General features: G+C 40.2%; 1 protein-coding gene and 1 pseudogene across 1 annotated transcript; one reads left to right on the top strand and one right to left on the bottom strand.

Annotated features, from left to right (window-relative positions):
• The first annotated feature begins 35,592 nt into the window (after positions 1 to 35,592).
• LOC147622093 (uncharacterized) lies at positions 35,593 to 36,751 on the top strand. Its single transcript, XM_086823540.1, has 2 exons — positions 35,593 to 36,190; positions 36,279 to 36,751. The coding sequence occupies exons 1-2, from the start codon at positions 35,593 to 35,595 to the stop codon at positions 36,749 to 36,751; spliced, it is 1,071 nt and encodes a 356-aa protein (XP_086679666.1).
• A 1,127-nt stretch (positions 36,752 to 37,878) lies between these two features.
• On the bottom strand, positions 37,879 to 39,720 carry LOC147622092 (phospholipase A1-II 1 pseudogene; annotated as a pseudogene).
• Positions 39,721 to 72,089: the final 32,369 nt, after the last annotated feature.

Here is a 72,089-nt window from a genome sequence, read left to right as displayed (position 1 = left end):
CATGATAGCTTGTAGCAAAGAGATTTGGGAAATCTTTGAACATTTCGAGGAACTCATCTTTTTCCTCAGAACTTAGGTCATTAGAAAGCATAGATTGGAGTTGTTGGGAAGTAGCAGTTACCATTTCTTCAGGGGGTTGGTAGCGTCCAAAACATATACCTCCTCATCAGTGAAGTCCTCCCCCCTATCTGTCTCTAGTTGATTTAGATGAGGGTGAGGGTGAAATAGAGGACATAGAAGAGGAACTTTCTTCTTCCACAGAAGGATCATCTCTTGGTTGTACTGGGATCTTCTCTTTAGACAACCCGAAGGACATGTGTCCCATCTTCCAATAGCTAAGAGCATCACTTCGCCACAACCATGGACTCCCAAGTATCGCTGGATTGTTCTTCCCAGTATCCTCAATGTCGACCACATAGAAGTTCATCGTGGTAGTAACACCATTAACTATGATGGGTAGGTCCTCAAAAACACCATGTGTGTGCAACCTTCATCCATCTGCTACTTTGATTCGGGTCGATGACTTCCTAGTGCACTTGAGGTTGAGTGCATTCATAATCCTAGGTACCATTACATTGCACATGCAGCACCACCATCCACACATACATTCTTTACCCCATCAATTATCTACTATAATCATATCAACCGTATGAGGGTAGCGGTCGATATCTTCGGAGATGGCAAAAATATCACGTACCTCTCCACTTCTCTCAGACTTCCATGTGGATATGCTTTATTGTAATTCTCTTCCGACTCATGGACTAAGTGCGACAAGTTGGGGTAAAGTGATATTCATGGTGCGATGTGCAAGATCATCTACTATCGATTAGTCTTCTTATCCTTCTCCAAGAGGGAAGTGAGAAGGTTTCCACTTACTTCTTTACGTCTTCAGCACCTTAGGGCTGGAAGAACTTTTGGCCATCTCCACTTCTTTGTCTATGGGCATATCAAAAATCGTCACCCTTTTCTTTGGACGACTAGGTTTAGGACTTGGAGCTTCCTCATCACGTGCCCTTTTACCAAGGTCCAACACCTCTATATCTGAATCTTCAGAGTCTGATTCGCCAAGTAGATTCAATCGTGGACCGTTTGGGCATTCATTTTTATAATGCCTTTTCTGATTACATCCATGGCAAACCACATTGGCACGATCTCGAGGAGGTCGATTGTTTGGCACAATTCTTCATGTTTACCATATCTAATTATCGATCATTGAGAGCTTTAACAATCCCATTAATAGCTGGGTCCTCGGATGCATAATGGGGCGGGATGGAAAGTCTTGGAGCTTTGGGACGAGGTTGGGGAAAAGGAGCTTGGGGAAAACAGGATTGGAGTTGGGTTGCATTGCAGGTGGAGGAAAACCTTGATGGGGCAGTTGGGAATACGGAGGGGATGGATGGTGAGGAGGTCTAGTTGATGAAGAAGGATAAGGATGAGAGGATGGATGAGGGAAGGGTGGCATGAAGCTCTTCTTGGAAGCAGGGTTAGAAAGCACCTTATCAACCTTTTGAGCAATATCTTGTGCTTGTGCCATAGTAGTAGGCTCCTCATACTTGAGCTTCAATCGAAACTCATCCGACACTCCATTTGTCAAGCAACTCAGCAAATAAGTGGCCATTCTTGCTTGGAACACTTTGTTATCCGGTTGCATGGCACTTAGACGATTAAGTAGCTCAGTCGCACGGTCCACATACTATCACGCTGACTCTCCCTCCAACTGTCCTAGGTTTTCCATCAACTGATGAACATTCTCGCATTCCACCTCTGTCCAGAAATGCTCCACCATTACTACAAATAGCCTTGGCCAACTTTGTCGTGTAGCCTCCGATTGCTTCTCATACCAAACTTGGGCGAAGCCTAGATCACAAACCAACGATCTTCAATCAAGAAATTCAAAGAGACACATTTGCATTTAAATGCCACCAAGTACTCTTTCAGGTTCTCATCCATCCTCCCACAAAATACAAGGATGTCTGCCCATCAAAAAGGAAGGAGAAAAAAAGGAGAGAAAAGAGAGGTGAAGTTCTACCGGCAAATAATAGAAAGAGGTAGCTTCAACTGAAAGTTAGGTGAAGATACATCCACAAAACACACATAGGTAGGGTACGGTGTAAGTGGCCTATTGTGATATACTATACGAGAAGAGTTTTCAACAAAGAGTAACTCATAAACCACCTTGAAAGGACCAACCCTTATTGGTTGAGGCAATGTATTCATTCCAGACTAGTCTTCATATGCGAGGATTAGGGGCTCAGGGTTGCATAAGGTTGTTTATTGAAGCAAACAAGAATGCCATTACAAATGTCAACAACTCAAGAGCTTGCACATCACCTTCAGTCTAGCTCTTTGAGCCGCCAGGCTATTACTTCAAGGGGTGTGCAGTTTGGCATTTTTCTTTTGAGCAATGTTTCTGAGGACTTTCTTGATGATCGTCTGAAGTTGGTAGACTCACATCAGATATGCATAACACTTGGTTTTGTAATGGCCACAGCCTCCACACTCTTTATAGATGATTATCCTCATTTGTGGCTTGCGGCTTCGTTGCGGTAGTGCTACCACTCGTTTCATGCGCGATCAATGTACAGGCTTCACGTGCTAAGAAATCAGCAATTTTGAGACTGAGGGATGTGCTAAATCTTTACCTCGCAAATTGTTTGCAAAGTTCTAGAGCTTGTTGATGTCGTGGAACCAAGCCTTCACTTCGTACTTTCCACATTTCACTAACTTGTTCAAACACAAGTTGAGAGTCTCCTCGCACCTCGAGTTGTTGGATGCGATGTTCTTGAGCTTTCTGTAGCCCAAAGATTAGTGCTAAATACTTAGCTTGGTTGTAGGTGCTTGCAAGCGAAGATTTGCTATAACATTATACCTCTCCCCTCGGTGAAGTGATCTTTACACCCACACCAATGGCCTTTGCTAAGGGCTTGTAAGCTTCATCAAATTGCAATATCCAAGATGACATTACACCAAAACCAAAATGCAAACATCCCAGGTTTCACGATAGTCCAGGATAGGAAGAAGGAGAGGATGGGGGAATCTTAAAACCTCTGCGCAAGACATTCGGCCCCAAAGAGACTAACAATGCATTATTGATGATTAATCTTCAATCCAAAAAGAATTACAACATGAAGTTCAAAATGTGGTTGGAAAGGTTGGTTGGGTACAAAGGGATTCCTTGGATGGAACATCACCAACCATATGCGATTCCTAAGAATCGTTGAAGTGAAGTTGAAAAGAAATCATCCAACATAAGCTTGTCCACCACAGGAACTAACAAGCAAATACGCAAGATTTCACTTCAATCTTCAGGGTCATTCCAGCCTTGGCAGAAGGTTACCTATTTGATTACTTTGGAGGCTGCAAGAAGCTCGATGACGGTGCAATGTGTAGATGTGAAGTCAAAGTTCTCCCAATGTATTACGAGCTCACCACCATGAACCATCCAGGGCAAATAGCCCCATCCATCATCTCCACAGGAAAGGTGCTCGATTATAACTTGCTGGAGGTCGATGTGGAGATTCAGGAACAAATCGCGCCAATTGGTTCCATCGACATGCTAGGGCCGAAGTACCAAGTCTTCGAATTCGGTGGCAAGAAGTGACATGAAATTTCACCCTCCTCGTGTTGTGTGCGTTGAAGCAGTGATCTTATGAAGAAAGCACATAAAATGAAGCACTTTTGCTTTTTACATCAAGAGGAAATTCCTCATGGTGGTTAAAAAGTTATGGTTCCAAGGGCTTCATCATATAAGCAATATCCTCCCAATTAAATCACCAACCCCTAGCTAGCCTAGTGGTAATGTAGGCTTTTGACATTTGGGATGTCATGGGTTCAAATCCCACTCCACTTCAAATCCTTCTACTTTTATATATATATGTAGCTATATATATAAAAGAACAGGAGAGGCGAGGAGAAGAGAAGGAGTAGAAGATAGTAGGGTGAAAGGAGTGCAAAAATCGGTTGAAAATTTTTTCCTGCAGCAGCAGCAGATCTACGCGTGCCTTGCCACACAGTCACAGTCGCGCGGTGCAGAAACATTTTTGAATACGCAGGCGAGATTGTAGTCATGCAGTCATGGGAATGCAGTCATTGCCTTGTGCTTCAACTAGCCACACCATCACAAAGATAATCCCACACTTCATAGTCACAGGAGACATTTTTCTCTTTTCAGTGTTGCTAGCCATGGAGATTATGTATCCCAACAACCACACCAAAAAAGTGGATGCGCAACGTTATGGTGGCATTGTTGCAAACATACACATTCGGGATGCCATAATGCATCATGGTGTATGAGGTGCTATCAATTTCAAATTACAATAGATGAGGAAGAGATGGAAGGAAAATGATACAAATGTAAAAATAGGAAGTGACTCAAAGGATATTCATAGCGAAAGGGTAATGGTGTGAAACTATATTCATGGAGAAGGGTGGCTCAAGTACAATGGAAAGGAGTGGATGGAATACAAGTGAAGTAAACTGATGGAGCATTCTATGTGGACGTAGGAAAACTAAGTGAGAGAGAGAGAGCATCAAAGGAGATGGGTATGGACTAAGGGAGTGGAGAGGAGCATGGCTACAAGTGGAATGTTGGGTGTCAAAATGAGGAGTGTGCATGTCCAATACAAAGAAAAGAGCCTTCTTAAATAAGCAAGGTGAGGTTGTAACCCCCCAAATATAATAATGCTACTTTTCTAAGTTTGTCATCTTCCTAGCCCATAGTCGGCCGCACCATGAATTGTAAGCGACAATAGTTGGGCTTCTTTTTCCCTATGCTCCAAACCATATCTTAGATCCTTTGATTTGATCCTCATTATGGGTTGGCACAAAGATCCCTCTCTCCTAATATTTTATGTACCTTGGCCCATGGGTGACTCATGATTCTTGTCCTCCCAAATTATTTATATTATTAGATTATTGACTAGCTTCCCTCCTCGGGGGGTTCACCTTTAAAAAATGTTGCATATCACGTGCGTTCAAGAGGTAATAAAAAAACCCCTCTACTTACATGTCACAGGCTAATAAAATGACCCCTCTTTCTTAAGAAACTTACAACTTTTTTTCAAAATTGGATAAAAAAGCCCCTCCTGTATATGTAAACCTGTAACTTTTTGGAATTTAAATACCCCTCTTAGATGAACTGACGTGCTACACTTACATACTTTTAGGTGAACCCCCCGGGCTTCCCTCTCATTAAATGTGGGTGAGGTGGAGGCATGATCCATTCAAGATGCTCCTCCATCTCATCACATTTATGCACATTATAATGCACACACCTTAACCTATATGCATAATTGAAAAGATGCTTGCCTACATGGAGGGTGGCACATGTAGCTCCTTGCCACCTTAACCATGGGGCCATGGACATGTATTACTCTATAAATCTAATGCCACACATGCATTCACACCTTTACTTATTACATTTAAAAAGTTCATTTTTTTGGTTTTTGACAATACCTGACAACGATGCCGCCTTAACTGTATCTACCACCGCTTGCAAGTTTTGCCCTCTTTTTTGCTCTGCACTCCCTTTCTCATACGTTGTGCAAGTAAGTCGAACAATTCTCTTTCCTGTTCACCCTTCTCCTCTCTTTCTTCTTCGCTTTTAGCAAGTCTTGCCCATTCTCTGGCTGCTTGTCCAATCTCTCCTTATTCTTGCTCACAGGCTCCTGGATCAGTAACAAAGTCTTCAGCTTCTATAAGGTCCTCAACACATCAATTGCAGCTTTCCTAGGTTCAAGAGATTCAGCTATTCAAGCTCCATAATAGGTATGCCATCTCTCAATGTCTCTTTGTCTCGTTCTCCCTCAGATTTGCACCTCCTTGTCTCTCCCTCTTGCAATCTCACCTGTAACATATCTCTTTCTCTTCCCCTCCCTATCTATGTTTCTGTATCTCTTGCTCCCTGAAAATCCCTCTCCCTAAGGATTTTGCCACTTCTTCTATCACTTTCCCTGAAAATCCCTCTCCCTAAGGATTTTGCCTCTTCTTCTACAAGATGTTTCTTTCTACCCACTGTATCTCTCTCTCTCTCTCTCTCTCTCTCTCTCTCTCTCTCTCTCTCAAGCTCTTCTCCTTCTACACTAGATAGCGATGAGAATCTATGTCTTTACTATCAATATAACTTGTGAACCTCTTGTACGTACATCTAACTTACCATGCATGATGCTAAATCTTTGAAATTCAAATCTAGGAGGGAAAAGGGCTAAATAGACATGGATTGGGAGGGAACAATGTGGAGGAGTGGGCATTTTGAATTTGATTTTTTAAATAAATTATATTTATTTTATTCCATTATTTTTAAATAAATCATTTGTTTGTTATAGATTTTGAATATTTCCATTTCATTCAAAGAAAGGAGTCTATTCATTTTAGAGGGGAGAATGACATTAATGCCTAACTAAGTATGGCATCATTTTCTCAATTACAAGGGAATGGTAGTATTGCTATTCTCCTTTTAGTTCATGGATGTAAGAATGGCTCCAGAGACACTACCATTGAGGAGGAAAAGGTAGATTGTCTACTTATAAAGACATGACAATGGCACTGGTGCCATTCTCCCTATGAGGATAGGCAAAAATGCACAAAATCTATCCTCCACTGTCCCATGCTATCCTATTAGAGACTGTGTGGAATGGTAATGGTGCCATCATCCATTTTATTGATTGTGTATTATGATCTTCCATCTGTTTTGTTCCACTGGCCTGTGATTCAATTGTTCTAGCATCCATTGTCCCATGGCATCCTATGATAGACTTTGTACAATGGCATTGGGAGACAATGGCAATGGTGCCATGCCCCAGTCTATATATGACGAGGGGAGAGTGGCAATGGTGCCATGCCCCAATTGTTGTATGTAGAATGTCCCATAGCATTATTACACTCATTGTAGATGAAATCTTCAAAGGGATTGAGTCTCATGTTTTGTCTTTTGGAGAATAGAATTGGTGCCATTCTCCTTGAAATGAAAATGGTGACTTTCTCCCTTTCAATACATTATAATGGCATCGATGCTACATGGGGACAAGTACAATGCACAAGTTCCATCCTCCATTGTTCCATAGTATCCTATGATAGACTTTGTAAAATAGCATTGGTTTCATTCTCCATTTTAGAGTAGGGACAATGGCCCCACTACCATTGGTGCCATTCTCCTTTGTCCCAAGGCATCAAATGATCAAATGTAAATATTAAAGCTTTTGCTTCCATTTCATATATGAGGATATGGAAGAATGGCACTAGTGCCATTCTACTTATGGCATCAAGTTTCATCCTATGTTGTCCTATGGTATCCTATGATAAATTGTTTTTAATAGCCTCTTCCAACTGAGGTATTACTTCCATTCTATTTATGACAATAAGGAAGAATAATATTAGTGCCATTCTACATATGGAAACCTTTACGAAATGTAAGGGAATGGCACTATTGCCATTTTCCTTCCTATTAAATGGACAGAACCATTGCATCATAAAATGGTTCCATTCCCCATTTATTATATGAAGAATGGCACCAATTTCATTCTACCTTGTACCATGTCATCATTCCACTTGTTGTAGGTAAGGGTACTAGTTCTATTCTACATATGAGGATAAGGTAGAATAGCATCACTGCCATTCTACCTATGGCATCATTTATGAGTTTTAGGGAATTGCACTACTGCAATTCTCATTTTTAATATATGGGGACACCCTTTGTTTCATACAAATCAAAGAACTTGTGCCATTCTCCTTGGTAACAAAAGATGGATCCCTATGAAGACATTAGAATGGCACTGGTGCCATTCTACCTATGGGATGAGAGAATATTTACAATGTAAATGATGCCATTGTCCATTTTATTGTATAAAGAATGGCACTAGTTCCATTCTCCTTTGTCTCTAGGCATCATCTTAGGGATTGTAGAGGCTCCTTTTTAAGTCAAAAAATTACTTGATGCCATTCTTCCTACGAGGATAAGTAGAATGGCATCATTTATTGCCAAATGGTTTCCTACAAGAGACTCGAAATGGTGCTGTTCTTTATTTACTTGTATGGATGATGGCAATGCTGCCATTTTTCCTTGTCCCATGACATCATATCAGCAAGTATTCCTTTTGTGTGTGGGGATTGACATATTCTATCAGAATATGTACAATTGCAATGCTGCCACTCTTATGAAGAATGGCAATAGTGCCCTTCTCCCTTGTCCCATGGCATTATACGAGCATTTATTTCATTTTCTTATGAGGAGAATGGCACCACTGCCATTCTTGTTTTCCTACAAGGTCATAAGAATGTAACTTGTATCATTTTGTGATTTATATCTACTTACTTTGTTCATGTGTTTTGCAGATATGGCTAAGGGAAAAAGAAAGGAAGCCCATGTGTCATATGTGGATGGGGTTACATTTGGCAAAGGATGGTATTTGGATTTCTATGTTAATCAACTGAAGAGGCTTCATAAAGTACATTGCTTTCTCAATATTTCTGGCTCAAAATTTCAAGATGTTGGTGAAGTGTCAATTATTCAGGATGCAAGGCTTAAATACAATGATTCCCAACCTTGCCTCAATGTGCATGCCAAGGGTGGGGATGTGTATCAATTGGACGCTGCTTGCTATGAACATGTGAGGATGGTTTCCACCACTGGAGAGGACATAATGAGCCAAAAAATTGTAATAACATTGAAATTATGGATGCTTTTGAAATGGTAATAAAAAAGGTGAAGCAACATAAAACAAAGAGCACAAGAGCCTCAAAGACAATGAAGAAACAAAATGTTGAGACTACTAGCTCACAAGGATTAAAGGACACAAGAATGAGTGAGGATATGGAGGCAGGTGATCAAAGTGAGACAATGCATGATAGTAGTGACTTAAGAACAAACATTGAGGGAAAAACTAGTGGTGAAACAAACATTACTTTTGCTGCTGTGCAGAGCCTAGTGGCAAGAGTAGTGTGTTCAAAGAACCATCTCATGATGTAGACTTTAAGGCACATGAAAAAAAATTACAAAAGAAGGACACTAGCATGACTGGATTGATGGAGTATGCAAAGTACTTTCCTTTTGGAGTTCAATATGAGGTTTCTATTCCAGTCATGAATTGCTTTAAAGCACCAAGTCAATACGTGTATAGGACCTTAACTGTCAATTATGTAAATGAATTAGTGAAGAGCTTTGCCATGTTGTCAAAGCATCTAGCCACATGTCCATATCTTATGCCTTTTCATAAAGAGACAAATATTCCAATGCACAAGGAAGAGGTGCAAGTTGAGACGTTGTGGGAGTAAACATATTGGATCCTAGTAGGGCAACACTCAATATATGCAGCAAAACTCTTCATAAGAGATGGAAAGGGGGAAGCATTTGAACAAAGGAAATGTTTCTATACAAGGAGGAAGGCACGCATTGTGGTTAATGCTCCAGAAGATGCAAGCTGCAAAATATCTTCGATGGCTAATATGGAGGCTCAAAAAGTTTCGAAGAATCAACCTTATATCAACGAGTCTTGCAAAATCTTAGGGCACAATGGATTGCCTTTGGAAGACCAAAGAAGCCAATTCAAGGGCTTGTAAAAGGCCACAAAGATCGTCAAAACTAGGATGTGAGTAACAAATTCTACTTGTTTTTGTCTTATTGAAATTACACTTTTGTTTTATATGTCACTCTATGTAGAGAATGCTTCTTCACTTTGTGTGGAGAATGGCATTGCTGCCATTATCCTTCTCCCTATGAGTTCATGGATGATGCCACCGTTTCTATTATGTGACACATTATTGATACATAAAGCTAGAACCATTATCTATACACTCTAAATGAGAATGCTTCTTCATTTTTTGTGGAAAATGGCACTATTGCCATTCTCCTTCTCCTTATGAGTTTATGGATAATGCAACCATTGGATTTTGTGACACATGGAAGGAGAATAGCACTAGTGCCATTCTCGATTTTATTCATACATAGAACTAGTAGCACTATCTTTACTCTCTCTGAAGGATAATGCTCTTCACTTTGTGTGGAGAATGGCACTACTACCATTATCCTCACTATGAGTTTATAATAATGTCACCATTTCCATTATGTGACACATGGAAGGGATAATGGCACTAGCACCATTCTCCATTTAATTGATACATAAAAGTGGTTGGTGTCATTGTTTATTTGATAATGGTGACATTATTCATGATTTAGTAGAGATAAGAAGAATGGCATTGGTTCCATTCCCCACTTTCTATGTAGAATGAAACTATTCCAATTCTCATTTCCGTATGAGGTTATGAAGGATAATTATGCAATGCCCCCAAGGGATAATGGCATGATTGCCATTCTACCTTCAATTTTTGTAAATTTTCCTTCATGACATTCTTTGTTTAATTTCTGGAGAATGGCACTAATGCCATTGCTCAGAATTGCATGTGTTGAATTTCAATATTTGTTGTCTATGTAGGATTGATTTGGCATTATTTATTGCATGTTTCTAATATGGTTCTCTTAATTTGTTCCAAAATTTTATATCAATTGCCAATGTTTCCATGGGATCAAACTTTGCTACCAAGGATACCCACATGGTGACATATGATGATGACATTTATGAAAGGCGGATATCAATTTTGAGATCTGTAAGCAAAGGAGATTTGGAAGATCGTCAACCCACAATTACATACTTAAGATGCTTATTTGGGTTAGATGATGAAAGCGTACGAAAGATCCAAGAAGAGATAGAGACAGGTGAGATTGTATTGTTTAAGTCTAGGCAAGACAAGGGTATCATTGACATGTCTTAGCGAGCGATGGGTATAAAGCAGGAAAGAGTGATTAAAGATGAGCTTATTAAAGTGTTCAACATGCAAAACCAATCAAAAAAGTTCCAAACATGGGATGATATTGCAAGTTATTATAATATTGGTCTAGAAGTATATCAATGCTTGCATGGATGTTGTGAGACACGGCTTAGAGAAAAACTACAGATTGGCAAAACAACACCAAAGTTTCCACAAGCTACAATAAGGTATGTTGAATGGATAATAAGTGGAAAGAAAGGTACATCTAGTTCAAAGTCTTGCTTTCCTTGGAGAGTCACATTGGTTGACATGGAGATGGAAGGTGATGTATTCTTGGCCCTCATATCAAGGATACACTTCCAATTGGTTTATGTGTGCTTGACACCACAAAGTTCTTGCAAAGATGTACAATGGAATAAACTTTCATTTTCCAATTTGATTAAAGGAGTCTTGAAGGCCACAATATCTCCACCACAGTTTGTGTTGTTGTCCTTCTTGAATATATGGGAAATGACAAGTCTTAAGGATGCTTTGGTGGAGGGGTCCATATGGCATATGGTTTAGTGGAGGTGCACAAATTAGCAGATTCACATCACCAAAAAGTCTTCAACAAGAGATTTTTGAAACCATTTCATACTCATCTCTGACCCAGTCATGGAAATGCTATGCATTCCACGAGCGACTGGGGGGTAATCTGTTAGCCAAAAAAATGAACTCTTGTAAATGTAATAAGTAAAGGTGTGAATGCATGTGTGACATTAGTTTCATAGAATAATACATGTCCATGGCCAATGGTTGAGGTGGCAAGGAGCTCCATGTGCCACCCTCCATGTAGGCAAGCATCTTTTCAATTATGCATATAGGTTACGGTGTGTGCATTATAATATGCATAAATGTGATGAGATGGAGGACCATCTTGAATGGGTCATGCCTCCACCTCACCCACATTGAATGAGAGGGAAGCTAGTGAATGGTCCAAAAATATAAATAATTTCGGAGGACAAGATTCATGAGTCACCCATGGGCCAAGGTACATAAAATATTAGGAGAGAGGGATCTTTGTGCCAACCCATCCAAAATATAAAATAATGAGGGTCAAATCAAAGGATCTAAGATATGGTTTGGAGCATAGGGAAAAAGAAGCCCAACTATTGTCGCTTACAATTCATGGTGCGGCCAACGATGGGGCAAGGAAGAGGACAAGCTTGGAAAAGTAGCATTATTATATTTGGGGGGTTACAACCTCACCTTGCCTATTTAAGAAGGCTCTTTTCTTTGTATTGGACACACACACTCCTCATTTGACACCCAACATTCCACTTGTAGCCATGCTCCTCTCCACTCCATTAGTCCATACCCATCTCCTTTGATGCTCTCTCTCTCACTTAGTTTTTCTATGTCCACATAGAATGCTCCATCACTTCACTTCACTTGTATTCCATCCACTTCTTTCCATTGTACATGAGCCGTACATGAGCCACCCTTCTCCATGAATATAGTTTCACGCCATTACCCTTTCGCTATGAATATCCTTTGAGTCACTTCCTATTTTTACATTTGTATCATGTTCCTTCCCTCTCTTCCTCATCTATTGTAATTCGAAATTTATGGCACCTCATACGCCATGATGCATTACAGAATCCCGAATGTGCATGTTTGAAACAACACCACCATAACATTGTGCATCCATAGTACGTCATGGCTTGGATTTTTGTTCAGCCCAAATTGTAAGTTTGAAGTAAGGATATGCGTTTTTTTAGGTCAAAAATCATGCAAGCCAGTAGTTTTTGCTTTTGTTGTATGTGTGGGTTTGCATGCAATTGATTTGTTAAAAAAACAATTGTTTTTGTGAAAAAACATGCAAACAATGGAAAAAATACACGTGACTACTCTTGCAATTGAAGAAGAGGGCATACCATATGGAGCCGGGGTCTACCGATGGCGGTAGCGCCCGGACCCCATCGCTGGGGGCATTGCCCCCACAGTTCCCATGGGGGGCATTGCCCCCAGGCCCCCATCGAGGGGTCCTGCCCCCCAAACCCGTGCTGGATTTAGGTTTTAGGGTTTAGGGTAAGCCCCCATCAAGTACCGCTTCCCCCCGAACCCCCCACTAGGGGAATTGCCCCAACAAGGGGTGTTGACCCTCAAAATCCCATCCTTCAAACTCACATCAAGGGCATTGGCCCCAGATCCCCTATGTTTTAAGTTACTCACGTAACATTGTTACTGACTTATGATAAATGGGCATTGTACATCTAGCAACTTGTTTTATGTATCAAATTTTGACATAATTATAATATTTTGTCAAAAATTTTCATGTGTTAGTCACTAGTATCATGGCTTTTCTATAAAGTATTAACATCATCTAGCTCAAAGTATTAAGAATCTTTTAAAATATTTTTATTTGTAGAACTAAGTAGTTATTATCATTAATCCTTATAGCTTTAAAATATTTTATTTCTATTATTTATTATTCGCTGCAAGGTATATACTATTATAAGTAAGAAAGTGTTGTTCTTTTGTTGACTTTCTTTGAGTTCTAGTTTGTCAATGTAAATAATGTTCCAATGTTAAATAGAGTAACTTTTTTGGGTTCTATTATTATCTCTATGCACAACTCCTTGAGACATAGTTTGTATATTTTTAAAATTTATATTTCCTTCAAAAATTATCTTTTATTTTTCATTTTATCTTTTCCTTGTTCTATAATGTCTTGTGAATTTTGTGTTGTATCCTAATATATTTCTATAGTTCTTCAGTTATATCATGATCAAAACCTAAGATACTCAATTTGTTACAAAAAGCAAAAAAAAAAGATTTTCTTATAAATAAAAATTTGCATGCATGCACACACAAATTTAATAATTTAGGGTTCTATTTTTTATATCTTCGTATGCACATACATGACATGCATTTACGTCCTCTCTTTGGTCCAACATTACATTCAGTTGATTCATGGAAAATTTCCTTCCCTCTTTGCTTACACTCCAAAATATATCTCTTCCATATACGAAACAAATTACACAAAGTCAATAGTGAACCATGAAATACCTTCCATTCTATCTTTAATGTTCGTCATTATAGGCCATGGGCCAAGAGTGTCAAAATAAGGGCTAGAAGGCTAAGGCTGAAAATTAGGGTTAAACATCCCTTTTAAAAGGTCCATGTATAAAAGCCAAGATTGTTGACTTGGTTGGAGTATGAAATAGAGAGCAACCTCCCTTCATCCTTGTGTTGATGTCCATTGCTTCCTTTTCCTTTTACTCTTGTCTTGTTGCTACGACTACGATCGATTCCCCATCCACCACGCTCACGCCTCTCTCTTCTCTTCTTCTCATTCTCCTCCCCCTTACGATCGTGTAGTTACTCGGACTGAATTCAAGGACAATGTCCGTGAAAACATCACGCAACCACATGCGAATCAGCTCCCACAAGGAAGTTGCTTAGAAGACGAGCTCTCCGAAGTGGCTTGGCTGAAGATCCCCATGACACGTTAGTCTCTGTTGAAGGCTTAACAAATTTGGTGCCGTTGTCAGGGAGGTAAGCAGCCTTGCTTGATTCTTTGATGTTGTTTTCCTTGCTATTACCCTGCGAAAACCGTTAGTTGGTTGCAAAGTAGAGTAGGAGTGAAAGAGTGGCCAAAGGGCTGGAAATCTATGAAAACGTGTTATTTTGTTGTTGTTTTTGTTATGAAAAGCTTAGATTGTTGTTAAGTAGTTTCTTCTCATAAAAAACGACCTATCACAGTCGACTTTTGGGCTAGATTTGACCCGAGAAGTGACTTGTGTGGTCAAAAGCCAAAAACCTTCATTCTGACTTTTAAAAAGTTGTTGTTTTATGGTTTTTATGCTTTACATAGTTAGCAAAGCACTCACACAACACTGTACATAAATCATAGATTTGAAAAACTCTAAAAAGTTGGGTGAAAAGGTCAAAAATAGAGTCGGGGTTCTTGCACGCTGCATTAGTGTTCTAGGGCACTGCATTAATTCCCAACAGTCATCACTCATAGCAGCTGTCACCTACCCCCTGACAAAAAATTTAATGCACTAGTAGCTATCAAGATTATTGCAGCACGCTGCAATAAGATGTGGTTGACTTTGACCCAAAATATCTTCATCAGAGACCACAAATCTCGGTGACATTAAATCAAGCAACCAAATTGATTAAGGTGTCAGTTAATGCATCGGCGCTGCATTAATTAATGCAACATGATGTAATAATCTTTGCCAAAATTGGTCAATCTTGAGCAATTGAATGGTGAGTCCATGAAGTTTCCAGGTCAAGTTTCCTACCAGAAAGTCAAAGTGTTTGCAATAGCTAGGGCGCTGCATTAGCCCTATTGCAGCATGCTACAAGAATTTATTGCATCAGCACTTGAAACAGTGACACTACTAGGCTGAACAAGTTGGCAACAGGTCCAATTCTCCCCTAAATCTTGAACTCATACATGCACCTTAGGTCCGGAGAAATCTTAGGATCTGAAGTGGCCCCAAAAGACAGCGCATCCAATGTAGATTTAGGCCATCTTGGGCCCAAGTCTATCTGCTACTAGAGAGGTCTTCTTTGAATAAAACTTCATCTATAATAGGACCTCTCTTCGAATACGAGTCAAGTACAGACGAAACATTGAGCATGGAGGATAACGTACCGAACCAGAATGATACTCTCAGGTATCCATTGCTCTGAATTTAGGGACCCAATCCCCTACACATTCAACTTCCAATAGGATCTATGAAGGCATAACCAACTTCTTTGGAAGCTTTGACCTGCAAGCTTAGCTCTTTGACAACACCGAAGATATGAATCCGTTGGCTCGTACAACCACAGTGACCTCAGGACCTCCTGTTGTTACAGAACATATGGCGAGGGTGATGACACCACCCTTTGAAACTGATCTACATTCTCAGAATCTACATGCTAAAGATGGACCCATCTTTCGATTTGATTCGGAGGTAGGACCATATGAACCACGAGGGAATTATAGATCATACCTAGACATGCAACAGATGGAGGCAAATGCCCAGAGGATGCCACAACCACCAAGACCTCTACTACATTTCCAAGGCAGACCTCCAACTCCACGACCCCCAGTCATGACATTGGCTTATCAAGGGCCGACACCTAGGTTCAATCTAGTGTCAATAGGACCAACTTTCACTTCAACTCATCCAACGGCGGTGAATGCACTGTAAGAAGCACCAAGTACATCCTATTACATGGATCCCAACATGAGATAGTACCCAAGACTGGTCCCATTAGAACAACCCTCTGTTCCCCCACAACCACCATATCCATACCCAGGTCAACCACCAATGCCATATCCATAGCCACCTCCTACTCATCAGACGGTGTTTTCTAATGAAGCGCTTAGGGTGTTAGTGCAGGCTATAGGAAGGGGGGCACCAGTGCCAGTTGCATTTCCTGCAGCCAGAGATAACCATGGAACTAGAAATAGGTCCATAGCCATTGCCAAGTTGATTACAAAATTCCAAGGAGAGGGTGATCCGATCACCTACGTAGAACGCTTTGAGCAAGTTTGTGCTGCCTTCGGCGGAGATGTCTCCGATGTGGTGATAAAATCAGAGCCTTTGGAATTCAACTGGATGGCAAGGCAGGTGCATGGTATCGGGCACTTAAACTCAAAGAGAAAGATACATGGGATACGTTGAGAGGGTCCTTCATCTTGGAATATTTTCCAAAAGGGCCGAAGTGGAGCCCTGTAAATCAATTGAACCAAGTCAAACAGGGTAAGGACTCTTTACGAGATAACATTGCCAGAATCAAACATTTGAACGCAAGGTGTGAGCCTCATTAAAGGCTCAATGAGAGCAACTCTTGCCTCGATTTTTATTGGGGTTCAGAAGTCCAAAGCTACATGATCAGCTTACTGTCCTGAACATAACATCTTTTGAGACATGCAGTAAGGAAGCAATCAGGTTAGGAGACAACATGAGAGAGGGTGACGAAACCATTATGACATCTATACCCTCGATCATGGGATCTAAGGACCCTGATGCGAGTTCATCCCGGGTTTCTAAGGAGAAATCCAAGGAAACCAAGGATCTAAACATTGATGAGCTTGCAGATCTAATAGTCGCAAGGTTGAATCCTCAAGGAAAAAATGCAACTCATCGTGATAATCAAGGAAATGCGCACTTGTATCCAAGACGAGATATGGTTTAGTGCAGCGTATGCTCAAGGAATCACCCTTCGACCAAGGCTACGAGCGAGACCACCAGCCTTGTGGTGTGGACACTGTACTAGATGGGGAAACCATGAAACTTCCCAGTGCAGATATCCTAGAATGTTGCCTCCAACACAAACATAGACATATCAACCTAGGCTGCAATAACTAGCACTACCAGCTCTGTCGCCATTATAAACGAATCAAATTATTCAAGGGGCTAACAATGCTAAATCAATACCATATCAAGCACAAAATGTGCCGTTCTACCACCACCAATCCTAGGACCTCAACCACCTCCGCCAAGAATCACTCCAATGAATCAAGTGATGGTGGAAGAAATAGCCTAGGGTTGGATGGAACCTGATCCAAGGATCATGGAGACCTATGCTGAACAACTGTTATCCACTCTGGAGGAAGATGAGTACATGAGTTACCTCAGTCATTACATTGTTTAGGGAGATCAACATATCCCAATGTACCAGACAGCGCCAGTCCAATGCCAAGGATAGGGATATGAATAACACGAACCAGAGACCCCCAATCCAATGCTACAAGTGCAATGGACCACATAAGGCAAATGAGTGCCCAAAAAAGTGCAAGCAGGACAACCTATCTAGTGTTATGGTTGTGCAGGGCCTCATTATTATAAGGACTATCCATACAGGCACAACAATGCACCACCAGTTACCACCGCAGTTGCTGCCAATGTTCCATTATGCAGTGGTTGTGGTATTGATCATCTCTATGAGGATTGTACAATGCGAAGAGCACCTGTAGATGCTTCAAACCCAAGAACGACGAGTCTCAACTTGTTAGGGATTGAACACAGATGTATTGCTCAGGTATCCTTAAACGTGATTACTCGCATGCAAGCCCCAAGGCAATCACACGAGAATTGCACAAGAGGGAGAGAGAAGGTCAAACTGGAACATCACAGACTCTGAAACCCCAAAATGACCCACCCAAAAAGTAGGCGATTAAAGTGGGCAAGGGGAAGGATAAGGTGATAGTGCAGAGCAATTATGACGAGGACACGGCCACAGTAGCAACCTCAAAAACGATAGGAAGTTCAGAAAGGAAGTCCAGTCAAGGAGGTGGAGAAGACGAGGGCCTAAGGGAAGGAAAGGCAGAAGAGCCCAGACCTAATACACCCAGCGGATTTCACAAATACCCTAATCCCATCCACCAGAAGAAGGAGAATTTGGCAAAGGCAAAGGCTCTAGTAGAGGAATGTCAAGCAATGCAGGTTGAAACTAGAGCGCCAGTTGACATTAAATTCCCACAACATCAGAAATACCCACCGATGCATAGAACACTAGTCAAAGTACCATCCATCATAGGGGAAATGAACGAAGATCGATTGTCAAATCGATAACCCTCTGCTCATGGATTGTATGTTTGAGGAGGATCCAGTTATGAAATGATTAAGACACGAGGGTCTAAACAACCTTCATGATGACATGGAAAAATAGTATGATGGCATTACGATGCGAGATGGGCCAAGAGATGTCGCAGGACTTGTTGCATTCTTGTCCATGGAAGTCAAGATGCCAATCCCTTCATTGCTTAGGGGAAACCCGACATTATGGCATGACTTATAAGATTGGATGAATGGACACCTTGATTCGATGGTAGGAGTTCATGATGACAAGTGGACAAAGGAAGGATCAAACTTAGAGAATGACACGCCTATGGTGCCTATCAATAAGTTAGATCCATACTTTAAGAGTGATGACTCTAATGCGGTCATTCTGATATCATACCATCGTAGGAAAGTTGAGGCTATCCTGGATGGCGGTGCAGGAGTGAGCATCATGACCAAGCAATGTTGGGAGAAATGGGGAAGCCTGCTCATGTGGAGAAGACTTCAGTGATAGTCAAGTTGGCTGATGGAACCACTACAAGACCAATGGGTGTGGTGAAGGACTTAAGGGTCAAAACCTTTGGCATCATCTACCATGTGTGGTTTGTAGTCATGGATTTTAAGAACCCAATTGACTCCTATGACATAATCCTAGGAAGACCATTCTTGAGATCAGTAGGAGTAGGACATGATTGGTCGTCAAATACAATCTATCTCAGAAAGGATACTTCCGTGACAAAAGTGGACCTGCCAACATGGAAATCTCGTCCACTAGTTTGCTTCTACTGAATCAGAGACAATAGCTAGAATAATAACTATTAATCAGTTCGAAGCTGCAAACGAGAGGATAATGGGGGGTGATGCTGATGAAACATGGTACGCACCTCTACCTGAGCCAGAGTATTTGCATAATTGGATGCACTTGCTTGCTACCATTGATGTGCCTGAAAAGAGAGGAACTAGCTTGGTTAAAGATGAGAGCGGCTCATAGGACACAAACAGTAGTCCCACTCTGCAGCATGATCAATCTTGTTAAGCATGACAAGAAGCTTAACAATGCATTACCAATCAAACCAAATCTTCAACATGCTAAGCGATGAAATGTATTACCAACTCCTTCCTACACCACAACCCACATGGGTGACGACAGGGTGGCATACATGGAATCTGACCTTCAATGGTTATGGTATGTACAAGCAACGGGCGATCACGAATTCACAGAGGATTGGGGTAGGAGGATGGAAGAGTTCCTAATTCCAGTAGGATCATTGAAGATAGAAGAACCATTATTAGAAATGCGAGGGCAGAAGGGGGATATGGGTGAAAAAAGAATTCCAGACTAAAGAAAACCCAAGGAATCTGTTGAAATTGTGCCAAAAAAACAACGTGAACCCTCAGCTTGAACCAGTAAACGAAAGGGACGCCATTGCATAGTAAGAAGTCTTGACCATCTTTACTTGATTGGGCTTCGGACAAGTTATTGGAAGAGGAAGATCAGAAGGCTGTCCCTACACATTTTAAGTCCTACTCTATTCAAGATCAAAAGGATGTCCCTGCACATTTTAAGTCCTACTCTATTCAAGATCAGAAGGATGTCCCTGCACATTTTAAGTCCTACTCTATTCAAGATCGAGATATATTCTGTGAGAGGTCTAAGAGGATAGCGGACACATATGATGATGGAGTCTATGAAGGACCAGCAAAAGTTAAGGAAGTAAATTTGGCTGGACCCCAAAGCCAGTCTTTGTGTCAGTGGACCTTATGAGCACCCATGCCAGTGGCCTTTGTTGAGGGCTTGTAAGCTCCATCAAATTGTAATATCCAAGATGACATTACACCAAAACCGAAATGCGGACATCTTAAGTTTCACGGTAGTCTAGGATAGGAAGAAGGAGAGGATGGGGGGATCTTAAAACCTTCGTAAGATGTTTTGCCCCAAAGAGACTAACAATGCGTTGTTGATGATTAATCTTCACTCAAAAAAGAATTACAACATGAAGTTCAAAATGTGGTTGGAAAGGTTGGTTGGGTACAAAGGGATTCCTTGGACAGAACATCACCAACCATATCCGATTCCTAAGAAGCGTTGAAGTGAAGTTGTAAAGAAATCATCCAACATAAGCTTGTCCACATGAACTAACAAGCAAATACACAAAATTTCAGTCCAGTCTTCAGGGTCATTCTAGCCTTGGCAGAAAGTTACCCGTTTGATTACTTCAGAGGCTGCAAGAAGCTCGCAAGAAGCTCGATGACGGTGCAATGTGTAGACGTGATGTCGAAGTTCTCCCAATGTATTACGAGCTCACCATCACGAACCATCCACGGCAAATAACCCCATCCATCATCTCCACGGGAAAGGTGCTTGATTATAACTTGCTGAAGGTAGATGTGGAGATTCATGAACAAATCGCGCCAATTGGTTCCATCGACATGCTGAAGCCCATGTACCAAGTCTTTGAATTTGGCATGAAATTTCACCCTCCTCGTGTCACGTGCGTTGAAGTGGTGATCTTAAAAATTTTGAAAATATATTTCAACACTTGAAGAAAGCCCATAAAATGAAGCACTTTTGCTTTTTACATCAAGAGGAAATTCCTCATGGTGGTTAAAAAGTTATGGTTCCAAGGGCTTCACCATATAAGCAATATCCTCCCAATTAAATCACCAACCCTCCTAGCTAGCCTAGTGGTAATGTAGGCTTTTGACATTCGGGAGGTCATGGGTTCAAATCCCACTCGTCTTAAAATCCTTCTACTTTAATATATATGTAGTTATATATATAAAAGGAGAGGAGAAGAGAAAGGGAAGGAGAAGAAGAAGAAGATAGTGGGGCGAAGGGAGTGTAAAAATCGGCCAGTTTTTTTTCCTTGCAACAGATCCGCGCGCGCCTTGCCACACAGTCACAGTCGCACGATGCAGAACAGTTTTAAATGCACATGCAAAATTTCAGATGCACAATCGCCTCACACCGTCATGGGAATGTAGTCATTGCTTTGCGCTTCAGCCAGCCGGACCATCGCAGTCACAATCCCGCACTTCATAGTCACAGGAGATATTTTTCTCTTTTCAGTGTTGCTGGCCATGGAGATTACGTATCCCAGCAACCACACCAAAAATGTGGATGCGCAATGCTATGGTGGCATTGTTGCAAACATACACATTCGGGATGCCGTAATTCATCATGGCGTATGTGGTGCTGTCAATTTCAAATTACAATAGAAGAGGAAGAGAGGGAAGGAACATGATACAAATGTTAAAAAATAGTAAATTACTCAAAGGATATTCACAAATGAAAGGGTAATGATGTAAAACTACATTCATGGAGGGTGGCTCATGTACAATGGAAAGGAGTGGAAGGAATACCAATGAAGTGAAGTGATGGAGCATTCTATGTGGACGTAGGAAAACTAAGTGAGAGAGAGGGCATCGAAGAAATGGGTATGGACTAAGGAGGTGGAAAGGAGCATGGCTGCAAGTGGAAGGTTGGGTCTCAAATGAGGAGTGTGTGTCCATTACAAAGAAAAGAGCCTTCTTAAATAGGCAAGGTGAGGTTGTAACCCCCCCCAAATATAATAATGCTACTTTTCCAAATGGTTAGTACAGCGCCAATATGCATTGGATATGTTGGCAAAATATGGCATGATAGGGTGTAAGCCTATGAGTACACCTTTGGAGCAAAATGTGAAGTTGCGGGTTGATTATGGTGATGAGTTGGATGACCTATCTATGTACAGAAAGATGGTTGGTAGTCTCATATACATGACTATCACACGCCCGGAGTTGAGTTATGTTGTGGGGCTAGTAAGCCAGTTTATGCAGAGCCCCAGAAAACCACATTTGGATGCAGTGAGATGCATTATGAGATATGTGAAGACCACTACACATTATGGTCTACTTTATGAGAGTGGTAAAAGCTTGGACATACATGGCTACACAGATGCTGATTGGGCAGGTAGTGCATATGACAGGAGGTCTACTAGTGGATATGCTTTTACACTTGAAAGTGCTGTGGTGAGTTGAAGTAGCAAGAAGCAACCTACAGTTGCTTTATCTAGTACAGAGGGTGAATACAGGGGTGCAGCCATTGCCACTTGTGAGGCTATATGGTTAAAGAGTCTCTTGACAAATTTGTGTGAGCCTATTGATGGCAAAGTTGTCATTCATTATGACAACATGAGCAGTATATAGTTGGCAAAGAATCCAGTGTTTCATGCGAGGACCAAACACATAGAGGTCCATTATCATTTTGTCAGAGAGAAGGTGCTGGATGGTACAGTTGATCTACAGTATGTGAAGACTCATGAGCAGGTGGCAGATATCTTTACAAAGCCACTTAGTAGCAGGGAGAAGTTTGAGTACTTCCATACTATGTTGGGAGTACATGGGATGAGCTTGAGGGGGAGTGTTGAGAGTTTTGATATCCCAAGCTCATCTACATCTTCATCGGTAGTACATCATGAGCTTGAGAGGAGCTGTTGAGATTCAAGCTCGATGTCAGTGTGAGCTAGCTATGCTATGTGCTGACATGTTAGGTAGGAACATGTGTGAGACATAAATGACCGCGTGTCCAGCTGGTCATAGTGTGTGGACATTAGCTAGGGTTAGATGAGTGTGGACACAACTCATAGTGTGTTGTGTGGATTATGGATTATGGTATTGTGCATTGTGTGAGAGTGGACATGGCTTCCCTCTATGGTTAGGGTTTGAAATATACATTAGGGTTGCTCCTGTGTGTGTGTCTCCTCCCCCTCTACCGTTCTCTCAACATGCACCAGCCATTTAGGCATACCTCTAGCCTGCTCATTTTCAGCCCTATCCTCATTACATCCTGTAAATCTGCATCAGAAATAGGCTGATCTATGATGTCGTTTGAAATCTGCATAGGCTAAATATTTACCTCATTAGGACTTACATTAAAAATTCCCACCTGTAAAGAGAGGCAACAACGTATCAAATACATCCCATGAGCTCACACCTGTCTCTTTGGTACATGATAACAAAGGCTGCACAGCATCTTCCATAAAAACAACATCTCGACTAATTAAGATACGCTTTGACTGCGGATGATACAATCTGTAACCCTTGCTCTCAGCACTATAACCAACAAAAATGCATTTGACAGCCTTATCATCCAATTTTATGCGTTGTTGCACAGGCACTAAAGCATAGGCCAAGCAACCAAAGATACGCAAGTGACCAATAGAAGGCTTCCTGCCATGCCAAGCTTCGTATGGAGTAATAGACTGCAAGGCCTTAGTGGGACACCTGTTGAGTACATTATGCAGCACACATGACAGCCTCAAGCCAAAACGCATGTGGCAAAGCTTGGCTCTTGACCATACATCATGCCATCTCCATAAGTGACCTGTTTTTTCTCTCAGCAACACCATTTTGTTAAGGGGTATACGGCACTGTACATTGGTGTTTTATCCCACGACTAGCCAGAAATGCATCAAACTCTTTAGACATGTACTCCCCCCCTCGATCAGAACGGAGGGTGCCCACATTGCAATTGGATACATTTTCAACCATAAGCAAAAACTGTTTTGAAGCACAAAAATACTTCGGACTTTGCCTTTAGTGGATATACCCATGCATGCCTTGAGTAATCATCAATGAAAGTCACGAAGTACAAGTGTTTACCAAATGACGGAGTTTGCATAGGCCCACATATATCACTATGTACAAGTTGCAATTTGCAAGTGGCCCACACAGAACCATCCTTTGGAAACGCAGAACGCTGCATTTTGCCCAAAATACAGCCTTCACAAACATGTTTCAATGGTGCCTCAAGAGGGGGCAATGAAGCAACCATATCAAATTTCTACAAACGCAGCAAACTAGCAAATTTCAGATGACCAAAACGAGCATGCCATAGTTTTGTATCTGAAACTGCCTTTTCATCAAAAACTGCATTTGCTCAATCTTCCACACACTTGTCATAAGAATTGAGCCTATACAGCCCACGAAACAAGGTGCCAGATACAATAATCGTATCACCAGAAGTCAAATCATGAACAGGACATCTGTCATCCACAAAATTGACTACAAGTCCAAGTCTAGCAAGCGCAGAGATAGACAATAGATTCTTCTTTATCCCTGGCACATACAAAGCATTTGAAAGTGTGAAAGCGCTGCCATTTGCAGTCGTGAGCATAATCCAACTCCCTTCACTGTGGGTAAGAAGCATTATTGGCACATGTGACAGTATTCCCATTAGGGACAGCCTCAAGAGAAGTGAACATATCACGATGCGAGGTAATGTGCTTTGTAGCATCACTGTCAAAATACCAAACATGAGAGTCAACAGAAACTGCCAAACATGCATCATGTACAGATGGGTCATACTGGCAATACATGCTACGCCCGACTTGTCTCCTCCAAGATTACGATGGGCATACCGACGTTCAACATTTGTGTCAGTATTTTAACGTCGGTATGCCCTCAAGCTCTAATAGTGCACCAAAAATGATGGACAAGTTTATGAATCAAGGTGCAGATGAGTAAGCTATAGAATGCAAGTGAATCCTTAGAGCTAGCATGGGAAATTAACCAAAAAAAAAGGTGCAAAAGTGCCAGCCAAGGAAGACAAAGAAGAAGGACCAACCATGATAGATTAAGGAGACAAGCAACGGAGCAACAACAAAAAGAAGCTCAAGGACAACAACAAGAGATATAAGAATCAACCCAACTCTCAAAGCATCATGGAATGGAATGGTCGGTCACGACACGAATAGGGGAATGACATCTGAAGTAGGACATGCTTCTTGTGCCATGGCCGACCTCCATGAGAAAGAGTGAACGTGGTAAAAAATGGAAAAATGTGGTAAAACATGGTAAGGGAGGATTTCGAATAACTTAACATAACTATTTTCTCTCATCGCCCCCACAGAGCGAAAAGAGAGATTCGTTGAGACATAAATTCTCTCTTCGCTCCATGGGCAGAAGCACTCAAAAGCACACAATTAGAAAGACAAATTGAATAAAATATTGGGAGGATAGGTAAGATAAAACGTGGGAAAACGTGGTAAAACATAGTAAGGGAGCAAGAAAAAGGAAAACTCGCACCTGTTGTTGCAAAGGGAGGAAGACAATGGTACAAATAAGGTTGGCAATGGAAATTTGGTTCGAGAGAGCTAGTAGAGAGATTTGGAAAATAAGGAGTAGCACAAAAAGAGGAGATGAACAATGAGGCACTTATATAGATCTTGAGAACAACATTCAGACACGTCAACGCCAATGTTTTTGTGACACGTGTCACTCCTTCATTGGTGAGAAATTAGGGCTAACTTGTAATGAACACATGTATAAGATTGATTGGTGCCACCCTCACCGATGTTTACGTGGAATGCTTGGAATTTACCTGTCAAGCTATGTAGTGGTTGTTCCTCTGTTAAATTTGAGGGAAATATATCTAAAACAATTAAACAACACTTACACAATCATATTTTCACATTCATCTGCCATACTTTTGCAATTGAGGGAGCAAACAAAATAAATGGATATGCAACCTACATACTCTTACATCTCAATTTTATTTACAATTCGATGGAAATCGAGTTTGTCGGGGAAGATGAATGTCTTGTAGTTTGTATACATGCTATACAATGGCCACAAGATCCCCATTGCTCAATTTCTTAAGTCATTGTAGACACCCCTTCCAATGCAGCTCTACCACTCCTGGTTGTCGAACTCGGTGTGGACCAACATCAGAAGATTGAAGGAAGTCGCAATCATTCTTTCTGAATGTCTCCCCCGCCCAAGCATCGTCTTCATTCCTACTGTTGTGTAACAAAATCTCTCTATTTCATCTCTTAGTCTTCTCTGTGACCCAGCCATATCGAAGTAACACGCAGAGTTGAATATAGCTATCTAAATTTTGGATAGGGACGATGAGAAGAAGAGGAAGAAGCAGAAGAAGAGCTAAAATGGTCACAAGATGTGGAGTCGAAAGGACTCAAGATGGAAGGTTGGCTAATAGCAAAACAAAATTTTGTTCTCTTGAGAGATTCAAAATTTCATATTTATGTGTCTGCCCGCCACCATAAAGGTTTGGGAGAAAAGTTCAAGAAACAAATCTAATGGGCCCCACATTTAGATACGAACAACTTATTCTGACGTGTCTGACAAGCCTAGTAGTGTTGTGACAAGCCTAAACTACTCCCTATGTCCAAAGGAGACAAGATGCGCACAACCCTTCAATCCTATTAGCCCATTGTTAATGACCATCATTAGCAAAGGGCCCTTTTTATGCTCAAATGTATCCAATGTGTATGGTGATGTTGCAATGTGTCCCCCAATCTAATGAGAATTCCTAATGGGTAATTAGGTCTAGCCATTAAATATGTCAGTCAACCAAAAATACACGTAGATCTAAGTGTGCATCCGTAATGACATTTAGGGATGCCATCATTAGGGAAAAAGGGAGCTCCTTTTGGGTCCATGTGATAAATTGACAATTTCTTGTTTTTCTTCTACCCAAAATCAAAAGAAATATGAAAATAAGTACATGAGACTATAAAAATCTGTCTTGAAAGGAATAAATATATTATTTAAAATTCAATACCCACACATATGGAGGCTTTACCTTAAATTCTCCTACAAGCTTATCTAAGTTTGATACAAAATTTGGTGTTTTTACATCACCGACACAACCAAAGCACGCTAAAACCCTTGAAAAGACTTTTGAATCGCCAAAATCGAGCACCTAGAGTCCCAAAAAAGGCCATGAAAAGCCTTGAAAGAAAAACTCCTTAAAAAATGATTTCGCAACTTGGAATTCAAAAGTTCTTTTAGGGTTTTTTGCCCACTTTGGATGCGCCACTGATGTCAGAAACACCAAATTCTACTCCAAAAGACCATCTTGAGAAATTGACTCAATATTGCCTTTACATAAAAAGATCTTGAGGGAATCCAAAAAAGATCACCACATTAATGTGGCATGTATATACCAACATAGTTTTATTTCACATAGTTTACTTATTTTTGTAAAATCTCCAATGTTACACTAGCCCTCGTCTGATTGGTCGAGAGACTATTTTCCTAAACCTTAAAAAGGCCCTCTCTCGTCACATCGGACCTCTTTGTTTGACACCTTAATGGCTCACCTTGGGCTCTTTGGACTCCGTGGGTCCATCAATCATCAACACTTTGCCATATCCAATGGGGTTGGTGATGTTGTTGCACTATGTGCCCCAATATGAAGAGAATCCCTAATGGATAGTTAGGTTTACCCATTAGATATCTCACTCGGCCAAAAATACATGCAGCTTTGAGTGTGAGGCCATAACGATGTTTAGGGATGCCATAATTAAGAAAAAAAGGGAGCTCATTTTGGGACCATGTAAGACATTCAAAATTTCTTGTTTTTTCTTTCACCCAAACTCAGAATAAATATCAAAATAGTACATGTGAGAACAAAAATGTCAGTTTGAAAAGGATTAAATATATTATTTCAAATTCACGCATTTGTAGGCTTCACATTAAATGCTCCTACAAGCTGATCTAACTTTGATACAAAATTTGGTGTTTTTGACATCATCAACATGTCAAAACAGGCCAAAACCCCCCAAAAAAGACTTTTGAATCGCCGAAATCGAGCACCCAAAGGCCTAAAAAAGGCCAAAAAAGGCCCTAAAAGAAAAACTACTTAAAAAATCAATGTGGCAACTTGGAAGTCAAAAGTTCTTTTGGCTTGTTTGTTCCATTTTGGACATGCCAGTGGTGTCAAAAACACCAAGTTTTGCACCAAAAAACCATCTTGAGAAACTTAACTGGATATTGCCTTTACGTACAAAGATCTCATGGTGGGAATCCAAAAAAGATCACCGCAGTAATGTGGCACGTATGTACCAACATAAATATTATGTCGTATACATATTTACCTATTTTTGTGAAATATACAATGTTATGTTGGCCTTCCTCTGATTAGTCGAGAGACTATTTTCCTAAACCTAAAAGGCCCTCTCCTGTATCGAACCTCTTTTTCTAACACCTTAATGGCTCACCTTGGGGTCTTTGGATTCCTCGGGTCCATCAATCTCATCAATTCTTTACCATGTCCGATGGGGATAGTGATGTTGTTGCACTATGTGCCCAAAATGAAGAGAATTCCTTTTAGGTAGGTAGGTCTAGATATCTCACTCGAATAGAAATACATTCGGTCTGGGTGTGAGGCCACAATGATGTTTAGGGATGCGATAACTAGTAAAAAGCTTATTTTAAGGCCTTATAAAAAATTCAGAACTCCTAGTTTTTTCTTTTACAGCTTGAAATCAGAATAAATATCAAAATTAAGTATAGGTGACTAAAAAATGTATGTTTGAAAAGGAATAAATATGTCATTTGGAATTCAATGCTCACGCATATGGAGGCTTCACATGAAATGCTCCTATAAGCTCATCTAAGTTTGATGCATAGTTTGGTATTTTCGACATCATCAACACGTCTAGTATGAGCCAAAACCCCCTTAAAAGACTATAATTGCTGAAATCGAGCATTCCAAGGCCAACACCATATTGGGGAGTATGGGAATTTCCCACAAGTTTGGGACACGTGGTCAAAAGTTTGGATTAACCATAACTTGAACACCACTAATCCAAAATGAGCGCTTTATAGCTCTTTAGATTCCATTTTTCAAGCGCTGTTCAACGATAGGTCATATGATAGGGTTTTGAGAAACTTACAAACATGTTATCCATGTCCCCTTTTTTAAGTATTCAAAAATGGGAATTGAGAAATTCCCAAATTCACTAATATGGTGTTGGCCCAAAAAAGGCCAAAAAGGGCCCTAAAAGAAAACCTGCTTACAAAAGTGATTTGGCAACTTGGAATTCAAAATCCCCAATTAACTTTGACTAGTCAACTCTTTAAACAAGGATTTTGACCAAAAATGAGGAAAAAAGCATAGCAAGGAGTGGAGGATCCAATTTTCCTAGTTGAAGATGAGATTCAAGGGATTTTTTGATGGAATGAAAGCTTTATTGAAGATGAAGATTTGACAGAGATGGATTTCTAAATGATTTAATATTCCACCTGGATGAGGCATGCCTTCTTGGACTGATTTTTTTTCAATAACAAGTCGAATCCTCGAGCATTGTTAGTGAAATTTGCACTACAGCTTGCTCTTGAGGTTGCCCAATTGCCAACAGAAGGGATTTGGGAATGCCAAAGAGCTAGAGAGATTTTTTTATGAAAAGGCAGATTCAAAGTCATGACTAATTCCCAATAGCAGATGCAAAATTTTAGCCCAAGGGTTGATGTGAGGATTCGTTACCCAATCCAAAGGAGTTTTTAGCTTTGAGGGCTTTGAAAGTGAAGCAATAGAAGAGGAGAATGGTAGCTACCAAGATCTGAGTAGAAAGGGGCAAAATGAAGGATGAGAAGATGGTGAAGGAGACGATGATGGTGTGGTGAGGAAGGGAATGGCTAGGCATTAATACCACACCAAGAAATCTAGGAGGATCATACACAATAAAACCCATGGATTGGAGCAAAGCAAGCAATCATTTCATTAGAACTAGTGCCTCTTATAGACAAGTACAGCCACATCACTAACATAATTGATGAGCTCATAGTAGAGTAGCTACATCCTACAATCTCTTTATGAGACTCTCCAGGAACCTAGTCACATGGACTCTTCTATTAACATCATCCATGAGCCCATTGTGCCCCTTCTAGAACCCCAATAGCCTCTACCATTGCTACCACTCTCTACCACACACTTTAACCATTATTGTGCATTAGTTACTTCAACACATCTTTTAACCTCTCTTTGGCTCTAAAGCTCCCTTGCCATCGAACCTCTTTTTCTAACACCTTAATGCTCGCCTTGGACTCCTTAGCTCCATCAATCATCAACGCTTTGCCATATTTGATGAGGATGGTGATGTTGTTGCACTATGTGCCGAATATGGAGAGCATTCCTAATGGGTAGTAAATCTAGCCATTAGACATCTCACATGATTAGAAATACACCTAGCTCTAAGTGTGAAGCCAAAAGGGATGCGATGGCACTTGACAATTCACTTTCAATAGGGAGTTTTCTTCCTCACAGTTTTCTTCTTTTAAACTCTCTTTGGCTCCAATTTTCTCTCATCCATTGGGTCTCTTTGTCTGACACCTTATAGCTCACCTTGGGCTCTTTGGGTTCCTTGGTTCCATCAATCATCAATGCTTTGCCATGTCTGATGGAGTGTGATGTTGTTGTAATATGTTCCCCAATCTGGAGAGAATCCATGATGAGTATTTATGTCTAGCTATTAGACATCTCACTTAACCAGAAATACATCTGGCTTTGAGGGTGAGTCCCCATAATCATGTACAATGATGCAATGGTACTTGACAAATAACTTTCAATAGTCACTCATCGTATCCCTTGTTTTGGCACGGGATGTCCATTAAGGCCAAGATATGCAACCAATACTTAGAGTCAAGATATGCAACCAATACTTAGAGTCTTCAGGCTCTCAAAGTGGGACATACCAAGGACCTTAAACTTCCCTTCCTATAATTTTCACAAATGTTTTGTATTCCATGTTGCCAGGCCTACTTTCATGACCTCATTGCCCTTTTTGACAATTGGTTGAGCAAACATAGAGTAGTTGGGATAGGCGCTTGAAGGGAGAGATGATCTTGTAGGACCCCTAGTTCTTCTTAAAATCCATCAAAACCAAGGAGTGATGAAACGACATATAGAATGTTGTGAACCTTGTGTCCTTCACTACCCCTAGAGACTCCCCATCTATTGATTTCACCACAAGGGTTGTTGCTTCGAATTTAGGTTCTCCCCATGTCTCTTTGGACTGCTTTGGTGATAATGCTTACCCCAACTCCACTACCTACTTTCACACAATGTAGGAGCAATTTCAAGAACTTGGTATCTATATATTAATTCTACTACATTGCTATTGTGTATGTGCATTTCAAATTCAATGAAAAGTAACCACATTACCACAATGCAAAAGAATGCTTCATTTTGCACACAGGTATGGATTAACTCAATGTAACAATTGAGGTTTCAAATTTACATTGTCAATTTCATGATTGCTTATGTAAAGACAAATAGAGGAAACAAAGATGAGGATGGAAAATGGAAGCCGAACATAAAAAAACAAGTAGATAAAGTACACACTCTTTTTATAAAATTAGATCTTAAGTTGAATGGTAAGAAGTAGCAAATGCACTAGGCTTACCTTTTTAAAGGCTAAATAAGATTCAATGACCAATGCTTTAATAAATGCCAATAATATAACTCTTGGTCATCACATGACACCATGTTTATATCAAGAAAACTTTTCCCTTGCCACAAAGTAAGAATGTACTTTTTAATATCATAATGTAATAGTATAACAACTTTGCTTGTCCCTATGGATAGTGATAAGTTGATTAGTAGAATAAGACTAAGTCTCTCAACTAGCGAGAGTACTTTTTTGTGCCTCTTATAAGAGCCTCTTTCCTTGGTCAATTGTTTCTTACTCATCCAACATATATGTGCACCATCATGTGAATGAAGAGTTTGCTTTTATGTATCTTAGTACATATTATGCATACCTACATTCATACACAAGATAAGAGTAATGACCTCTCTCTTGCCTTGGTCAATTGTTTCTTACTCATCCAACAAGTGTGCACCCACATGTGAATGACAAGTTTGTTTTTATGTATCTTAGTACATATTATGCAATCCTACATTCATACACAAGCTAAGAGTAATGACCTCTCTCTCTCTCTCTCTCTCTCTCTCTCTCTCTCTCTAATCAAAGGTATTAATCTTCTTACACTAGCAATAATAGAATTAAATTTTAAGTTGAAAGGTAAGGAATAGCAAATCCAAGGCTTATGTTCTAAAAGGCTAAACAAAATTCAATGGACAATTCCTTAATATAGGTCAATAATGAACCCTTTTACTTCACATAGACTCTAATATGTGTCAAGATATCTTCTCACCTTGTTGCATGTTCTTTGGCTAGTAAAATACAATGATGTAACAACTTAACAAATTTGGTTGCCCATATGGATATTGATGGTTGACTAGTAGCATAAGATTCAATCCCTCTAGCACGAAGTGCAATACTAAGGTTCTTGTAAGAGCCAAGCGTTGCTCAATTGTGTTCTACTCATGCAACATGTGTGCATCTCTAATGTGAATAGTGGATGTAAGGGGGGGTTGTTTTGGTGTGTGCTAGAATGTATACACATACATACATTGATACACTAAGTGATGATCTCTCTCTCTCTCTCTCTCTCTCTCTCTCTCTCTCTCTCTCTCTCTCTCTCTCTCTCTCGCACGTGCAAAGGTTAAGCATGTGAACAAGTTCTACAAACTAGATACGGTAATACTCAAACCTATTCAATAATAAAAGTTGACTTTGACTTTTTGAAACAAGGTGGCAAAGCCAATGTGATCTTGCTTTGAATGAAATTAAGACCACTGCTAGAGATGTATAACAACAATATAGTAACATAATTTTTTTTTAAAAAACAATGCAACATACTCACATTTACTCCAAATAAGTAAGCTAATTTCTAGTTAACTATAGTTAACTTACATTACAACTCATTAAGAAGTAAACTAATTTACTTACTAGTATCTTTTTTAGGTCAAGTTCGTTAAAAAACCAAGGATGCCACAATTAGCACAACAATAAACAAACCCTTGACTGGGCTAAAATTTTTACATTTTCTGCCCTTTGTTACTACCTCCGATGGTCCGCCCCTTGTTTAACAACGTCAAATACACCTTGCACAATGCTCTAAGGTGTCAACACGAAATCTTACCAATGGGACTAAGGCGTCAAAAGAAACCCTATAAAAACCCCTAAGGAGTCATGGGTATATATATATATAATATGGGCCTAAATATATAATTAATAGCGAGTCATGGACTCATGAGAATTGAACTCGTTACTCCCTCATGCTAATATGCTATTTTTAAGCTTGATTTTTTAAGGCTTTTAACTATCGTTATCTTGATAACGTGTCCACCTGAGAGCCAGCGCAAGCAATGAGAATGACGGAGAGCTCTCCGAGGTAGTGAAGGACGCAGACCTTGAGCCAGCGCAAGATTGAAGCAGGCTGTAGTAGCCGAGTAGGGGCAGGGCTGCGCCATCAGGACGACACAAGGACTCTGGGCTGCCTTTCGGACTTGGGCAAACATCCCTTGTGCAACCAAAGGTAGCTACTAGCTATTTTACTGTCTTCCTTCAATGTGTATTGCAAGTTGAATATACATTTGTACACTGTATGCATACATTCATGTGTATGCACCTCTATGATGTATGCATTGCATCAGACCATATGCTTAAAGAGTACCTACATGCATGTGTAGTATCTTCATGAGCTATCCTTACTGCTTTTAGTAGTTTGAACAATAATGTAAAAGTAAGGACACTCCTTGAGTCCTTGGTTGCATGAATCAAACAAAATGAACCCCATGTGTCTTGCGTAAAAAGATGAAGGGTGTTAATACATGAAGGCAGGCCTTATGTACAATCACCTTGCTCTTAAATTGAGAGTTCTGAAGGGAGTGGTATGTCAATCATGGGGATCAATAATCTGAACAAAGTGAGTATTTGAACATACAAAAGCATATAATACACACTGTGTCTTATCCATGTAAATATCCATGTAACAGAGGCTTTGGAAAGTACTTAAATACAACACATGGAATGCTTCTCTTTTTCCAAAGACTTCCCTTCATGTGAAGGTCATATACACAAGAAAAGCATACACAAGAAAAGCATGTGTATGCCATGCATTCACAGAGCATGCAGAACATGGATACGGCTGACGTGTTAGAGAGAGAGAGAGAGAGAGAGAGAGAGAGAGAGAGAGACTCTAATTTTGATTTAGTCTTTGCATAATTTGCTTTTGATCTTAAAGATGTTCGTCTCGGCAACTTCCGGTGCACCTTCATCATCAAGAGGCATGAATATACAAACAAAGGTTAGACAAAACTTGATTTTTTTCACTATGCTCATATATGAAATTGTATTTACTTGCAAGTGTTTGGTATCGATGATTAGTGATGATTTGATTGCTCTTAATATTCTGCTAGATGAGTCAAACTACTCTCGTTCAACTTTTTGGCAAAGGAAAAGTGAATGAGACTAGGATTGAAGAACATCCATCAAGGAGGCAGACAAGACATGATGTAGTGATGGAGGAGATATTTGGCGTAAGTGATGACAACGATGAATTTGCTGATTCTGAAATTGAGACATGCGAGGATGAGCTTGACTTTGACATGGAGGTACTCGGAGAGGAGACAGTAAGGGCTCCTTCTACCGCCACTGGAGATAGTGAAGAGAAGAAGAAAGGTCCAGTACATAAGTTTCGTTCAGAATGGGTACGTAAATATGCTTTTCTCAAACATGTAGTTTGTGGTAAAGAAGAATTCATGAAGTGCATTTGGTGTGAAAAATACAAGTTGAAACGGCCATGGGGTAGAGGAAATGGATGCAAAAGTATCATGCTAAGTGCCATTAGAAAGCATCGAAAGTCTAGAGAACATGCATGGGCTGCTGGAAGGTATCGAAGTGAGTGTGGGGTACAAATGCCAGCACATATTGAGGTAATGACATGTAGAAACACATCCAGGGTGATAACAGTGATGAAGCTAGCCTATTTTAATGCACAACAAGACTTAGCATTGAGAAAGTATGAGAAATTATGTGATCTTGCTTATGCAATGGTGGGTGTGGAGAATATGCCTATACAGCATGACTATTCTTCATACACAAATAGAATAGCATGTAGAGATTTTGTCATTTCCATTTCTGAGTATATAAAAAGATCTCAACTTAAACAATTATTGCAAAGCCCTTTTTATGGAGTGACTATGGATGAGACAACTGATAGGGGATTAGAAAAGCATTTGATTATTTATCTTTGCTTTTTGCCTATGAATGGCAAAGCTTTATGTAATATTGAGTTTGCAAGATTGGTTTTGGTAAGTGATGGTTGTGCTCAGACAAAATATGATGCAATTTATAATGTTTTTAATGAGTGTGGTCTTGAAAAGCATCGCATGGTGGGAATTGCAATGGATGGAGATAGTTCCATGCTGGGTTGTAATGATGGTCTTGTAGCAAAGTTAAAACGAGATGTGCCTCACCTTGTAAACATACACTGTATAGCTCATAGGGAAGCTCTTGCCGTAGTTGATGCAGCAAAATGCTTCAGTTGTCTTTCGTATATTGATAAAATGGCTAACAAGGTGTATACTTGGATATCTGCATCTAGCATATGACATACAGAATTCCAAAATTTATTACAGGAGATGAATTTGCAGGTTTTAGAAGTGCTACGTATTCATGATGTCAGATGGCTCGCCAGAGGTAATGTTATGGTGCGGTTGACAAAGCTAATGCCTGCTGTTTTGAGCTTTTGGCAAGAATCTGCACCTGCATGGTACAATAAACTGAGAGTGTATAAGGTCTTGTTTTGCAATCAGATGCTAGCTGATGTCTTGAATGACTTGAATATGCTAAGCAAACAGTTTCAGGCAGACATCATTGATATATCTTCAATAACTACTTGCATAGATGTAACTATTTCTTTGTTGAAAAGAAAGTTCTTGCAGGAGGAGTTTGGAAAAGGCACACTCTATCTAAAGAAGTTTATGGCTGATTCAGAAAGTGGGTTTCTACAGCATGTAAATGATGATGGAAAGGTCTATGCGCATAAACTCTTATACACATGTATTCCGGGTAAGGATAAAGATGGTCTTCCATTGGATGTATTGCCAGGTGATGTAATGAGTTGCACTATGCTTGCTAAGGTTTTTGTACAAAAGGTTGTGGATTGCATTAATGATAGATTTCCAGATGTGTTTCTATTCAATGCTGTCAAGCTTTTCAATCCACAGCATTACCCACGTGCTAAAAAACGACCACGAGACTCTATTCAATGCTGTCAAGCTTTTCAATCCACAGCATTACCCACGTGATAAAAAACGACCACGAGGCTCTACGGAAAGAGAGAAGAAAGTCTCCATGTGGCTTGATCAATTGTTGGAGAGGTTTGGGGGATACCTTGTGGATGAACAAGGTTGCAAAAATGAGGTATTATCATTCACAGATACTTTGTATTATGGTTGTGAAGGCATGAACATGATAGATGCATGGCGTGTTTTTGCTTCTAATACTGAATGGCAGAACACATACCCCAACATGATGAAGCTTTGGCAAGCTATTTTGGTGATTCTTGCCTCATCAGTATCATGCGAAAGAGGCTTTTCAAAGAAAAATATGATCAAAAGTGATCTACGTCAATGCTTGGAAGTGAGCACACTTGATGCCTTGATGAGAGTCTCCCTTCTTGGTCCTGATGTTAATGATGTGGATTGGCCATGCGTTCATGAAATTTGGAAAGATGTGAAAGCGAGAAGGGTCTGTGTGATGGCTTATGATTCATGCATTTCAATGTACTTGGTTTAGAGCAATGTTTGACTCATTTTTCAATGGAATAGCATGCTGCCAATCATTGGTTTGTCATGGCTTATGAGTCATGTTGCTATTGTCAGCTTTCAGCTTGATTTGGTTTGGAGCAGCTTTCAGCTTGATTTGGTTTGGAGTTATGTTGAATAAGTTTTAATTATTGGCAAAATTCTGGGTTTCTCATCCATAGCGTATCTATCAGGAAGTAAATTTCAGCTTTCAGCTTGATTTGGTTCGGAGCAGCTTTAAGCTTGATTTGGTCTGGAGTAAATTTTTTCCCCATCTTTTGTAGGTTTGACATAAAATTTTTAAGGTAAATTTAATGTTGTTATGGTCTGGTGCCAGGTGATTTGAATTGTTGCCTCATAGTGATGATTGCAGTTTGTTTGTAGCAAAGGCTAAGAAAGTTGTAGCTGTAGAAGGGAGAAAAGAACGTCTCTTATAGCCTAGCAAGTATGTGTTTTACTCATCTATGTTTGTGAGTTTATCTTGATTGGAGCAGATATTGTAGGAGTGATAATATACTTCAGTGGAGTCCATGCTCAACTCTGCTCTCTTCGTACGGGACGATGGTTGGAACTTGGAGGTGCCATTCTTCTTGATGTAGCTGAGATGGTATGTGATGATTATTGGCATTTTTTGAGTATTTTGTATATCAAAGAGCTGGTCAAGTTCTATTTCTATTGATAGTATGCTGCAGGGTTTGGAGTAGTAGCTGGAGTGGGCCAATCTGTGTGGCAGCTCCCAAAAAAAAGATAACGGTCAGTCTCTTTGTTTGTGGACTGCTATCAACTTCTTTGTCTTCCATTGTGCTTCAATGTGCATACAAAATGTGTATGTGTGTGCAATCACACTGTTAATGAGTGATTTGATAGTTTGTAAACTAAGTGATTTACATTACTGGACAATGGCCTGTGGGCCGTAGGTGTTTGGGGCTAGAGATAGAGATCGATACATAAGGCTTGACACCTTGAAAATTACATCAGGGCATCATTTGATTTCTTGAAAATAAGGGGAAGACGTCATTGGATTTTTTATGAAGCCCGATACTAGGCATCAAATTTCAGGCCTGGATCCCAAGCACAAAGTCCATTTTAAAAACTACAAAACGGATTTAATATCGGATTTTGAGAATGCGAGAGCTGAGCAATGAGATCTATACGAATCTGGGAAAGTCAGACAGATAATGACAAGATGGCAGAGAACACCTTTTACTTTTTGTCAGCTTGAAAAAAGCTTATACTAGACAATTGCTGCATGCAAACATCATCGTTTTCATCTTTGAAGCTGCGCATTTTTACAGATCAGCTGGAATCTTCAATCACCATAGCCAAAATGGAAAGAAATCATGAAAGCTCGCGCATGGGTTCTGGTTCAGGGACATGAGGAACTTGTCGATCAGGTAATTGCCAGCGGCCGGCTGCGTTCTGGACCAAACCTTTGTTCTTATCTTGCCACCAACTTGCCGGAATATGAAGCTCCTCACTAAGAAAATCACATGATTTGTTCACAAGAGCCGGATCTCTAGAAACCGCAATCTTGAAAGGAAGATCAGGCCCATGCGTCCCTGCTACCAAATGCAAATGCGCCTCTAAATTATGCCAATCACCTATTGTCTTTGAATCCTTCAAATATGGTGATTGTTTGTGATCTACAAATAGCTCTTCGCCCACTATTGAATAACCCATCAATGTGGGTGGATATAACGCTATCAAATCACGTTTATTCTTCACTCTCAAAACCCTTAATCCCTCCATTTCTTCACATCTCTTCTTGAAAGCTTCGTTGCCCACTAATGGACACCCAAAAACTACCGCAGTTACAAGTATCGGTTCCTTACCTTCCCTCTTATTCAGCCCATTTTCCACAATATCAAACGCATTCACCACCGCTAATGAAGCTCCTAAACTGTGCCCAATTATAGTTATGCTCACCTCTTCGTCTTCATATTTCTTGAGTAGATACTTGAGCTCGTTGAGCACTTGTTGCCTTGCACTGTCCTGCGTGTAGGGCGACTTGGGATCGTTTGTTGTGTAGATTAACAGCCAGCCTTTCTCTATCTTTGGCTGACGTTCTTCTTTTCCAAGCAATTTGTCATACCAGCGATGCTCATTTCTCTCTTCTTTAGGAGGAAGAAGTGAGGTTATATCATCTTGTTCGAACTTGAAAAGCTCTGGTGTGGCCATTTTCTGTAAACTGTCGTACCAATGACTCTCGTCTTCGTCTTCCTCAGGTGGAAGTAGCTCAGTTACATCGCTTTTCTGCAAGTGAAAATCATCAATCCACTCAAATAGTCGCAGTGTTCCCCTCCAAACAATCACAATATCTCTCCTCCCCAGCCATTCTTTGCCCTTGTCGGTGGCCACAGACACATACCCTATCCAATTCGACTCCCTGCTCCATGCCTCTCGAGAACGCGAGCTCAGAAAGAAGCGCCCAAGGATGTGAGAAACGGCAGTTCCGTATAAATACCTGCTCACTTCGTACCCCCAATCTTGCCGCTCCGTCTGCAGCATCACTCGCTCGAACAACTCCTCCTTCCTGTACTTGGAGCTGCCTGTGTATTTGGAGTGCTGCTCCGAGTCGAAAGCGTCGTAGATAGCTTGATTGAACTCTCCATAGCGGATGACATTCTTCCTCAACTCCATGTCAAGGGGGTGCAGCAAGCCCTTCCAGTGATGAAGGCCTTGGATTTCTCTCCAACACTGAGCGAGGGGCAAATCGGATGAGCCATTGTTATTATAACCATTGACAGAAGTGTTGTGGGCGATTGTGGGAAGATTCTCACTACTTTCCTGATCCTCTTCAAAGAGAAGGGTTGAAGAAGGAGCTCGCTGGGAATCATCATTCTCAGACATGATGGTTTGGATGACAGAGAATTGGCTCTCCGAAGCAGGCAAAACAAGATTTATAGCTAGAAATGCTCTTATCGATAAAAGATATATATTTTTGAACATTCAAAACGGGTCGGTGATGGGCAATGGCATATTCTGTATTTTGTGTTCGTTTGGCAAACGTCCTCCATAATGTGCAGGCTAAACATAGCTATGTGACTTCTATGTAGATACAAACCCCTTGAGCACCATCACACGCAGCCTGCGTGGCTGCATTCACTTGTGTGTGGGGGGACTTGCATGACTTAGTGGCTTATGTCATGGAGGGGAAAATAGCCATGACTTGTTTGGACTCTTTTCCCTTGGAAAAAATCTATTCTGGATGTTTTTACCTTCTCCATGACATAATGATATGAGGGGAAAATGAAAGAAATGTCAAATAACAGTTCCAAAGTGTCACATCAATGCTTCTCAAAGCTAGGGGAAATGGCAGTGGGAGGTTTGGAGCAAGGGGCGCTACTTACTGTGGTCCCCACACTTTCCCCTCTATTTCCCCTAGTGCACTTCGCACAACATTAAGGGGAAATAGCTATTTCGTATGTTTTTCCCCTCCATGACTTAAAGCTCTTAGTCAAGTCACTACCACAAGTGTACCTCGCTACAATGAACCCACAAGTTGCAAAATGGACAACCCAACATAGCCCAAGACATGGCCACTTGAATTTAGGAAATGGATAGTCTAGAGCTCATGAAATGGCAAATTGAAACTCATCAATGTCGCTGTCAAAATTGGTGGCTTCCCTCATTGTACGGGGTTAGCATGTCCCATGTACAATAGCAAGACTTAGACAAACCCTACTAATGTGTGTGGGATAGAGCTCTAATACAAACCTCATGAATCTGTAAGTTTGAATTAATGGCAAGATAGTGGGTTGTACTTAGCTATTCATAAAATCCCTATGTGCGGCAAAATTGCACCAAACGGCCTGCAATGCAAAGCTAAAATTCTGCTCTAAATCCCTGTGTAAGGCAAATTGCTTGACAAACTTGTGCAATACAAGGAAATTTGAAAATTGCCACAAAAAAGTTCGACAAATAGCATTCTGCGATAAGACCACACTCATGTGCGACATGATAGCCCGCCCCTAGAGAGAGAGAGAGAGAGAGAGAGGCCTAGGCACTCCAAATGCATAGGACAAGCCAAATTGCAAGTTCCATGTAGTATGAGCTAGATAAAAGGTTGGAATGCCAAACTTGGCTAAGTTGGTCACACGATGGTTCCACCCTCACTTGCCAGCCATGGGAGACAATGGAGGCTAAATGGTAAATTCAATGGGTGATTTGCTTTAGTCATGCAAGTCATCCACAAGATGTAGATGTAGATCGTATACCACTTTGCTTGATCCACATGGCAATTGACACTAACATACTTATGATGTATCATCCCCCTTTACTGCGACTTGATACTAGAGACAAAGACAGCTATGCATCCCAATCTATCTAAAAAAAGGAGCATGAATACCCCTCTCCCATCATCGTAGCTTGAGGAAGCTAATAAAACCATCCAAATGTTTTGATGCATGCAAATAGCACCATGCACACAGTTAATTCATTTTTTCTAGGTTGGATCCTTAACCCAACAAAACATCAACATGAAATTAGCTCTCAACTCAACTTCTTGAAATTTAAAATAGTTAAGAGGCAATGATGCTTGAAGATTGTGTTTTAGGCTACCATGTGGTCATACCTATATGAAGCTTTCTACGTCCATTCGAGCTCTAATCAAATCAATTATTTAGTCACACAAAGGAGCCTTATTTTGTTGAAGCTTTTGAATTCAAATGCAAAATAGATACTAGTTGTTGCCAGTCAACACACACCCACTCCCACTCCCAATCCCATCTTCCACCTACCACAACTTAATATAGTAAGTGGTCCCTGAAAAGATGCAGGGGGGAAGAGAGCTTGAGCTCTTGCAAGCACACACACACACTCACAAAACCCTAATAGAGAACAGACAAGGTGAGAGGCTGAAAATCTTCTTCTTCTCTACTCAACACTCAACACACCATATACAAGAATAAGAGTACACACAATATGAAAGGTACTCAACCAAATACATACACGGGTTCTCTATAATGTGAACCCGACTAAATGAGCTGGCGCTATAACTATGCCAGTCTCTAGAATGGCTGTCACACAGCCTGTCATCCCACTGGCCGCATATCTCCCATGATCTCACCAACCATGCCAGTGGTGTAAGTGTGGGGCCTATCCCCCAGGCAGGTCATCAGTGGCCACCGCCTCACTAGACGAGCTCGATATCTCAACACTCCCCCTCGAGCTCAACTCCATCTCATGTACACCAAGCGAAGCCCTGAATCTGCGGAGCTTCTCTGTACCCAATGCTTTGGTGAAGATGTCAGCTATCTGATCCTCTGTGCTGACATAAACAAGATCAAGGTCTCGTGCCAAGATCTTCTCTCTGACGAAGTGGTAGTGGACCTCTATGTGCTTCGTACGAGCATGAAAGACTGGGTTCCTGGCCATACTGCTAATGTTGTCATAGAAAATGACAACTTGTCTATCCACTGATAGACCCAAATCTGCAAGTAGCTTTCTCAACCAAGCTACCTCACATGCTGCCATAGCAGCTCCTCTGTACTCGACCTCTGTACTCGATAGAGCAACCGTAGGCTGCTTCTTGCTGCTCCAAGTCACAGCAGCACTCCCCAAAGAAAACATGAATCCACTGGTAGATCTTCTATCTGAGATACTACCAGCCCAATCAGCATCTGTGTACCCATGTACACATATCTCTGTCCCAGTCTCATAGAATAGTCCATAATGTAAAGTAGACTTCACATACCTCAGTATGCGTCTCACTGCATCCAAATGCGATTTCCGTGGAACCTGCATAACTGACTCACCAACCCAACAGCATAGCTCAAATCTGGTCTGGTGATCGTCATGTAGATCAAACTTCCTACTATGCGTCTGTACATAGTTGGATCCTCCAAGATCTCTCCTAAATCTGCACTCAACTTGCCATTCTGATCCAATGGCACAGAAATAGGCTTACAGCCTGTCATACCATACTTGGACAACATGTCCAAGCCATACTGTCTCTGCAGCAGTAATCCAATACCATGTGGTGACCTAATCACCTCAATGCCCAAGAAATATCTGAGCTCCCCCAGATCCTTCATCTCAAACTTTTGTCTAAGTAGGATCTTTACATCAAAGATCTCTGCATCATGGTCCCCCGTAATGATCAAGTCATCTACATAGATGACAACAAGCACAACTCCTCTATCACCATGTCTCACATACAGCGAGAAATCTGCATTGGCTACATGAAAGCCAATAGTGACAAGATATTCAGAAATCTTGTCAGACCATGCTCTTGGTGCTTGCTTTAAGCCATACAAGGCTTTCTTCAACCTGCAAACATACTCGGGGTGACCCACATCCTCATAACCAGGTGGCTGCAACATATACACCTCTTCTTGCAAATCCCCATGCAAGAATGCATTCTTTACATCCATCTGCTGATGTAAAGACCATTGCTTTGACGCAGCCACTGCTATCACAACTCTCACCGTTGCCATCTTGGCAACTGGGCTGAAAGTTTCCTCATAATCAATCCCATATGTCTGCGCATATCCTTTGGCTACCAATCTAGCCTTGTACCTGTTTATGCTTCCATCACTGTTATGTTTAACTTTGTACACCCACTTGCATCCAATGGCTTTCTTGCCTTCAGGCGATTGCACTAAGTCCCAAGTTTCATTTCCATATAGTGCATCTATCTCCTCATCCATAGCTTTCTCCCAACACACATTTCCAACAGCCTCATCAATGCATGTGGGCTCTACAACCTGCACAACCTTTGCCATATATGCATAGTGATGTGCCACATAACCATCATATGCACAAGGTTCTTCACTCTCCCTGATCTTCGCAGCTTTTCATTCATGGCTTCCATAGCCTTCTTTACACCAGGTGTTCTCATGGCTGGGATCCCAAGCTCCTCATCAAGGCTCATATCTGAGCCACTAGACTCTCCATCAACATGAGAATGCCCTGCAGAAATGTCAGGCATACCAAGGGGCTCAACCACTTTCTCTTTTCCTTTACGTGATGTACTAATCACATTTGCAGGGCTGGTATTATGATGCAGCCTGCCACTCCATGGTCTATCAATAGACCCACTAGATGAGGACTCTCCTGGTCCACTCAAAGACTGTGATTGCTGACCTGCATTCTGTGCAACCACACTTCCACTCACATCAGCCCCAACAGCTTCTTTTTCAGCAGCATACCAGCTACTCATCTCATCAAAGATAACATCCCTGCTTATCCTCAACTCATGTGTAGTAGGGTTATAACACCTGTATCCCTTTTGCTCAAGGGAGTATCCAATAAACACACATTTTTCAGCTTTTGGATCTAGCTTAGTTCTCAGCTCATCTGGCACATGCACATATGCAATGCATCCAAAGACTTTCAGATGAGATAAATCTGGTTTTCTGCCAGTAAACCTCTCCTCTGGAGTTACATCATGTATGGCTGCAGTTGGAGTCTTGTTCATGATGTATACTGCTGTAGAAACAGCCTCAGTAGCCCAATAGCAATGTGGCATATTCTTCTCTTGCATCAATGCTTGCGCAATCTCAGCAATGTGCCTGTTTTTCTGCTCAGCAACTCCATTTTGCTGCGGAGTGTATCTGCATTAATGTAACACCATATTAGTGAATTTGGGAATTTTCCAATTCCCATTTTTGAATACTTAAAAAAGGGGGACATGGATAACATGTTTGTAAGTTTCTCAAAACCCTATCATATGACCTATCGTTGGAAAGCGCTTGAAAAATGGAATCTAAAGAGCTATAAAGCGCTCATTTTGGATTAGTGGTGTTCAAGTTATGGTTAATCCAAACTTTTGACCACGTGTCCCAAACTTGTGGGAAATTCCCATATTCCCCAATATGGTATTATGTATACTGTCTCCGAATATCATTCTTCTTCAAATATTCAGAGAACTCATTGGAGAAGTACTCTCCCCCTCCATCTGACCTTAGGCACTTTACATATTTCCCTGTTTGCTTTTCAACCAAAACTCTGAAATTCTGAAAGTGAGTGAACTCCTTCATGAAATATACCCACACTTTCCTTGTGTGGTCATCAATGAAAGTCACATAATACCTGCAGTCTCCCATAGATATGGTCTTCGTAGGACCCCGTACATCTGAATGCACAACATCTAGTGCATTTCTGCTCACATATCTGTTACGTGGAAACACATGCTTTGTTTGCTTCCCAAATTGGCATGCTTCACAGATTTTATGCATACCTTCCACTTTGAATTTTGGCAGCCCTGTCACAATTCCTTTTGTCTACATAGACTTCAATCTCTGCACATTCACATGTCCAATTCTTTTATGCCATATGTCTCTGTCTGCAACAATTCCTGAACCATTTGCAAACATCGCAGCACTCATCTCAGGCATGTCTACATCCAACGTAAACATTCTACCCACTCTATTGCCTTTTGCAACCAACCTGCACTTGTCTTTAAAATCTTCAACATAACATCCATCAGGGTTAAACCGAACCTACAAACCTTGCTCAATCATCTGGCCAACTGAAACGAGATTCTTTGTTATGTTCGGTACATGAAGTACAAGGTACTTCACTTTGCCATCCTGCATAGACAATGGCACATCTCCAATGTGGGCAATTGGATGAGAAGTGTCATCCCCTGTTTCCACAAAACCTGGTCTTTCCGAGTTTTTCATCTCCTTGAACCACTCCCCATGACTCGTCATGTGGTTTGAAGCACTTGAATCCACATACCATACATTATCTTTTTGTGCTGCATCAACATTTTCAGACATGGCATTCACAACATGGTGCATAACAAACAACCTTTCATTATTTCTGCTTGAGGATGCATAGTTGTTTTGCTGCACTTTCCCATTTTGCATGTCAGCCTGCTTCTTATAACATTCTGACTGCACATGTCTAGACGTACCACAATAATAGCATTCAGGTGCATCATTATATTGCCTTTGCCAATTTCCACGGCCTCTTTGACTCCCCCTGCCTCTGAATTTACCTCTTCCACCTGCGTGTTGTTGTTGTTGTTGATTCTGAGACTGTTGTTGTTGTTGCTGCTGCTAGCCATAATTCTGATTACCTATTCGGTCATCTCCTTGACCGCATCCACGGCCTCCTCTACCTCGTCCTCTTCCTGAACTCATGTAGAAGGCCTGTTGCTCTGAATTGTTTTTGCTTTGTGAAGACTGTTGGTCTTCACCCAAGTTCTTCTCTTCGATAATCAGCATAGACACCAAATCTGTAAAGTTGGGAATGTTTTCCCGAGTCTGAATAGACATCTTAAACGCCTTGTATTGTGGCCCGAGACCACGTAGACAGACTTCCACCTTGTCATCATCATCTACTGACACACCAATAGATGCAAGGGATTCCACAATACCCTTTATCTTCAACGCATAGTCATTCACAGACATGCTCTTTTTCTCCATAGTATGAAGTTCATTCTTCAACTGTATCTTACGTGCCTTGGTATTTGTTTCATAAAGCTTTACCAAGGTGTCCCACGCCTCCTTGGGGGACTTGGCATCCTGAATGTGCCCAATCATGGTGTCCTGTATACTAATGGAAAGCCAATACATTACTTTCCTGGCTCCTTGGTTCCAGTCTTTAAACTCTTTCACATCTGTAGCAGTCAGATTTATATCCGGTATCTCCGGTGCCTCTTCATGCTCACCTTCTATGTAGTCCCAATAGTCTTTTTCCATCAGGAAATTCGTTAACCTGAACCTCCAAGCATGGAAGTTATTCTTATCCAGCTTCTCAGCCACAATCTGTGTTATGCCATCATTAGACATCTTGTCAAACACACAATTTTACCAGAAACTGCACTCTGGTTTTCTGCACAAACTGCTGTATTTTCTGCACAGCGATAGTGTAGTACTCTCAAATGTCACAACCAGTGACTTCAATGTGCATACATACACCCAATGGCAACTGTAGACCTCTTTGCAGCACCCACAATGTCTGCACAGTCAATCTGTCTTCCTGCAGTTCTTAAAACAGAGTTCTGCAGAGAATCGATGACTTACCCGCAGTGCTCGACATGCAAAGCTTACTTTCCACCTGGACCTATGGGAGGTGAATCACGAAGGGGAAGAGAGTGGGCAAGTAGGCAGCAAGTAGGGAGAGGGAGTTTTTTGTCTATCTCACTAAGCTTCTCTCTCCCCTCACAAGTGGTTCAGTTGCCACCAAGACGGTAAATAAAATTTTCAGCAAAAAAATACAGGCCCATTGCAATGAATAGCAGACAAATTGGACACAACAGTGGGATCAAGATTTTAGAAGATTATGAGAGCCATTAGTAGACAGCTAGTAGGTAGATGTTCATCCCACCCCTACCCAATTCCGTTAGTGTTCACTTAGACTTATTGCAATAGTAGTAAAGTGTCCCTACCCCCTCCTTGTCTCTTAAAATTGTTGTTGTGGTAATGGATGTTCCCCTCCTCTCAACTTCTCCATCTTTAGTCTCTTGCATAGTGCCCCCTCTTGCATGCTATGTCTATATAGGCAGATGCTTTCCCCACCTCTACTTGCAACACTAGTAATAAGTGACCCTATCCCCCTGTGCGTCTTGTTGTTGTTCTAGTACTAAATTCTCTCTCTCTCTCTCTCTCTCTCTCTCTCTCTCTCTCTCTCTCTCTCCATATATATATATATATATATATAGAGAGAGAGAGAGAGAGAGAGAGAGAGAGATTGTGTGTGTGTGTGTGTGTGTGTGTGTGTGTCATATATATATATATATATATATATAGAGAGAGAGAGAGAGAGAGAGAGAGAGAGAGATTGTGTGTGTGTGTGTGTGTGTGTGTGTGTGTGTGTGTCACTTGCAGTATGGATAGAGCACATTCATGTACAAGACTTTACACATTCATTGACATATTGCTATGTCTTTTTGGCCATACCTTTACTCCCTAAAAATAGATTTATTGATGCTTTGGGTGAGCCACCTCAAACAAGGTTGTGCATTGCTTATCTTAAGGTAAACTGAACAATGCATGGCAAGGATATAAGAATTATATCATTGTGGTTAGTTTTACTAAGTTGCACTATGGGATGAGGCAAGGAATTAGAGTGACTACAATAGAAGGAGAAGAATTGAACTATGGGATGAGACAAGGCATTAGAGTGATTAGAACGGAAGGAGAAGACCGGAATACTTCTCAAGAAGAAATCACAAAACTATTTTTCAACTTCTCATCACTTTTATAATCTTTTAGTGCTTTTGTAATGCTATACGTTATCCTTGATCGATTGAACTCATTATTACTAACTAGAGAGATTTTGAACATGACTGGGTTGTTTGATGTGTACATGTGTTGGGCTGAGATAAGGTACTATCTTTATAGATTTTGATGATCCTAGTAAATTCATTTATGCTTTCGGTCACTTTGTGAAATAGAGGTCGTGCATTGTTTGTTTTGAGGTATATACATTTCATGGTCCTACTATATGAATCTACCTTTCATTTTGTTCTATTTTATTTAGCTAGACTATGGGTTGAGGCAAGGCAACAGAGTTGTTATAACAAAAGGAGAATACATGAATAACATAACTAGAAGAGGCTAATAGATTCATTAATTTTTAGGGATATCATTAAAGATTTACATTGGGATGTTGAAGGAAATAGAGTGTGGAGAGACGAAAAACTCTCTCACTTGTAGTAAGAGTAGCATGATCCATGTGTAGCTCAATCCAATGGGATTTGCATCCCTTTCGGAGCTAGGGATTCAACCCGTACCGGTGCACAAAAGCTTATCCACAAATGGAGAGAATGCTTATGGCTACCATCACATGACACTAGACTAAGCACACACACAAGCTCAACTTGCCCTCATTCTTACACACCCATTCATTCACAAATACAAGTAAGAGGAATACAATCACTATGCACACAAGCAAAGAGAAAGACCTCACTCCACTCCTATCTTCCTACGAGCATGCACACACTCAAGCATCAAGCTTCCATGAAAGCTTCAAATCAACCCACATACACAAAAACAAAATACTAAAAGCATGCATAAGAGTAAAATGATTAGAGAAGAGGATAAGAAAGACTCATGACATTGCTATTGATTCAATGAAGAGATTTATCTCATACAAAGATGTAGATGGGGTGAGAGAAGAGTCTTCACCTCTATGGAGAAGAGGGAGAGTAGCTCTCTCAAAGGAGCTCTTGCATGAACTTAGCCCAAAGTGTCCATAAGCTCTCAAATGAGCCACTTTTTATACAAAAACTCTAAAACTCCCAAAACTTCCAATGTGGGATTATTCTTAAGCCTACTCCCACACTCATCTACAACTTGGAACTCTTTACAAGAGCCCTAAATAAGAATGTCACTTGTTTTCTTGCTTGCATCTTTGTGTTGTATCCTTGCATTGATCACCACTCGTCACGCAACACTCCCCCCTTTCTATTTTGTGCATGTCCTCGAGCGCGGTAGAAGCAAAAGCTACAAAAAACAATGGATACAAGTAAAGCCTTTTATTGAAAAGAAAAAAAAATAGCAATGACAATCTCACACGTGAGCATATAAGTGAAAGGCTGATTAGAGTTTTAAAGAGTGCTAAAAGAGGTGAGTAAAGACTAGTCAAAGTGAGACTAAGTGGTAGATAGTGCTATGCAAAGGCAAGTGTGTTTGCACACCATAGGTTATGACCGCAGTCTCAATGTCCTACAAGTATTTAAGTTATTCCTAAGTGGCAACCCGACTCCTAAATATGAGCAATGGTGATTGGACCTCTTCTTCTTCTTCTTCTTCTTCTTCTTCTTTTTTTTTTTGGTGTGTGTGTAAAATATGATAAAGAGGAAGGTTCCATCCCAATGAGACCCAAGCAATGGCCAAGAGACCTCCGCCAAGAGAATCTAAAGGCCGCTAAGTATCTCAAGGGTGACAGACCCTTTTCTTTCTTTTTGACATAAGGAGTATCCCATGAAGATGAGGGCATCGGTCTCGAGGGCCCATAATGTATCCCAGAGCCCTCGAGGCATCGGTCTCGAGGGCCCATAATGTATCCCAGAGTCCTACCAGCATCTATCAAGGCGATAGAGTCCTTGAAGGTTTTTTCTTAATCTTTTAGACGTCAGTGTTTACCCCATGGAAACCAAGGCATCAGCCCCAAGGTGCTAAGACAACCCTAGGTCCTACCAAGCATTCCACATGGCTGTAGACACGTCATGTCTCTATTCACTTGTATATATTTTTTAGAGCATGATTTTCGTAAATTTTTTATTAATACTAGCACCTAGCCCATACCTAAGAGGTAGCTACCACTAGGGATAACTAATATACTTTGAGAGCATAAGAACTTGGCATACTCCGTTGGTATATATCCTACACCATCTTCAAATAGAAATACCTTCTACTAAGTCCTCTAAGAATCTAGAAATCACTCACCATATTTTAACAACTAATTTAAAACTCAAACCAGCCAACTGTGTGTGAACATGCAAATAATATATCCAAAAGTTAAAAGCACATAAAGAACAAAAGATTATGATTTGAATACACCTGTTGTAGTGCTCATTGATGTTGTGCGTTTGCATTGATGCATTGCTGATGTTGTGCAGATTGCTTCTCGTTGCTCTTTGTAGGCATTGCATGTCTCCCTCCTTCCTAATTTGTGTGCACGGTAGGTGGACTATTGGGGCGTGTTTGTATGCTCTTGTTTAGCTGAGATCTCTGCAAAATGTTTATTAACAAACAAGAAAAGAAAAGAAAGGAATAAAATTTGTTATTGGTGCCAATCACTGAATATAGCCGAGGGAAAAAATCCAGTGGGAGAAAAGTGCCCTGGCTTGTTGATCTTATTGTGGAGTCGATGAGCTTACCCTTGCACTGGTGGTGGATCCGTGTCCACTTCTGTTGGAAAGATTGTATCAATCACTTCAGGATGCAGGGACAACCCTGTACAAAAACCGGCCTCTGGAGAAGGTAGTAGAGGAAGGAGTGCTTCCTCGCTAAAATATGGCATTAGTTCTATGGGAAGATTAAGCAGACAATCTCAATTTTGGAACTGCTTAGTATAGGTACTCATAGTGATCCAAAATTGACATGTTGAGGCTTGGGGAAGGAGGGCTTGCAAGATAGGTGGTTGCAAGTCATTTATGCATGTATGCCTCCATTGTTGTGCTTGAACCTCCTCAGGTAATCTACGTTGATTTGGTCCTCGGTCTGTTACTCTCACATCAAGAAGGTTATGGCGTTGGGGTGTAATTCCCACAATTTGTTTCATTAAGCCCGTGCCATATCGTCGAAAGTAAGAGCGGCATAGCCAACAAATGTGTGAAGCTTCTCCTAATACGAGTCGTGCACACTCTTGACAATGTGGAAATGGGTGATGCTGTTGATAGAATAAAGTGACAAAGTGATGCCCACAGCAATTTTCACCTAAGGGAGCATAAAAGTACCTAGAATGAGTTTGAAAAGGAGGAGCACTATAACCCCCGCGATGTTCAGGTTTAGTACTATCAGGGTCAATGCATGGTGGACATGTATCATCTTGCCAAGTATCCATCAGGAGATATCTGGGGTTGTAGAACAATGAAATTTAGAAACTTCAAACTTTATACACTCATATCCATCATTACAATCCCAATCAAAAACATTGTAGATAAGATCATCTCAGAAAGAACACAATCCTCTAAAGGCATAAGGAATCCACATTAGTAAATGTGAGATTATTCAAACACTGATCTACCAAAGAGCTTCAATTGTAGTGTTAATGCTTACCTTTGGTTTTCGGTATGTCCTTCTTAAGAGGTGGGAAGGTTAGCAATTGTTGAGGAATTTGAGCAAGATAAGAGGATTTAGGCATTGAAGTGCTAGAATCTATGCTCAAAGGAGACTCATGTAAAGTTGGATTTGTCTTAGGTACACAAGTTGATGGTAGAATTGTGTAACAAGGAGAAATTGGGACAACTGGTGATTCAATACATGTTTTGGGAAGGTCAACACAAGTAGATTTGTAGGTGCTATCACAACCACCTATCCTATCTTGAAGAGGTTGTGTTGATTTCCTTTGCACCCACTGATATGGAAAACCAAGGGTGGCTTTTGGAATCTTATTGATACTCTTTTACCTCTAGTAAACCATGGCATTTGGGAAGCCAAAGTGCTGTTGCACCCTCATAATAGCCTTGTGCTTTAAGAACATGCTTTGGGACCCAATGAGTAACAATTTGAGTTTTAGGCTTGGAAAAGATGTGCTTTTTAGGAGGCTTAGCAACTAGGCTAGATGGTACAAGGTTGTATGCATCTTTGGGTAGCCAAATTGATAATTCCTTCTTGCCTGGCCTTCTTTGAGCAGTGACTAGAGTAGTTGAAACATGCCAGCCATGGCCCTCACTTGAGGACTCATCGATTATCCACATCATTTGTGTTAGAGCTTCAAGAGCAGATTTTGAAAGTGGGTTGTGTAAGGTAGAAACACCACCCTTTTGACATGATAAAGCTAGTGGAGTAGCAGATCCCAAGATGCAATCAGAATCAATTTGCAATTTGTATTGTCTATTCTTCCAATCTAATGAACAATTGGTAGCACTTAACCATGATCGCCACTGCCTTGGACTTACTTGCCACATAAAAGGGAACTGACATCTGGTGATCCTAAATGGACATCATAATGACACATTTTTCCTCTATAGGGTTATCTTCACCTGAGAAGCTTCGTAAGTCAATAGGAATGTGCACAAGTGTTGGTTGTCCCAAGGCTGTCCATGTGTCAAATGAGAGAACATTATAATTTGCACCAGAGTCAATTAAGGCAGAGACAAAGTAGGTAATCTCATGAAGATGAAGACACACTTGAATATTGAAAGGATCGACATATTGTTCATCAGTAGCCAACTGTAAGTCCAACATAGAAGCCTTGCAGCTCTCCTCGGCTTTTGCAACTCTAGCTTTAGCAGGCGTGCCTTTCCTAACTCTTCCTCAGGGATTATCACATCATTATCAAAATCAGAGTCCCATCCATCTTCCTTATCAGCATCATTAGCAGATTCGAATGTTAAATCCTCCACTGAGACTTCCTCTATATGCAGTGCTGTTGTGGATGCATCCCTATAGTACAAAACATCTAGAAGGTCACGTGGTTGTACCATTCGTATAGGAATAATGTCATATCCATTTGAGTCACAAAATTGAATTGGCTTAGGTAAAGCACATGTCGATAATGTTGCAAGGACATGACTCTATTCTGGTGGATCAATTAAGTGCTCAGGGAAGGGTTGTGGAATGTATGCCTCATCTGATACACTTCAATTATCCTTAAGTCTCTCAGTGTTGAAATCCCTACATGAGGCTCCACATATCCATAGATCTTCTCACCCATCTGACAATGTAACTCTTGAGCCCTCAGATGAAGCAGAATCAAACTCCTCTATTGGAGACCTTTTGTTACATCATCACGATATGAGTGATTCTTTAGGTTGACCCTTGTGATGACAGAATCATGTTGGAGGTACAAATAATTGTATCCCCAATCTTGAATCATTTGAAATTGTAGCATGAATGGTCTACCCAATATCACTTCATAGTTTGGATGTTTTCCAAAATCCACTACTGCAAAGGTGTGCTTATATTCAATCCCACATGTGGTGACTAATATGTTCTCAAGCAGCCCAAGGGGATGTTCGAAGCTTCCATCTGCTAGCTGCAAGCCCATCCTGGTACTCCTAATAGCTGGTTTGCCCCACTTTTTCCAAATGGACCTTGTCACAATGCCCACTCCTGCACCACTATCAAGTATTGCGGTTGAAGCTACTTTTCGCACTTCTAATGGGAGGGTAGCATTTCCCTGACCGTCCTCACAAAATTTTCCTACTTCGTTGATAGGAACTGGCATAACATGCTTTGTCTCAGGGTGTATAGTACAATGATGGTGACCCTTTTGTAGCAATACCTGCTCTGACAAACATGTGGCAATATCATTCCACAACTCAGGTCGAAGCTTTATCAAATCAAGCAAAGGTAAGGTATAAGCCACTGGTGCTGACAAAATAGCTTGCACGATACCCATATCCATCTCCTTTGTCAACCTTCTATGCATGGAGGGTATCCTCAAGGTTTGAGAACAGTTCTCATATTCTCCCAAATATGATGGTAAGGTTTTCATTGTATGCTTACTTCTAGGAGAAACAATTGTTTGAACTTCCTCCTGGATGCTTGGGCGTCTAAAGTTGTTTTTTGTGTTCCATGTAAAATCCATCTCAGAGAATGGAGGTGAAATAATAGAGGACATATTCTCATTAACTTTCTCATGAACTGCTGCCCACATCTCATTTGCCATGTCCTCGTTAGCATCAATAACTTCATCATTGCATGGGAAGGCAAGGCTAGGTGGTGGCAGAATACCTTCTTTCAATGGGGTGACAACTAGTGCAGACTTCTCGCTATGAGATTGTGAGATGAGCTCACTTTTCATTTCCCAACTTGATGGCACTTCTGGTATGGTTTCTAATGTTGGCTTAAGAGAGATTAGGCCCCGAGGGATAGGTGGAGGTGGGCCCTCAAGTATTGATTGAGCTTCCCTAATGAGTTGCTGATGTACAGTTAGATTGATCTTCTCCTCACACGAGGGTTTGGGTATTCTTGAAGCTTCTTGGGTAGCTCAGATAAAGCTGCAATGCAACGTCTATGAGCATCAATGATGGCATCTAGAGTCTCGTTCACCTTATCCACAAAAACAAAACCCCCAGAACTATCCTCGGTCGTACTAGCCTCATCTTGTTTAGCACTAGGCCCAGGTTGAGGTTGATGCTCCTCATGCACTTCTTGGGATATAAAAGCTTGATCCCTCATGTTTTGTTTAGAGACTTCTTGAGAACTAGTGGATGCACTCTTAGTTTGCTTATTGCGGTTCTTTCTCCTCCTAGTGGTCCTTTTTCTATTGGAATGTAGGGTCTTGTCCACTAGATTTGCCTTTGCATCCCTAGTTCGAGGTGTCTCATCAGTTTGCATTTCGGCATCTCGTGTGTGTGATCTAGTCATGACTCTAAGTGGCACGACATCCTTATTCTCTGATGAAGGTGGTGATGGAACTGCCCCTACAAGGTTGAGTGAGACCTTTGGTTGAGAGGTGCCTTCCTCATGTGGTTTCAGCAAACAATCCTTTGGGAAGTGTTCTACACAACACCCTAGACAATATCTTTCAATTGGTGGAAACTGTGGTACTGTTGTATTGGATCGAGTTGCTTGCCTTGAGAGATGTGGGCAATCACGAGCCCAATGGGGTTCTCCACACTCATAAAACAGGGGCCCATTAGTTTGGCTTCTACTTTCCTTTGCTGCCATTGACCTGAGGGGCCTGGAATCCTAGGTTGGTAGCCGCCTAGCAACATCAAAGAATTTTGTTCCCTTGGTTGAGCCAGTGCTTGGCTTGGATACGCGGGAATTTCAAAGAGATTTTCCTTGGATGAATATGATGCATATTCCTCCTCCACATAGCCTAGGTTTACCAAGTCTCTACACATATTTGAATTGTCATAGTCAACAACCCTCATAGGAGCAGTTCCAGGAGCAGGAGGTTGAGCACCAAGAACAGGTCGTGCTTGCTCTTGTGCCGTCGGTGGCTTACGTTCAAAATTAGTATACTGTTGATGCATTTGTGGAGTCACTCCACCCCTTTGCTGCTCACACTCTTGTCTCATTCTGGCAATGCGAGTACATTCCTGTGTGGTGTGGGTAAAGTTCCAAGCACAGGCTTGGCACCACTTCTTTGTGGGTTGGTTTGTGTGACTAGAGGAGAAAAGGTATTACATTCTTCGGTTTTATGGTTACCGCCACATGCTCCACAAAGATGAGGATCTGTAGGTAGTACACTCCTCATTCGCCTGCTGTGCTGTTGTTGTGGCTGCATGGGTGGGCAATAGGTTTGTCCCAATCTCCTTAATACTAGGTTAGCTATCTGGTCTGGATTTACTAGCGCACTAGACCCTGAACTTTGGTCATCACCCCACTGATCCCTAGGTTGCACCTCAGGGCCAGAACCATCTTGGAATTTGAAGTTATCTGTGAAATCCATAGCATCATGGCAACACTCATTGAAATTTGTATGCTTCTTTGCATAGAGATGTGTATGCAGTGTTCAATTTTGAGTCCTTTTAAGAAGAGAGAAATTAATCGACTCTGAGTGGGCTTCTCATCTTCTGGGCAACGATTAATGTACTGCTTCATCCTATTTACACAATCTCTAACACTCTCAGTCTCGCCTTGCTTGAAAGAGTAGATGTTTGCTACCGTTTCATGTTGAATCCCCATCAAGGAAAAAGCAGCAATGAATCTCTCTTCCAGAACTCGTAAAGAAGATTTGTCTGAAGCCTCTAGTGCCTGAAACCAAGCAAGGGCCTTTCCCTCAAGAGTGAGCCCAAATCCTTCAATTTGCGTATGCTTTCAGTCACTTGCTCAGCTCGAAGTGCTTGCCTAAATGCTGCTACATGGTCATATGGATCTCCCGACCCTTTGTACTTCTTTTTTAGTTTCTGAAGAGTTGATGGCCTTACTTGTCTTGAATACTCATCATAGGGCCTACGGCCTCTCATTCTCAGTGGGAATTGTTCCTCTTTGGTAAGATGGTCCACATGCATCCCAAATTGGTGTGGGTCCCCTATTACCTGCCTCACCAACCCCCTCCAAAGATCTTGTTACCCGCATTTTAGGAGGTGCATTTATGGGAGGCCGAGTTGGCTCCCCTACCCTCCGATTGTCATACTGAGAGAAACGTTGTTGTGGTGTGATCTGTGGTCGCACTTTTGGTGTAGGATAATATCTTGGTGCTAGAGTTGGGCTACTTGCAGTGGTCCACTTTAATGTTGAGGGTCCCTCTCTAATGAATTCTCGTAGGGGAGGAGCAGCAGTTTCTCCAAGAAAGGCTGTCTCTCCTGGTTTAGCTGTATTTGTTGTTGAGAACACTTCCATGAAATAATGGTTGTCCTTTCCACGTGAGCTCCCGAATCTCCTTCCAATCTAAGGTTCGGTATTCATTGGCCCATTTATCAAAACAATTCAGTTCTTGTATTCTGCAAGCTTCTCGACTACCACCACAAGTGTTAGAGGGAGATCTAGCTCTGGTAATCTAGTTATGGCGTAATATCCTTCTAAAGAGTCCTTATAGACCTCTTGAAGTGGGTCATCCTGTAAGACCTTTGTCACTGAAATTCGTCGTACAAACTCCCATTGGTTCTCAGCCCCCTGATCCATTTTGCTCTTGCCTTTCCTATCCCTTTCCAAATTTAGATCTACAAGAAGTAAATCATTTCTGGATGGCTTTGAGGACTGGGCATTGGATGGTCCAAGCATGTCCGACTCAATGAGCCAATCATCTCTAGACTCCCTTGCTCTGGAAAGCTTTGATAAGTCTAAGAACTCGCTTTTAGAGAGCTCCCCTAATTTGTCTACATTCTCTGGTCATTGACTAGAGGTGCTCTATTAAGTTCTCAGAAAAAGTCTGCGATCTTAACAAGATACCGTTGTTGTGGATCCCTAAAGATCTCAGCTCCTTGAGCATTCGTGTAGACATATTGAAGTCTCACATTGAGTGGTAACCCCATGGTGTCGGCTTCAAATGGATTAAAAGATCTTGTGGGTGTCCTATTTGGGGCTAAGGGATGACTATTTGATGGCCCTAGATTGTCCATGGACAATGAGCTAGTTGTTCTGGAAAGGGTATCAGATTGGGATTCGAAAAAGGTTTCAGCAATATCTGTCAAATTTCTTACCGATTGGGTCCCACTTTCTTGCGTAGGTACTCTAGAAGGTGCCCTAGGCCCTATGGTAGTCTCTATATGACGTCCCGACCGCAAGTGCATAAGGTCAAATTTTAAGGTTTATATATATATATATATATATATATATATATATATATATATATAAACCCTACCTAACCACTAAATGCAACTAACATGAATATGTGTGTAACTATCTATTTTTTTATTCTTTTTTTTCTATTTTTTTTACTAATTACACAATAATACTAATTTATGCAAAAAATCACAAAAAAATAAAAAAATGCAAGTTACACTAATTATGCAAAAATTACAAAAAATTAAAAAAATACAAAATATGCAAAAATATGGACTCCTAAAAAAAATGTGGACTCCTAAAATTACAAAAAAAAATATTTTTTTTCTTTTTTTCTTTCTTTTCTTTTCTCTTTTTTTTTAATAATTATTTTTATTATTCTTTTTTTTTTCTTTATTATTTATTTATTTTTTTTAAAAAAAATACAAAAAACATGAAAATTAACAAAAAAATAAAAATTTAAAATTTAAAAAAAATACTAACCTTTTTTCTTCCTTATCGCGTCCGGATCGTGCGCCGGCTCCGAATTTCCCTGCTTTGCGGATGCTGTCGCCTTCAATGCTTCGCACGTGTCCTTGCGTCTTCTCTGCAGTCTTCCTCCTCCGTATAACGACTCCTTCCTCCTCCTTTGCCCGCTCTGGAGCTCTTAACTTCGGCCTTCAGCGGCCACCTACCCACCTGACCCCGCCAGCAGCCGAAGTGCCAGTCGTCGCTTCACCTTCTCGGCCACTCCTTAGCTGCAAACAGTCGCCACCTTCGGCCACTTCGTGGCCCCCTTCTCCTTCTATTTTCGCCTTCTCACTGTCGGCCTTTTTTCGCCTCCTTCTGGCCCCACCTTCGACCTTCGTCTCACGGCCTCTGGCCTTCGCTCGTGCCCAGCTCTTTCCACGCGGCCAGTCTACCACCCACAGCTTCAGCCGGCCTTTGTCAATCCTTCGCGCCTCCACTCTGCTACTCAGCTGCCTTCAGCAGCCCTTCGCCTTCCACACGGCCTCCACCTTCTTCAGATGCAGCCGCTGTGTTAGCCTCCTTGCGGCCACTCTACCACCACCACAGGCGACTTTTCTTCGCTAGCCAGTAGCCGCCTTCTCTGCCCGCTGCTCAAGCCCGCCTTCCTTTCTCCTCGTCTGTTGTAGCCAAACCCTTCACAGCTGCAGAATCGCCACCTTTGGGCACCCAGGCGCCCTCCTTCACAGCCTTCTCCTTCGCTCTCTTTCCACGTGGCCGCCCTGCAGGCAGCCGGCCCAAAGCCTACGCCCCTCACTTCGTGGCCCTTAGCTGCAGCCAGCTAGTCGGCTCCACCCGCCCCTTCAGCGGCCTTTCACTTCCTTGCGGCCGTTTACGGTAGTTGTAGATTCCATATTCTCACAGGTAATCAGAGGTTGAAGAGGCGAGAGCGAGAAGGTAAGGGACGCTCTAGCATTACCATCATAGCAATGGCCGCAGCAGTAGTAGCTAGTTCATCCCTTTCTCCTCTTCACACTGCATGGTTTCTTTGTGTGTTTTTTTTAAAATATAACAAACATAAAAAATAAAATTTGCGACCTCTCTCCTCCTCTTTTTTTCCTCTCCCTTAAGCGGCCTTCAGACTTGAGAGCCTATGGAGCTTATGGAAGAGCTTAGCAATGCACCCAATAGCATTCCGCAATGCTCCATGAGAGCTACAACCCGTCACAATGCATGGTTTCTTTCTGTGTTTTTTTAAAAAATATAACAAAAATAAAAAAATAAAATTTGCTACATTATCCAGCCCCTCCTTTGTCTTTGTAATCTACCTTTTTTCTCTTCTAATCACTAGCTCCGAGATTCCACACTTGTGCTAACCCTAACCCTAAAAACAAAAAGAAATAGTGGTAGTAATGCAAGCTTCTCAACAGGTTTTGAGTCTTCTCCCCGGCAGCGGTGCCGATGGAGAGATAGAAAACTCTCTCACTTGTAGCAAGAGTAGCATGATCCACGTGTAGCTCAATCCAATGGGATTTGCATCCCTTTCGGAGCTAGGGATTCAACCCGTACCGGTGCACAAAAGCTTATCCACAAATGGAGAGAATGCTTATGGCTACCATCACATGACACTAGACTAAGTACACACACAAGCTCAACTTGCCCTCATTCTTACACACCCATTCATTCACAAATACAAACAAGAGGAACACAATCACTATGCACACAAGCAAAGAGAAAGACCTCACTCCACTCCTATCTTCCTATAAGCATGCACACACTCAAGCATCAAGCTTCCATGAAAGCTTCAAATCAGCCCACATACACAAAATCGAAATACTAAAAGCATGCATAAGAGTAAAATGATTAGAGAAGAGGATGAGAAATACTCGTGACATTGCTATTGATTCAATAAAGAGATTTATCTCATACAAAGATGTAGATGGGGTGAGAGAAGAGTCTTCACCTCTATGGAGAAGAGGGAGAGTAGCTCTCTCAAAGGAGCTCTTGCATGAACTTAGCCCAAAGTGTCCATAAGCTCTCAAATGAGCCACTTTTTATACAAAAACTCTAAAACTCCCAAAACTTCCCATGTGGGATTATTCTTAAGCCCACTCCCACACTCATCTATCTACAACTTGGAACTCTTTACAAGAGCCCTAAATAAGAATGTCACTTGTTTTCCTACTTGCATCTTTGTGTTGCATCCTTGCATTGATCACCACTCGTCATGCAACAGAGTGCTTACCACAAAAGGAGAATACATGAATACTTCTTCAAAATAAATAGAAGAGGCTAATAAATTAATTAATTTTCATGGACAACATTGAAGCTTTGCATGGGGAGGTTGAAGTAAGGATGGAGCAACCACCCATCATGGTGATATGCCTTTGAACTCTTTTGACCTTCTCGTAAATTTTACATTAGTAGGGAGTACAAGGCTTTTAGAAAGAGGAAGTAGAGGAGAAGGTCAAAATCAAACAAGAAGCTCCAGGCATTAAAGAAACTGGTGAGGTTGACAAGTTTAAAAGACATAGGATTTGTGATGAAGTGGCACATTGTTTTCATCATTTGACAATCCGAATAGGCTAGGCTATGCAAAATGCAAAATTTTACAACCTTCTCAATAGCAAATTCAAATATATGCAAAATACAAGGAAACAAGTTGAGCTTGCAATCTTGTCCAACATCAGGAATGCTTTAACACAAGTAAAGATGCAAAGATTAGCAAATGAGCTCTTCTTGAAGAGACTAGTCCTCATGATGTTAGTGAATTCAGATGGGACAACCTCCTATGATGTGGCCTCAACATTATTGGGGATTTGCACAAAGAATTCTTACTCACCATGAAGTAAGGATGGAGCAACCACCCATCATGGTGATATGCCTTGCAACTCTTTTGACCTTCATAAATTTGACATTATTAGGGAGTATAAGGTTGTTAGAAAGAGCAAGTTGAGGAGAAGGTCAAAATCAAACAAGAAGCTGTAGACATTAGACTAATTGGTGAGGTTGACAACTTTAAAAGACTTAGGATTTGTGTGATGAAGTGGCACATTTTTTCATCATTTGACAATCCGAATAGGCTAGAACATGCAAAATGCAAATTTTTACAACCTTTTGACAACCTCGGATTTTGGTGCCAATTTTGGCGCATTATGGTGATGTTTGGAGGTTCTTCATCGACAAAAGTCACACTTTCATGGAATTCATGCCTAAATTGTACTTATCTTTTGTACTCCTTTTTAATGTAAATGCTTGGCAATTTAGCGGGTCCGCATTTGTAAAGCCACAGCATGAAAACTCTCTCTTAGTATTTTGTAAGGTCCAAGCCATGTATTCACAAAATGAAGCAAGCCTAAAGTTCAAACATTATGTACTTTTGAATATTTGGAATCAAATAAAGAAAAGGGGAAAAGAAGGGTCGTGGGATGTGGGTGGTTGAGGAAGTTAGAGTCTCTCTCTTCCTTTATCAACCTCTTTCACGTTTCTTTCTAACTCTCTTGGTTTGAGCACAACTCTTGCCTCTCTCTTGTCTCTTCCTTGTTCTTGAATATTTCCTAGCTATGGAGGAAGGAGAAGAAGATGGTGAGGATGATTGTCTTGTCTATCTTCTGTGTGCTCTACATTAGGTAGCTTTTCATTGTGTGGGTATATGGCTATGGTGTTTTCCTAGAGAGAGAGATGAGAGAATAGATAGTGTGTGTGTGCCATTCTTGAGTGTTTCTTGAGAGCTTCTTGCAGTTTTTATGGCTATGGGGCACCACAATGCATATATTTTGCATGCTTGAGCCCGGGTTGCTGTTTTTTTTGTGTGCTTGAAAGGTGATTCACCTTCTCAATAGCGATTTCAAAGATATGCAAAATACAAGGAAACAAGTAAAAAATAAGCTGAGTTTGCAATCTTGTCCAACATCTGGAATGCTTTAACACAAGTAAAGATGCCAAGATCGGCAACTGGGCTCTCCTTGAAGAGATCTCATGATGCTGAATTCAGATGGCACATCCTCCTATGATGTGGCCTTAGCATTATTGGGGATTCACACAACAAATTCACACTCATGTTAGAGCCACATAAATGGGGTTAATAGTGGAAACCATGGGTCCCACCACATTTTCAATCATTCTTTTGTACATATGCATAATGGCATTTTTCTTTGAAAATCTCACAATTCATTTAATGGAAAGGGAGAGGTAAGTTGAATAGCATTCCTTCCTTTGTTACTACCCTTGGCCTAACTTTGAAAGAGGCGAGTTGTGGAGTGGAGCATAAGAAAAACTAATCATGTGGAGAATAAGTGTGTTTTAGGTGCTAGAAGGGTTAGAAGCAATGCATAGGCAAGGGTAGAGGTTACTAAGGATGGAAGTGGGTAGGAAGAGTAGAGGGAAGGTAGGAGAACATGGAGACTCAAGAAGTCAAGAGAATCCCCATGGTTCCACCTTCCGCCATGAAGTCAGTGTGAACATGGCATCGAGACACAGCACCAAGGACATGCGGAGGCCCGAGATACGAGAAAGTTAGGCCCAAATATCCAAGATAGTCTCCTTGGATATTTGGGCCAAGGATACTCAATCCACCATATGAGCATAAGGCTGAGATTTTGAGAGTTGGGTGGTGACAGTTCAACTCAACTTGAGGCGCCTTGCCTGATTGTGTCCTCACTTCCGAAATACTTTCATTAATGTGTCACAATATTGATTTGGTTAAGTAGACAATAGTGTATATTCGATCATATATTACCCCATCTTCATACAGATGCATCATATATAGTTAGCTCAGAATCTCTGGCTTGTCTAACTGTAAGTGTATGTATCTTGGGTCTAGGCACATTTGCACAAGCACAAGACAAATCTAGCAATACTCAAGCCGAGTAGAGTGGAAGTGAGGTAATGTAGGCAGGCTAAAGCCGTCAAACTAATATAGGTGAACACATTTTTGGTGATCCTACTAAGGGACAACACAAGGAAAATAAAGGGAATATGTTAATGATGATAGCATGGAATAAGAGAAGAAATGAAGGAAATGCAAAGGTGACAATGAGATGCATGTGCAGTATGGTGTGTGGCCATATTGAGAGTGGTGTACACTATTTATGTTGACATAGTTACAACTAATAATTGGCACAACCAATTACTATAGAAGACATATACCAACTAAAAACAAGGATTTGGAGACCCTTGTTATTTGCTTGTGAATGGGAGTGTGGACAATGGAAGCTTGCTGAGCAACAAAAAGACTAGTAAGGATTTTGCAAAATGTTTGACACGTGTTCAGAATGGCGACATCAATATGCATTTAGATGGGAGTAATACTTGTGTTAGAACTAGGAGTTCAGGAGTGACTGGCCATCCTTGGCTAATGTAGCATCTGAGCCTAATGTCACATGGACATCAAAGAGAGTTCCGACAGACAAAAGACACCAGCACATGAGAAACCAAGGTAGAGGGCTCATTCATGAGTGGCAGGTTAACAAAGCTAGAACTTGGAAAGTCCAAGCACAAGGAGGCATGGGTAGAGGAGAAGTGGTATGTTGTCTAACACACACACTGCACCAAGAGGATTCAAACTTGTCCAAGCACAAGAATCAGGCAAATTCAATCAGGTAGGAAAAAAACGAAGGGAAGCAAGCCAGCGAGAATGAGTTCAAGATCTAAAGAAAAATCAGATGGAGACCAACCAAGCTCAATGAGGCAATGACAACTCAAATCAACCTGCAATGTCTCAATGGTTGTCATACACCAAACTTGAGTACACATCATCATCATCATAGTGGTGGATATGGGTATAGAAAATGCTATTCCAGCATTCTAGCACCAAATAGCACTCTGAATTTTTTTTTGGGTGCATGGCACCATCCGCAGAGAACATTTTCTACATTGTGAAGACACGAATCAAGAACATCATGAATGCAAACATTATCAATACACGATTCAAGACAAACATGAATGCAATACTATCAAATTTTGAGGTGTGCTAAAATAAATCCATGGTTTTCATTATGCAAAAACATATATACAAGGGAGTCCATATGTCGAAATAGCCCATGGTTTAAATTATAAACAAATATATACAAAATCAAATTGGTTTGTCAAAAAAAGCCCATGGCTTGAATTTCAAAAATATATATACAATCACATCCACAATATGGATGTGATACTATGAGTCTGCTCCCTTCTATATCAGATGTACTCACATCGGTATACATGTCTGATGTGTAGTGCGGAATAGGAGCACGAGCACGAGTAGGAGTAGGAGAAGCGGCGGTGAAGGCAGGTGGATCTTCAGCATTGGGAGCATCAAACAGGTGCAGTAGCTTGTGCCTGTTCAAGTAAGATATCATGTATAAGTATATCTATATGTAATTCAAAATTTAATAAACCTAAATCATTCATTTAGATTTTTCAAGTACCTGTTTTGACTGTACGGTCTCATGGCCTCCTCAAACTGTGCGTCCGTAATACGTCCCTATATTTTGAAGAGGGCCCACATATCGCGTCTGCCATGCTGGCGAGCATACGCAGTCTCGTGGGCTTCCTCCCCATAACCCGTCTCGCTGTAACATAATCAACACAATTTGTAAGATTAAAACAATCGTAAAATCAATGAATTAAGTAAAAAATCAAATAAGGTGACAAGATACTTACGAATTCTGCATCCCATGACTCGACGCCTCCATATCCAAAATGCAAAGATCTAATGGTCTCCATCTGGATGCATCATGCCTCCACATGTTGCCTACTCTTCATGCCACCTTTGCTTGTTTCTTTGCCTCCTTCCACTTGTGTTTGTGGGCAGTTGCAGGTTTTGCCATGGGATAGCCTCCCCATTTTCTCGATCATCATACGCGAGTTTCTTAAGGTGAGATCTGAAGAATCTGCACAAAAACATAGCATATAGAACATAGCATCTATCCTCATTGATTCATTTACTTTTACTTACTCCATTACCTTCTATTTCCCTCTTACCTCCTTCTCTTACTTCTTAAATTCTCTTCCCCTTACTCCCTTACCTTTTCCACTTATACTTCTTTCCTTCTTTTAATTATCTCCTTCTCTTACTTCTACCTTCTTTTTTCCTTACTCCCTTACCTTCTCTTCCCCTCTTACTTCCTACTTCTCTTCCTTCTCTTCCCCTTCTTCTCTTCCTTCTCTTTCCCTCTTCTTCCTACCTTCTCTTACCTTCTCTTACCTTCTCTTCCTTCTATTTCCCTCTTCTTCCTACCTTCTCTTACCTTCTCTTCCTTCTATTTCCCTCTTCTTCCTTCCTTCTCTTCTTTCTCTTCCCCTCTATAACTTCTCTTCTTTATCTTCCCTTACCTTCCCCTTTCTTTCTTTATTTCTTCTATCTTTCTCATTTTATAAATGAATCCACTTTGCAACTAACAAAGAACAAAAATGGAATGTGAAACTAAAACAAGTGTATATATCCGTCAAAAAACGAAACGAAGACAGAGACTTATGCATAGTCGTGTGTATGCATCCATCAAAAAACGTGTGCATCCATCAAGAAATGCATGTATATTTGCGTGAACAACTATGCAGATAGACTACATGCACAAATACACGTGTTGCTACATGCGCCCTGCCGAAAATGTTTTGAAAAAAACCACCGGCTACTATCGACAAACGTTCCTAAAACACCACCCCCAACTGACATTTTCGTATGCAACAGTACACAAACAATTACTAAAAGTGCAGAGAAAGAAAGAGGACAAATGAGAGAGACATTTGCATTAGAGAAAGAGACATTTCCATAAAGAAAAGGAAGGAAAGAGACAAGACAAAGGACAAACTGACTCACCTCTGGAAAAGTGAGTCTTCTTTTTGGCTTTTGTGTTGAGGTTTCCTTCACTCGTGATGTTACACATCCCCATTTTGTTTTTATGTTGCACAAAGCCTTGTATGGATTCAAACAGGACCCATAGCATGGTTAAACAAAATAGGACAATATCTTGTCACAATTGGATTTTAGATTTCCAATGTTGAGTTTTCACTTTACATGAGAAGAATGGACAGAGGGATTGTGTTGGTAGTCAGCTATGTCCATGACTTGATTGTTACATGTGATAGTGATGTAGGAATTGATGAAGTGAAACTATTGTTGAAGTAAAAATTTGAAGAAATGAAGGATTTGGGAGAGATGCGTTCCTTCTTGGGCATTGAAGTTATTAGATCCCTTGAACACTATATTCCGAATTTTAGGACCTTTTTTTTTGTTTTGGACTTTTTTCTCAACTTGATCAGATAAGCCCATATTCACATACTACACACCAAAATAAGAGATTTTTAGCATCATGGAATAAGATGAGCCCATTTCTTATTCTCCAATCATTTTGACCAAAAACTACAAATATGAGTATATTACTATATTCATATTGGAAGTTATATTTAGCTTACATTTCTCCCACTTCTTATGGGATCATCCATCCTCATTCTCTCCCTACTCTTTCCCCTCTTTTAAGTAATCCTTACCTTAAAACTAGATTTAACATTGTAAGTTAATATTCAGCTAGATTAGACTTTATAATTAATTTCATTTATATTGTTATTTAATATTTATAACTAAGTATAGCTTAATAATCAAATGCAACTTAATAATTAACTAAGTATAATATCTTAATATTTAGATTTGTAACTGTAAAATATTTATAACTAGATGCAAACTAAAGAGGCATCACATTGTACCATGATTCAAAAGAAGTTGATATATCATCATGATGGCGGTGTAGAGATACACCATTTGTGAATATGAGGTCTCCTTTGATGCTTTAAAATATTTATAACTAGATGCAAACTAAAGAGGCATCACATTGTACCATGATTCAAAAGTTGTTGATATATCATCATGATGGCGGTGTAGAGATACACCATTTGTGAATATGAGGTCTCCTTTGATGCTTTAAAATCTCTTTCAAATTCATCAGAGTCAAAACTTATTTCATGTTGTTATGGATCAAGCGTGTGTAAATGGTGCTTGATATGTCAAAGGCTACTATCAGGGATTATGATACATTTTTCCACATTGTATCCATACTTCTTTTTTTGATTGCGTGTCCTTGACATCCAACAATGAACAATGCTATTCACTTCCACTTTACTTAAGTTGTCATTGTTAGGGACCCATTCAAATCCTTTTTGCAAGCAACCCTCATAGAGAGCTTTCAGTGTGTACTTTCTTGCTAGACTTTTTGATGGCTTTGGTTCATACCACAAAGCTGTGAAAGTGATAGGAATTCCCTTTTCATCCATTGATATCTTGACAACGTTAGCCACCCAAATTGGTCTACCTTGGTCATCCAAGTCTGATTCTAAATCTACTACTAAGACCACAACAAAAAGGCCCTCTTGGATTTCATTAGCCAGTACAAACTCTAGTAAAGGCTTGTCACATTTCGCCCACAAAATTTGTGAGGAAGAAGATTTTCCTCAGTTGTATTCATGTTGTTTAATTGTAGAATCTATACAATTTTTGAACTTGCTTACCTTGCATTATTGCAGCCAAAATAAATCACAATATTCTATGATTGGTAAATTCTCTTGACCTTTCAAATATTCAACAAGAGATTTATTTGACTTGATTATTTTATTGCTCCTATCTGATTGCTCTGGGTATTTTTGCATCATTCTTCTAACATAACAAATGAACTCTTCTAGGCCTTTCATTTTGTTAGCAAATTGCTTAATTTTTTTTCAAGAACAAATTTGCTATGTCTTCATGTGTGTGACCCACAAGAAGAAAACCCATTTCCACTTCCTTACATATTTTCAAACCAACTAGCATGGAGCACAAAGCAAATAAGTACCTATTCTTGTTCTCTCCAACAATTATTGGCTTGTATTCTCAAGGTGCGTGGTAAATATCCATGGGCATCTTTGGCGGCTTTGTGTATCACCTTCATGATGGATGTTGCCACTTGATTGCTATCATGCTCATGCAAAGCGTCAATCCATACATCACAAAAGAGTCGGTATCCATGTACCAATACTCCACACAAGTGCGTCTTTAATCCACGTTTACCTCTAAGGAAGGAGAAGTGTGTTTGTACCTTGGGAGAGTCATGGTATTTTGATCCATCCCATCGATGGTAATACACATGGACTTATCCATGTTTGATATTGCTTCATCCCTCCAAAAAGCTTACAACTTTCTAGCGTCTTCCACACGATGTAAATGGATTGCCGTCCATTTACTATGCTCGATTCCATTTTTAAATCATCGAATGTTTTACACTTTGACATCTATTGTTTAGATGGAGTTTTCACATTGCAAAATTGTGTCCTCCAAATCTTGTAAAAAATGCAGCTTGAAATTTGTCTTTCGTCTTTGTCATGTAATGTTTTATTCACCGTCTCTAGCACAACCTTCTTCATCATTCTAAGAGGAAGATGGTGTTGACAAGATGAAGTTCCATTTGGCATTGTTTGTTGGTGAGGTTGCCATAGTGCATTGTCTTCAAGTATTTGGCCTAAAGTAGCATATGCATTGATGGTACTTCTTTGTACTTTCAACTTACTTATGTTTCCATGAACTCTGTACACAATGTTTTGTTTCACCTCAGCTCGAATTTGCCAGTATGTTCCATGTGATAAACTAGTCAAGTATTGGTATTCTTTATCACAAATGGGAATGCCATTGACCATCAATTTTAGCTTAGGTTTGCATGGTCTTTCCTTTGAGTTATCATCAAATTGTCGAGGAAAGCAGAAAAATTGATGAAGAACAAAGTTGTGCCCATTTGCTCCTATCTTGCTCCAAATGCTTGTATGTATGGCCTCACAATCTTCCTTTTTTTATTCTTCTAATACAAAGATTCTTGCAACAAACTTTCATAATAGTTCTTTGAATATCTTCTTCAGATAGCATAACATGGCTCTTGGGCTGTGGAACTAGTGCCATAATCTGATGTCTCTTTAAACTTACATACTCTCTCTTCACATCTAGTGCCTTTCGTTTCTGCCCAAATAGTGAATTCTTCACACTGTGTAATATTTCTGTTTCATCTTCATTCCCAAAGTCAAATATGCACTTATCTTTAGAACTATTTGATGCAAAATGTGTGTAATATCTTGGGAATGGTAATATTTTCAGCATTTTCATTGAAGCCAATCGATTTCCAATATTAGTAAATTGACTATGTGGTGGAATCGTTTCGCTTTCTTTACGAGCGATGAACATCACAAACATGTGTTTTCTGCCATTTATATTATCCACTCTCATAAAAAATATGTGGCTATTATGAACTCCACTTGTCCCACATGTTATAGTCCGATATGCCCCATTGTACTAAGCTTACTGTAACTTATAACCATCTTACATCCTCAAAGATACCTTTTAAATTTGATTTGACATAAAAAAAATTCTTAAGAGACAGAGTAATCTTGCATTCTATATATGTAATAGTCAAAAGCTCAATGAATAATGGTAGAAAACCTTAGCATTTTGAGGGTTGAAAAAAACCCTCAAATTCCCAATCAAAACATGAAAAGAATATAAATCTTGATTACGTTAGGAAAAAAAACCTCAAAATTTTAATGAAAATAAGAAAAAAAATTTAAATTCTAGAAGATTTTAGAAAAAACCCTCAATTTTAAAGAAAAGTTTGATTAAAAAATCAAATAAAAAAATAAACCCTCAATATTTAGATAAATATGAGAAAAAAAAATATGTAAGAATACTGTGATTATTAGCCCAACTACAGCTTGAATTGATTTTTTTTAATTATGATTTTTTAAGAAGAAAAAAATTGATACGTTTGATACTAGTTGAGTGTAGACTCAACTTTCACTTTTGAGATAGAAAAAAAAACCTTCAAACTTAAGTGTCATATTTGAAGAGAAGTTACATTTGCGTTCAACTTCCCTTTAGGAACATTGTGAGAAAAATTTAAATTTTGTAGTATTGAACCAAATTTCTATGCTTTCAACTTCTTTTGGGTAAGAAATCATATGATAAGTTGAGCATGCACTCAACTTTCCTTTAGGAACATTGTGAATAAAAATCAAATTTTGTATTATTGAAGAAAATTTCTATGCTTTTAATAAAATTTCAAAACTTGAATCAACTTGACTAAAGCGGGAAATTAAAAAATTTCAAATCAAAATTTGGAGTTGAACTACTCTTTGAATAGAGTTTCAAAATTTGAATAAACTTAATTAAAGGTGGAAAATTAAAATTTTTTGAAATAAAAATCAAAGTTGAGCATGCACTCAAATTTTTTTAAAAAGCTCACCTTTGGCATGGTTTGACAAATTTGCAAGATCACGCTCTACTTGCACTTGCTTAACTCAATAAGACAATGCAAAATGAACTTAGGAGTAGAGAAGATGAGATTATATAGTGTAAAATAATATTTTTAAAATCAAACCCTTAAAAAAATCCCTATTTATCTCCCCTTCTCTCTCATTCCCTCCTCCTCAAGGTCTGCTCCTCTCTCCTTCCTCTCCTTCCTAACCTCTTCTTCCCCTCCTTCTCTTCTCCTTCCTCCTTCCCTCTTTCTCTCCTCTTCCACCTCCTTCCCTCCCTCCTATCCTCCCACTTCCTTCCTCCTTCTCTCTTTCTCTCCTCTTCAACCTCCTTCCCTCCCTCCTATCCTCCCACTTCCTCCTCCTTTCTCCTTCTTCCTTCTTCCTCTTCTACTTCTTCCTCCTTCCACTTCTCCTCCTCCTTCCTGTTCTTCTTCCTCTTTCCCTTCTTCTTCCTCCTCCTCCCTTTTCCTCCCCCCCTCCTCCTCCCTCCTCCTCCTTCCTCCTTCCTCTTCTTCTTCTTCTTCGTCCTTCTTCCTCATGCCCTCCTCCTTCCTCTTTCCCTCCTTCTTCCTCCTCCCCTCCTCCCTCCTTTTTTTCTTCCCCCTCCTTCTTCCCCCTCCTCCTTCCCCCTCCCCTCCTCCCTCCTTTTTTCTTCCCCCTCCCCTCCCCTTCAGTCCCAACTAGGCAAGATGTTGGTTCGCCCAGCCATGGCTAGGTGAAACGAGCGACGTTGCGTAGCGAGCCAGCCAAGTTATGGCTGCTATGGGAGAGGGGAAGGGTTAAACCCCCCCGCCCCCTATCTCTCCCCTTTTAGTTTAGTGCGTGCTCAACTGGGGCTTGGGTTATTTTTTGGTTTTTTAATATTTTAGTTTAATTCTTTTAAAAAGTTAATTCTTTTAATATTTTAGTTTAATTCTTTTAAAAAGTTAAATATATTTTAAAGCTTAATTTAAATATGTTTTAAATATGTTTTTAAATATATTTTTAATTTAGCTTAATTTTTTTTAAATTAGATTCTTAAATTTTATATTAGTTAGATTTTTAATTAATTTTTAATTAGATTTTTAAAATTTTTATCTTAGTTTAATTTAATTTAGCAATTATTAAATAAGTTTTTAAAAATTTTTTGTTATATTTTTACAAATATTTTTAAAATTTTAATTAGACTTTTAAGTTTTGTATTAGTTAGATTTTAAATTTTCAATTAGATTTTTAAATATTTAATTAGGTTTTAAAATTTCAACTTGGTTTAATTTAATTGAGCTATTATTTTATATTTTATTCCATTAAATTTAACTTATTTTTAAAATTCAAAATTGTATATCAGTCCAGAATGTTTTCATTAAGTTATATTAGTTATTATTTAATTTAATTTTGTTAAATAAATATATTAGTTTAATTTTTTAATTAATTTTTTTTAAATATTTATGTGTAATGTATAGTTTAGATAGAACATCGCATTCAATTTGTTAAGATATATAGTTTAATATAACATTTTATCATAGTTTTTATATTAGTTCATATAAACTTTTGTGTGTGTGTGTGTGTATAATGTTTTTGAAAGTCTAACTATTTCTTTTTGGTACTGACATTAACTTTTTCTTTCAATTTGTTTTTCTAAAATAATATGCTTTTGTTTTAATTTTGACAGGTTCGCAAGCTTATTGTTGTCCTTGTTCTTTTATCTCAATCAACCAAAAAGTCATGGATCTTGAAGCATTGAAATTGATCATAGATGACAAATATATAACAATCAACTTGAATGACCACCAAAAAGTGAAAAACACACTTCATTTCACAAGAGTCAACACCAAAGAAGTTGACAAGTACTTTGATTGCTAATGGTTCATTATGGAAAAGCCAAATCGTTGTCATCTGCTTGTCAAAAAGAAG

This window comes from Cibotium barometz, chromosome 29 (assembly GCF_041138505.1).
Source record: "Cibotium barometz isolate CiBa-2024 chromosome 29, ASM4113850v1, whole genome shotgun sequence".
In the NCBI taxonomy this organism is placed as follows: domain Eukaryota; kingdom Viridiplantae; phylum Streptophyta; class Polypodiopsida; order Cyatheales; family Cibotiaceae; genus Cibotium; species Cibotium barometz.
This window is presented reverse-complemented; position numbering and strand designations above follow the sequence as displayed.

What these genes read in the sequence shown, in the direction of transcription:
- LOC147622093 (XM_086823540.1), top strand. Translation starts at nt 35,593, where the DNA reads ATGAATTTGCAGGTTTTAGAAGTGCTACGTATTCATGATGTCAGATGG. An exon ending in CAATCCACAGCATTACCCAC is followed by an intron (nt 36,191 to 36,278) that starts GTGCTAAAAAAC and finishes AACGACCACGAG; the next exon opens with GCTCTACGGAAAGAGAGAAG.